Source organism: Bombina bombina, chromosome 1 (genome assembly GCF_027579735.1).
Source record: "Bombina bombina isolate aBomBom1 chromosome 1, aBomBom1.pri, whole genome shotgun sequence".
Taxonomy (NCBI): domain Eukaryota; kingdom Metazoa; phylum Chordata; class Amphibia; order Anura; family Bombinatoridae; genus Bombina; species Bombina bombina.
In genome coordinates, this window is record NC_069499.1 from 1,092,783,649 (window position 1) to 1,092,855,737 (window position 72,089).

Below are 72,089 nucleotides of genomic sequence, written 5' to 3' on the forward strand. Positions count from 1 at the left end.
TGAGAGATGCCAGGTGAAGCACCCTCACTGGGAGACCAGAATCCGTAGGGACCTTACAACGATGTCCCGGAGACATGGGAGATGTGTTACATCAAATCATTGGGTCTTCTGTCTATCGGACTCATGTCTGGTTTGGACTCTAGGACATTTAAATGGGACAATACTCCTTGGCTTCAACACCCATAATGGGTACAAGAATAGGTTGCGAGGAGTTTAAAGCTCTGCCATAAAATGGTAGTGGTTACTCATATCTCCCATGGCAACCTGAGTGAGCTATGTAATCTGTAACTATAAGGCTATCATCTAACATACCTTGGGCTTTAAAGGATAAGATAATAGGATTACTAGAGGGCAAAGCCGTATATAGGGTACTCATTTAATGATATCCCCTTAGAGGGGTCTAGCTGCATCATGAATGCCGTTTTTGTCTGATATCAGTGTCATGATATTAGATATAATTTTTTCAAAAGGATATATATATTGGCTAAGAGCTAAATATTATTAAAAAAAATTGTGAATATATATGTTATTTTATCATGTGTGGAGTTTTGATCGGAAGTTAGTCTCTAGGGAGATACTACACAATGCTCTTTACACTTAAGAGATACACTCCACTCTTAACATAGAGTTTAAGTAATGTGCTACGATGATGACATGTCATTTCCAGATATTGTCAGTGACGGGAGTCATTGTCAGCACAGTGTGCGGCACCATAATGATTTGTAGGAATAGGCACATATGTTACATAGTAGGGGAACACGATTATGTGCAGACAAGCATTACACAGTGGGTTGTATTTTACATTTATTTTACATTTGATACACGGTGTGTTAATATTCTGTGATACACACAGCTCTACAAGCTGTCACTGTAGATTGTCGTTAATCATACCTTCAGGCTAGAGATAAGCCTTATGTGGAATAACGTTATTAATATTTTAAATATAGACGAAACATATGTTTGTTTATTCCGGAAGTGACCCTCATAGAAACACTTCCACTTCACTGAGACTGGAACGCATGGCGTGCGTTTCAACAAGGCAGGTTAGCGCCTTCACTGAGTGTACACAGGTATTCATAATGTGATAATTCACATATGTGTATATTAAGCGAATGAAGGGGAACCTCCCCCCCGAAAACGTTCCAATAAAAACAAGTTTTTGTTCACTTTAAAGAAGTCCTGTGAGTGCATTTGTCAGGAGGAATATATATATATATATATATATATATATATATATATATATATATATATATATATATATATATATAAATATATTATGACTAGAAGGTAATACCTCCTAGTATTTTTATCATCCATGGGTCAGTATTCTGAAATCATATCATATTGGGTATATACACTGATACGTGTATATATAAGGAGCCATATCACAACTATGTCCAATTATTTATATACAATTCAATTAGAGTGATGGAACAGGTCTTTCATTTAATAAGGCCTATGTACAATCAAGATGTCCTTAGCAGCAAGGTAATACATGTATCATATGTGTAGAGTGGAACCTATCATCATAGGGATAACAATAAGATTAGACTAATCTGGTAAGGAGGACACTAGGGTATGGCTGATAGAGCTGATACTTAAAAAACAAAGTAGCACTGTTTCTTTTGGTGTGTTATTAGTATAGTTTAGCAGTCAACCGCCATGTTTTGCATGTTATGTGGTCTATCAATTTTTTATTTAAAATACAGTTTTTTTTTATTGGTTTGTACTTGGGACAGTATAGTATATGTATATGGTCTGAGGAAATGGTCCCAAAATGGAACTGTTTCATGAAAAGATACCTGGCAATAAATGATTATTTTGGTTAAGCTCAGAGAGTGCTTATTCAACTATATTTGTTAGTGGTTTACTAAAAAAGTTCCCTGGCAGATACCTACTACATGTAATGCTCGTGGGATACTCATCTATCAGACCGAAGGGTTCAGCAACAAGAAGTCAGTCCAGCAATTTATTGGTTAAACAGGTAGCGTAGTGTCATGATTCCACCTTAAATCCCTTTGTCCACCTTTACTATTCACCTATAAAAGGATACCAGACACACCTGTCCAATGCTTGATTATTGAAGTTGTGTTTCTGAAGAACTTCCTGTTCCTCCGTTTCTACTCTCTCAAGCCTTTAACTAAATTCTGAGAATCATCTACATTGGATCAAGTTCTCACTTTCAAAGAGTATCTCAACTGATTATATCTTCCAAAACTTACTTCTCCAAGGTATTTATCCCTTGCCGTAATCTATAGCCTGAATCTGTGACGTCATCTCACACGCTGTATCACAGGATCCGTACAGCTCTCACATCTTGCAGCCACCTCCTCTCTGACCTGTTTAGTGAACTCTGCCTAATCAATAACGCTGCTTCCCAGCTGTGTCTTCGATACATTTCAGTCTCCGATCAGGTACAAACTTCCTCAAGCTCATAAACTGTTTTTGCCTCAAGTAAGATTATCTTATAACTTACAAACGATATTTTGTCAATTCAAGTTTACATATTATTAATATCGGATACATATTTTTTCTATCTTTTTGCTCACCATTTTTGTCTCCTATTTTTCTCTTGTGCGCACAGAGTGTATTATTTTTTGTCATTAATACAGCCTGTCTCTAGTAAGACAAATCTTATTTCTGAGTGAGTTTACTTTAAGAATCTTATTCCTCAGATTTTCCACTCTATATTATTTTTTATTTACACAAATCATTTATCAATTACTAATATTAAGTTGCTTTATTCCATGAGTTTAACTTATTCAAAGCTATATTTGTTAAATATTGGAAAAAAGCTACAATTCTATTTTTATTTTCCTGGAGACATGACAGAATAATCAAGCCTAAAAAATATATAAAGTTTTTCTTTAATATGGATCCTGCAGCAATGGCAAATGAAATAACCAGTTTAAATCAAAAGGTGGAGATATTAGCTCAGGGTTTAACAGAGTTAAAAAATGAAAATAACACTTTGAAAAGTATTTTGAATGACTTTATTACACAAAAGGCAGCTGAACACCCTGAACCAAAAATTAACCCACCAAGTGTGTTTGCTGGTGTACGCACTCGCTTCCGTGAATTTCGCAATGCATGTTTACTCATGTTCTCTATGAAACCTAAAACATATTATTCTGATAGAGTAAAAGTATGTACTGTGATCTCATATTTAAGTGGGGAACCCAGATTATGGGCTGATAAATTTTTTGAGGCTAATGATCCCATTTTAGGTTCACTGGAAGATTTCTTTAACGCAATGGCTTTATTGTATGAGGACCGCAACACCCAACTCACTGCTGAAAATAACTTAAGAACACTTAAGCAGGGCAAACGGCCAGTTGAGGACTACGTCGCTGAGTTTCAACTATGGGCTACGGAGTCTCAGTGGAACTCAGTCTCTCTACGCAACCAGTTTCGTCTGGGACTATCAGAACATTTGAAAGATGAGTTATCTCGTATTGAGTTCCCAGACACGCTTGAGTCTCTCATAAAGATCTCTATTTCAATGGATAGGAGATTCAGGGAACGCCGTGCTGAAAAGGTACCACCTGAACCATTTCCAAAGAAGTACCATCAACCACATTTACAACAACCTTCTTCAAGTCCTGTACCTATGGAAATTGGCACAATTAAGGGTCCTCTAACATACGAAGAAAAACAAAGAAGAAGAAGTTTAAATCTTTGTATGTATTGTGGAAACAAAGACCACACAGTGTCCACTTGTCCAACTCTAATACGCCAGAAGAGGGGTAAGATATTGATAGTTAACCCTCAAATTAATTCTAAAATATTATCACACTTAACCATTTCATTGTCTTTGCAGTGGGATCAACATCTTCTGCTGAATGAGGCCATGATCGATTCAGGGGCGTTTGGCATGTTCATGGATCAAACTTATGTTACAAAAAATAAAATACCCAGAGTGTTAAAGCAATTCCCTATTCTTGTCAAAGTTATTGATGGTTCCACTCATTTAAAAGGTCCAATAACACACCACACTATTCCACTACTCACTACTACAGGTAATGGACATACTGAATATATCACATTCGATATACTACCTAACTCTATCCATCCTATCATTTTAGGATACCCTTGGTTGCAGCTGCATAATCCAAGTATTGATTGGGTAACCAATAATATACAATATACATCTCAGTACTGTACCAATACTTGTTATCCTACAATCTCTATAAACCACATACAACCTCAACTACCCCCAGAATACCTTGAGTTTTCAGATGTGTTTAATCTAAAAGAGGCAGAAAATCTACCACCACATAGGCCATTCGATTGTCCTATAGACACTAAACCTAATACCACCATACCTTTTGGTAAAATATATCCTATGTCTAATAAAGAATTACAATACCTTAGAGAATATCTCGATGAAAATTTAAGAAAAGGGTTTATATCCACTTCCACTTCTCCAGCAGCAGCTGGAATGTTTTTTGTGACCAATAAAGACGGTACTATACATCCTATTATAGATTACAGGGGTTTAAATGAAATTACAGTAAAGAATCGCTACCCACTTCCACTCATCCCTGAACTCTTAGAAAGATTAACTGATGCTCAAATCTTTACCAAACTAGATTTGAAAGGTGCGTATAATCTCATACGCATAAGAAAAGGGGATGAGTGGAAAACAGCTTTTAAAACTCGTTATGGCTTATATCAGTACAATGTCATGCCTTTTGGCTTGACAAATGCTCCAGCAACTTTTCAGTTTTTTATAAATGAGATATTCAAAGATTTATTAGATATCTGCGTAGTGATATATCTAGATGACATTTTAATTTATTCTAAGAACATAACTGATCACATCAAACACGTACGATGGGTTTTAATGAGGTTAAGAGAGCATCATCTTTATGCTAAATTAGAAAAATGTCAATTCCATGTAAAGACAATCAAATTTCTGGGTTACATCATCTCCCCAACTGGCATAGAAATGGATCCTGACAAAATAAAGGTTGTTTTGGATTGGCCTGTCCCTACCAATTTAAAATCTCTCCAAAAGTTCCTTGGTTTTTCTAATTTTTACAGAAGATTTATTCAGGGGTATTCTTCCATATACCAACCCTTAACTAAATTGACAGGAAAAATTAAATTCTGTTGGACTACTGAAGCACAAGAAGCTTTTGAACATTTGAAAAAATGTTTTACTTCAGCTCCCATCTTACAGCTTCCTGATCCAGAAGCAGATTTTACCTTAGAAGTTGATGCCTCAAATGTTGGTGTTGGGGCAATTTTGTCTCAACGACGCATTGGATCACAAGTTAACCATCCTGTTGCCTTTTATTCCCGACTCTTGACTCCAGCAGAAAGGAATTACTCTGTGGGTGACCTAGAACTTTTAGCAATAAAAGTTGCCATGGAACATTGGAGGCATATTCTTGAAGGCACATCCAAACCTTTTTTAGTACTTACAGATCACAAGAATCTACAGTACCTAAAGAAAAACAAAACTTTATCTTCACGTCAGGTCCGATGGTCCCTTTTTCTAGATCGCTTTAACTATCTCATCCACTACCGTCCAGGATCAAAAAACACTCAAGCAGACTCTCTATCCAGAACTTTTCAGAATGTACCTGTAAAGGAAGAGGCACAAAATATCATACCCACTCACAGATTCTTAGCCTCCATTACCTCATTCCATTCTGATCTACTAAATGCTCAACTCAAAGATTCCACAATCCCTTCAATCTGTATTAAGGATTCTAAGACTGGTTTATATCATTATCACAAACTTCTGTATGTACCACCAACATTAAGAAAACAATTACTTCATCATTTCCATAATCTTACATTAGCAGGACATCCGGGTATTACTAAAACCCATGAATTGTTGAATAGAGAATATTGGTGGCCGAAAATGAAACAAGATATTTGTAGCCATGTCACTGACTGCCAAGTTTGTTCCCGAACCAAACGACCTTCGCATAAACCATTCGGTTTGTTGACTCCTCTGCCAATACCTGACACTCCTTGGCATATGATTTCAATGGATTTCATTGTAGAGTTACCACCTTCGAAGAACTATACCTGTATCCTAGTAGTCGTTGATCACCTTACTCGTATGGGACATTTCATTCCACTTAAGAAGATACCCTCTGCAACAACCACTGCTACCTGTTTCATCAACCATATCGTAAAATTACATGGTCTACCACTTTCAATAGTTACAGATAGGGGAACTCAGTTCACCTCCAGATTCTGGAGGGAATTGTGTCGTCTATTGAAGATCACCCCCAGATTCACAACAGCTTTTCATCCGCAATCTAACGGTTTGACAGAACGACTAAATCAAACGTTAGAGCAGTATCTTCGGTGTTATATATCTCAAGTTCAAGATGATTGGTCAGACTGGCTACCAATGGCGGAATTCGCTTATAATAATTCGATTAACACTTCTACTAAAATGACACCATTTTTTGCTTCTTATGGTTATCATCCGAGAACAATACCCACTTCTAACTTTACCTCATCTTCTCCCTATGCTGTCGAATATATTACTGAACTGAAAAACTCTATACCTTTATTGAAAAAACATCTGGAGAATGCAAAAGATAAACAAAAGTTTTATTTTGACAAGAAACATATACCACCCCCTTCATATAAACCTGGAGATCGTGTATGGTTATCCACGAAAAATATAAAACTGAAAGTTCCCTGCAAAAAATTGGCGACCCAATTTATAGGTCCCTTCAAAATTAAGAAAATCCTAAATCCTAATGCAGTCGTTCTCCATTTACCAGCTCATCTACGGATTCATCCTTCCTTCCATGTGTCTCTCTTGAAACCTTATTCTGTTACATTAGACTCACTACCCGGGACTGATTCCTCTGATACGGATTTGTGTGCAGATCAGTCTGACTTCGAGGTGGAAAGGATCTTGGATTCCCGCAACCGTTGGAGACGAGTTGAATATCTGGTCCGTTGGTTGGGATATGGTCCTGAAGATGACTCTTGGATTCCCTTACGTGATATTCAGGCTCCAGAGCTCTTACGTGAATTTCATCTTCGCAACCCTTCCAAACCTGGGTCTCTGCTCCCAGGAGGTCCGCCTTGAGACGGGGGATCTGTCATGATTCCACCTTAAATCCCTTTGTCCACCTTTACTATTCACCTATAAAAGGATACCAGACACACCTGTCCAATGCTTGATTATTGAAGTTGTGTTTCTGAAGAACTTCCTGTTCCTCCGTTTCTACTCTCTCAAGCCTTTAACTAAATTCTGAGAATCATCTACATTGGATCAAGTTCTCACTTTCAAAGAGTATCTCAACTGATTATATCTTCCAAAACTTACTTCTCCAAGGTATTTATCCCTTGCCGTAATCTATAGCCTGAATCTGTGACGTCATCTCACACGCTGTATCACAGGATCCGTACAGCTCTCACATCTTGCAGCCACCTCCTCTCTGACCTGTTTAGTGAACGCTGCCTAATCAATAACGCTGCTTCCCAGCTGTGTCTTCGATACATTTCAGTCTCCGATCAGGTACAAACTTCCTCAAGCTCATAAACTGTTTTTGCCTCAAGTAAGATTATCTTATAACTTACAAACGATATTTTGTCAATTCAAGTTTACATATTATTAATATCGGATACATATTTTTTCTATCTTTTTGCTCACCATTTTTGTCTCCTATTTTTCTCTTGTGCGCACAGAGTGTATTATTTTTTGTCATTAATACAGCCTGTCTCTAGTAAGACAAATCTTATTTCTGAGTGAGTTTACTTTAAGAATCTTATTCCTCAGATTTTCCACTCTATATTATTTTTTATTTACACAAATCATTTATCAATTACTAATATTAAGTTGCTTTATTCCATGAGTTTAACTTATTCAAAGCTATATTTGTTAAATATTGGAAAAAAGCTACAATTCTATTTTTATTTTCCTGGAGACATGACACGTAGAGAGACAGGCAGGGTTCCAGCAACAAAGTATCAGTCCAGCAAATGATCTATCACTCCCAGGAGCACACAAAGAAGCACCTATACTTGGGCAGTGACAGGTCGTTTGCTGCCTTTTCAAATACCTGAGGGATTGGCGCCCCAAGACCGGCCGGCATCAGGAGCCTGCGGCAGTGACGTCATCCTGAGCCGACACAGTCCTAGGCAACAAGTAAGGGGGAGACACTGCACCCCTAGCAACGGCAACATTGCATTTGCTAAGCATTTAGACCTTTTTTAGTTGACCATCTACCAGTTGAAATTTTTTAGCATAAATCTAATCAATTATACAAAATTTTAGTCAAAGTTATGATCATTTAAAATAAGAATTATTATAATAGTGCATTCCAATGGAAGGAAACTATGAAACACTAGAGGACAGACTGAAAACATCTGAATGGGAAGAGTGTGGGAACCTTACAAAATATCTGACAAGGTGCTCCACAAAAGCTCTGCCAGTGCCTAGTTTAAAAAAAATCATAATTGTTTAAAATTTCACAGTATATCAATGCTAAACATTTGAAGTTAGGGTAATATAGCATCAGAGTATAAGAGGTTTAGGAGAAAACCAAGTTGGTTGTAGTTGAAAAATGTGTCATCGTTGGGATTCACAGTTTCCAAAGCTTTATATTTCATCCTCGAAGACTTTTTAACTTTCCCTCTAAAAGTTATCACCTACTACAATAAATAATATAGCAAAATACATAACACTGCCTTAGGTAATGATTTTCCATTAGATATTCTTTCTGTGCAGTAAGGTACAGTAAGATAGATATTTCTTTGACTTTTAAAATACATGAAGAAACTGAATGAATTACTAGAGGGGAGAATACATCAGAGAAACAGTGAAAGAACAAGAGATCATGATCTAAAGGTTGAGAATGGGATGCATAGCTGAAATGCCAGAAAGTAGAAAACAGTCAAAAGAGAGGCAGAAAAAGCAAACTTAATTTTGGTAGGAAATAAGATGGATAAGTAATGATTAGAGAAAGAGGAATGAGAAAATCAAAGAAGGAAATATATTGAAAATGAAATTAATGTTGAGAGGAGATAGAGACCCTGATGATCAAAAGTGCTGCGATTTGGTGATATATTCAAAATGGATCTGACGCAACGTTGAGAAAGTCTGCAAAATATTCCAAGAGGCTGACATTATTGTATATAGGAAGTTTACTATACATCTCAATGAGCGGCGATAATGGTGAAATATTCTAAGCAGCCTCAGCACCGACAATGGTAATGTAATGTAAACAATGCCTTTTAAATAGATAACCAAACTTAATAAACATAATTATTAACCCCTAAATCACCAATAGCCCATCACATTATCTCCCTAACCTACTTAACCCCTACACCACCAAAACCCCACCTAATTATCACACTAACCTACTTAACCTTTAAAATGCCAATAGTAAACCACATTATCCCCATAACCTACTGTGGATGTCTATTTCAAAATATTATAAGTACAAATTGATAGTTAACAGATTTATCGCTATTTTGTCTGCACTACCTTTTGATTTAACCTCTGTGCACATATCTCTACATCACTTTTCTTAATTTGCCCTGGGTCAGGATATAGTTAATGTTCTATGTAAGTGTTTTCTTTCAGTCACAGTTGGGTAATTTTGGCCATGTGATATCTGAGATTAGAAAGTACTCTGTCACATACAGGATATGTGGTTACAATTTTTAACCTTAATGTTTCTTTTCTGCAACTTTCTGCAACTGCCTAAGAGATGATGCTTAGAGTATTCTTGTTAAGGTATAAAAGTCCTGGTTTGTCATGTGATTGTGAGATATGTCTGTTTCTGAGAAGAGCAACCTATCTCCGGATATATTTTTGAAATAAACTCTGCAGTATTATTCTCACTTTGTGGTTGTTCTCCTTCATTGTTGATTTATACAACTCAAGCAATAGAAGTGACAGCAAAATGACTTTTATTAAAGTTTAATAGACAAAAAGAATGGCAACGTTTCGGGATGCTATCCCTTATTCATGCCATGCCAAACTAACAAACATTGATTACTTATATACTAACTTGCCACTAGGAGGCGCTAACAATCACTTTACATGTTAACACCTTCAATACTTATACACCTGTATACAAAATACAAGATTCATATAGTTTTAAAAAAATATTAAGTACCTAAGTAATTTCTAATACACTAAACAGAATGAATATCCTGGCTTAAAGAAGAATCATCCCTATAGCTCACAAAAATTCAAACTTCACTTAGTTCTACAAAACATTAAGACTGGGCTACATAAAAACTGATAAGTCCCAGTCTTTATTTAAACCTTTATGCTCAAGGGACCCCAATTCATAAATCCAGAAGGACTCTCTCTGTTTGAGGCGAAGTTCCCTGTCACCCCCTCTATGTGGCATTTCAATGAGGTCAATAATTTGGAATTTAAGCTGGCTGACTGAATGGCCAGCTTTCAGTAAGTGACTTGGCTAGTGGCGCCTTTAAATTACCGGTACGTATATTACTTTTATGTTCTTTAACCCTATCTTTGGCAGATCTAATAGACTCCCCTATATAAACACTTCCACGTGGGCATTTAATCATATAAATTATGAATGTTGTCAAACAGGTAAAAAAACCTTTTATAGAGTATTTTTTCCCTGTGTGGGGGTGATAAAATACAGGACCTTTAGTCATATTCCCGCAGCATGAACACCCTAAACAAGGAAAACATCCATGATTTTTTGTAGTGATATAACGGGGACCAGTTTTAATTCTAGAGCCTACATCAGCTCTTACCAATTTCTTCTGAATATTCATACCTCTTTTATAAGATGACATTGGATTAACTTGAAATTCTGCTATATTGGGATTACACCTAGTCAGCACTCCCCAATGCTAATTTATGATCTTTTGAATCTCTACACTTTGTGAATTATGTTCAGACACAAAAAGCAATCTTTGCTTTTTATTTTCCATTCTTTCTGATTTATTTCTGTTTCTATCAGTTAACAAATTGGACCTTGGAATAGATCTCACTAGACTTATCTCATCTGCAATTAACTTATCTGGGTATCCTCTCTCTCTTAATCTGTCCCCCATTTCCTCTAGCCTTTTGTCTATAATGCTCTCATCTGAGACAATCTTGCGAACAAGCAGAAGTTGGCTATAGGGGAGAGACCTAATGAGGGAGGGGGGATGAACACTCTAAAATTTCAAAAGACTGTTGCGGTCAGTGCATTTTCTAAAAAGATCCATTTTAAATGAATTGCCTTCTTTAATAACTCTTACGTCAAGGAAGTCTATAGACTCCTCGCTCCAGACCAATTTAAATCTAATAGGATTAGTGGACATATTTAGTTCATTCACAAAATCCACCAGGGTTCCAACATCGCCCAGCCATATTCCAAATATGTCATCTATATATCGCCACCAGGTGGCACCATACAGAATAAACATACTATTGGAATAAACATATTTCTCTTCATATAAATTCATGAATATATTTGCATAATTGGGGGCCACATTGGAACCCATGGCAGTTCCCTGGAGCTGGAGAAAATAGTCATCTTGAAACAGAAAGTAGTTGTTCTACAATATAATAGATAACAAATGTATAAAGAAGTCTATCTGTGCCTGATTATATTTGGTATCAGATGTTAATACAGAGTATACTGTATCAATGCCACTAGTGTGTGTGATATTAGTATATAGACTCTCTAGGGCATATGTATCAAGGTCTGTCGTACCTGATCTGACAGTGCAGATCAGGTCCGACAGACCTCGCTGAATACGGCAAGCAATATGTTCGCCATATTCAGCATTGCACCAGCAGCTCACAAGAGCTGCTGGTGCAACGCCACCCCCTGCAGACTTACGGCCAATAGGCCACCAGCAGGGGGGTGTCAATCAACCCGATCGTACTCGATCGGGTTGATTTACGGCGATGTCTGTCCACCTGCTCAGAGAAGGTGGACAGGTTATGGAGCAGCGGTCTTTGTGACCGCTGCTTCATAACTGCAGGCTTGCCAGAAACACATGGCATCAAACTCCAATAGGAGCTTGATACATATGCCCCTCTATATCTAAGCTGAACATAATAAATTTGGTGATGGGGATGCTCAAGGTATTAAGTTTAAGGAGAGAATCTCCTGTGTCTTTAATAAAGGATTGAGAAATTTCTACATAAGGGCGGAGGATTTTATCTAGAAATATAGAGATATTAGTGAACACTGAGTCTATGCTGGCCACAATAATAATATTTAATAATAATTAAAAAAAAAAAAAAGTCAGATATGTAGGCTTCCCCACATAATAGTGCCTAAATAATACTGCTTCAGAATGTGAATATATTTAGACGAGTAGCCTTACACGTATATATAAGCTTCAAAGTTTACTCATCTCCCCTGGGTCACCTGTACGTGGGACATCTGACGAACACCTTTTTCTTTAGATGCCTTATATATTGAGCCTTGCAGTTAGTAACTCTTTATCATAAGTCATTTCCTACTATACTAGCCCACCCCCCCTCCCCCCCAGATCAAAAGTGGCTCTGGTCCACTAACTTTCCCATCCCCCCTTAATCCATACCACTACCCATTCTGGCATATAGGTACATTCATTATATACTTAACTTTTGGGTTCTCATTCATCAGAGGCGACTAATTTTCTTTAATTTGCATACAAAGAGAGAAGCGCTCTACCAGGAACAAACAACAGCTCAGTGGCTTGTTCTATGGCGATTTACCACCCGGAAGCAGCCTCTTTTAGACCAGTGTGCTTTTCACAGAAGAAAACTTTCCTGAAGTATATCAGTCTGATCCTGCCAAGTAAGGTCAGTCCAGCCCCGAAATACCAGGCAATTCTCCTCTGAACAAGGAACATGACAACCCCAGACGATCGTTTCGGCCTCCTATGGGCCTCGTCAGTGAGGTGCAGCCACATTCCTCTAAGCACACTGGGCAAGGAGTCCACGTCTGGTTTCCCCCATCAACCATAGGGAGACTTCCCCAGGGTCATAATAATTTGCATACAAAGAGAGAAGCGCTCTACCAGGAACAAACAACAGCTCAGTGGCTTGTTCTATGGCGATTTACCACCCGGAAGCAGCCTCTTTTAGACCAGTGTGCTTTTCACAGAAGAAAACTTTCCTGAAGTATATCAGTCTGATCCTGCCAAGTAAGGTCAGTCCAGCCCCGAAATACCAGGCAATTCTCCTCTGAACAAGGAACATGACAACCCCAGACGATCGTTTCGGCCTCCTATGGGCCTCGTCAGTGAGGTGCAGCCACATTCCTCTAAGCACACTGGGCAAGGAGTCCACGTCTGGTTTCCCCCATCAACCATAGGGAGACTTCCCCAGGGTCATAATAATTTGCATACAAAGAGAGAAGCGCTCTACCAGGAACAAACAACAGCTCAGTGGCTTGTTCTATGGCGATTTACCACCCGGAAGCAGCCTCTTTTAGACCAGTGTGCTTTTCACAGAAGAAAACTTTCCTGAAGTATATCAGTCTGATCCTGCCAAGTAAGGTCAGTCCAGCCCCGAAATACCAGGCAATTCTCCTCTGAACAAGGAACATGACAACCCCAGACGATCGTTTCGGCCTCCTATGGGCCTCGTCAGTGAGGTGCAGCAACATTCCTCTAAGCACACTGGGCAAGGAGTCCACGTCTGGTTTCCCCCATCAACCATAGGGAGACTTCCCCAGGGTCATAATTTTCTTTAACCTTTGAACCATTTACACGCTATATACCTCAAACATAGGTTTTACAAATCTATATACCTATTTCATAATATAACTTACTATACTTGGTAGAGTATGAATTACAGAAAAAGAGGTCTTTCACACCTTTGTACAGGTTATTTTTCATTGTTATAATTATTTCTCTGTTACTAGTGAACATTAGCTTATGAATAGGACAATCTATATCTATATATATATATATATATATACATACATATATATCTACTTAAGTTAACTTTTATTGCGGCATTGTATTATGTACTTAACCTGTGCAGATGGACTATTGTATGTTGCATTTTCCTTTTACGGTAAATGGGTATGGACCCGCGCCAATTAAATCCCTATAGGACTGGGGATGGTGCATTTTCCTTTTACCTCAATAAAAAAATAATTTAAAAAAATAAATAAAAAAATATGTTGCATATTTTTAAGTCTACAGCAAATAAGAGTAGTCTGACATTGGTTTGTTTCCTTAAAGGGCCAGTACAGTAAACTGTAAAAAATTGCTATCATGCAGGTACAAGAGCGGTAACATAATAAATATATTTTTAATGCTGGCCTTTTTGATATTGAAACTAAAAGAAAGTGTATGACTGTGTGCATGCTAAAATTATTTTACTAAATGTCTTTTATATATGTAACAAAGAAAAAAAATGTATTACCTACTGGCTGATAAACAGAATTCTCTACTGCCATATTGATGCCTCACAAGCATAAAAACTATTTTAAATTGCTGTATTTACAGCATTAATTTCAAGGCTTTAAATATACTATAATATTGCATAATAACACCTAAAGGGCCAGATTAAAAGTGGTGTGCGCTTTAGCGCTTTTGCTCGTACACATATTACAAGTTGACAGTGAATAGTTTGCGCATTCAACATGCGCTGACTTCAGAACTTCGGATATAACGACCGTGTTAACTTCTTCCCATAGACAATACTGCATTATACCTACAGCGCTAACCACTTTATTTTAATGTATTTATGTGTTGTTTAGTGCAACTTTAGCCCTAGATCTTAATGCTTTCAACTTGTAATACACATGCAAGTTAGCACACCACTTGTAATCTAGGCCATAAGATATATTAAGTTATATTATTATATAATATTACATTACTAATGTCAATTTTGAGAGGGGTCTGGAACCCAACTCATTTACTTCCCATTAACTTGCATTATATAACTGGGATCATTTTACAACAATTTTGTTTACAAGTGTTCCTATAGAAACAGAACCCTAGAGTAAACAGATGGCTACCTGTATATGTATATATGTGTGCATATATGTGTATATATTAGTTTATATGTATGTATATGTGCACATATATATTTATACATATGTATACATACATGCATACAAATATTTAGACATTTATGCTTTTGAGCCCTTCCCAGTCAAACACCTTGTCATATAATATGCCTTTTTAATCCTTTTAAATGTATTTCAATATTAAACATATTTGTTACACTTTACTTCAGGTCAAGCTATTTTTGTTTTTTTTTTGCTCGAGCAAAAAGCCATAACTTTAAAGGGTCTACACCAGAATTTTTATTGTTTAAAAAGATAAATAATCCCTTTATTACCCATTCCTCAGTTTTGCATAACCAACACGGTTATATAAATACACTTTTTACCTCTGTGATTACCTTGTATCTAAGCCTCTGCAAACTGCCCCCTTATTTCAGTTCTTTTGACTGACATCCATTTTAGCCAATCAGAGCTGGCACACTGGAACTCAACGTGAGTGAGCACAGTGTTATCTATAAGACACACATGAACTAACAATCTTTAGTGGTGAAAAACTGTCAAAATGCCCTGAGAGAAGAGAATTGCATTCTCTATCTGAATCATGAACGTTTATTTTGGACTAGACTGTCCCTTTAAGCTTTTAATACAAGTGATATTTAGTGAGATTACAATAGCCATTAAAAGTATGGAGCGTGATAAACAGATGTTCTATGCAGTAAACCTTCTCTGCTAAATCTGTTTTACTGTGAACTTGTAATATCAATTTGCATACTAATTTTAGTGAGGTCCAGCGATATTGATACTATTTTACTGAATTCAGTGTCTAGTGGTTTACATAATAACTATTTGATATTTAGATAGTCATGCTACTACCTTAGTTATAAACAAAAACTGTTACCAGGTCTGGGAGGCAAAAAAAGTAGTCAGGGGCAGGCAAAAGTTAAAAAAAAAACAAAAAAAAAAACAAACCTCAGACAGAATAAGTTTCAAATCATGAGGCAAAAGAATCGTCAGGACAGTCCAGAGGTCAGGGCAGGCTGCAAGCAAAAGGTAAATCCCGGAGACAAGCATATACAGCAACAAGCTAAGCAGATAAATCAGAGGATAGTTCACCCAGAATAAAGAGAACCATACACTGCAGCAAGTAAATGCCGAAGAGCGCTATTTAATCTGTCTAACGTGGGAGAGACACGTTGCACAAAGATAGCACAGCTGACAGGAGAAAACAGCAACCTCCATTGCTAGGTATGCTGAGATGCGATACACTGACAGACAATGAGCACCATACTGATGTGCGCTAATACAGTGCATCCTGGCATCTGTTCTCTGACACATTTGAAAACTCATATGGATATGTTGTTTATTTCCCAAGAAACACAGTTTCCTTTTTTATTACTAAAATATGGAGTATAATGTGTATTACATTGGCAACATAATATCTAGATGGTAACGCAACCTTCATGTGAGGCAAAATATTCTCCTCTTTTAAGCGGGTTCTTATGTGTTATGTATGTTCTCATTGGCAAATGGGTTTATTTTAAACAATGTCCTTATCTTATCATTTTAACTCTAAACCTTGTGCTACTGCTTACCTGGTTAAAATCTGCCATTTATATTCTAAATATTTAACATCCAGAGGTCCAAATGATCCATATGATCCTTTAGTTTAAAAAAGTCTTATTAATAATTTTTATTGGAAATCATTGTTAAAAAAATCCTTATTTGGAAGAGTGAGGTCCCACAGTTCAAATAAGAAGTTTTATGTCCTTATAGGTATTAAGGGATTGTCATTGTAGTAATGATAACCTATTAGTAGCTCATATCCTCATTTTGTTGTGCTGTTGAATTGCATGGCCTATAGATCCATGTGTCTGAACACTGAGTGAATTTAGACAAGGGTAGGTGCATGCATACATTTTTAGTGTTAAGCCACCATTTTGAGAAATCTGAATTTTTAGTAATTTTAAGTTGCATCTAATATTTGTATGGCTAGATATTTTATAAATATTCTTTTTTATTTGTTTTCTGAATAAATTGTAAGATGGTGCTTAGTGCCAAATTAAATCATTTTGAGCACATTTGGTAGCGCGTGTATTACAAGTTGAAAGTAATTTTTTTCAATAGCGCACTAACCCAATGCATGCAAAGAGCAGAAGTTACAATATTGCAACCATGTTATCGTACTCTCCCATAGAGTTCAAAGGAGAGAGAAAAGTGGAAAAAAACTAACACCCATACTCACATGCTAACCCAAATATAATAGCCCCTAACCTGCCACATAGCCCACCGCAAATCCCACACTACACTATTAACCCTTAACCCACTGCATAGCTCCCCACAAAGGCCCCACTACTCTATTAACCCCTAACCTGCTGCATAGCCCTACCAGCAATACACCCCACTATTCTATTAAGCCCTAAACTGCCACAACCCCCAATGCAAAATACACACTAACATCTAAACTCCTAACCAACTAACCCCCTAACCTAACACCCCCTAAGTTACCCACAAAAAGCTAACCTTACCTGTAAAAAATAAAAAATTGAACCATACCTTTAAATGTAAAAAACATAGCCTAACCTGAAAAATAAACAAACCTACAATTACAGAGAAAAAACTACCAATACAGAACAACACAATAAAAAACAGTTATGCCTATTCTAAAACCCCACTTAAAAAAACAAAAACAAAATAAAACACCTATACTAACACTAAACTACAGCAATAGCCACTAAAAGGGCCTTTTATAGGGCACTGCCCTAAAGTAATTTAGCTCTTTTACAAGTAAAAAACCCAACACCAATCTACAAGTAACTCCCCCCCCCCCCCAAAAAAAAAGACTATTAAAAAACTACTTTAAAAATTGCTCTGAAAAGTGCATTTGTCTGGGCATTTCCCTTAGAAGGGCATTTAGCTATTAAAAAAACCCTAATCTAAAATAAAAAACACCAAAAAAATGCTACAACTAAAAGCCCAAAGATAATACTCACCAAAGTTGAATCCGTACTGCAGCGCTCCATCTTCATCCAGGCGGCGGCCTTCTATCTTTATCCTGGTGGCAGTCTTCTTATCTTCATCAATTTTCTTATCTTTCATCCTTGGGACGCGATCTGATATACATCGTAGTTTGCGTCGCAAGTGAGGGAACCCCCGCCGCCCGTAGTTTCAGCTTGAAACTCGAGCTATCCAATATACCCCGCCGGCAATTGCTAAAGTGCCGTAAGTCGGATAAACTAGTGATGTCCAGAAATCTGCGTGAGTACAAATTTCTGGAGTCGCCAGTGACTTACAGCACTTTAGAAACTGCCGGAGCCTACAAAACCTGACTAAGGCCTAGATTTGGAGTTTGGCGTTAGCCGTGAAAACCAGCGTTAGAGGCTCCTAACGCTGGTTTTAGGCTAACTCCGGTATTTGGAGTCACTCAAAAAAGGGTCTAACGCTCACTTTTCAGCCGCGACTTTTCCATACCGCAGATCCCCTTACGTCAATTGCGTATCCTATCTTTTCAATGGGATCTTTCTAACTCCGGTATTTAGAGTCGTGTCTGAAGTGAGAGTTAGAAATCTAACGACAAAACTCCAGCCGCAGAAAAAAGTCAGTAGTTAAGAGCTTTCTGGGCTAACGCCGGTTTATAAAGCTCTTAACTACTGTACTCTAAAGTACACTAACACCCATAAACTACATATGTACCCCTAAACTGAGGCCCCCCAACATCGCCGCCACTCGATTAAATTTTTTTAACCCCTAATCTGCCGACCGCCACCTACGTTATACTTATGTACCCCTAATCTGCTGCCCCTAACACCGCCGACCCCTGTATTATATTTATTAACCCCTAATCTGCCCCCCACAACGTCGCCTCCACCTGCCTACACTTATTAACCCCTAATCTGCCGAGCGGACCGCACCGCTACTATTATAAAGTTATTAACCCCTAATCCCCATCACTAACCCTATAATAAATAGTATTAACCCCTAATCTGCCCTCCCTAACATCGCCGACACCTAACTTCAAACATTAACCCCTAATCTGCCGACCGGAGCTCACCGCTACTATAATAAATGTATTAACCCCTAAAGCTAAGTCTAACCCTAACACTAACACCCCCCTAAGTTAAATATAATTTTTATCTAACGAAATTAATTAACTCTTATTAAATAAATTATTCCTATTTAAAGCTAAATACTTACCTGTAAAATAAATCCTAATATAGCTACAATATAAATTATAATTACATTGTAGCTATTTTAGGATTAATATTTATTTTACAGGCAACTTTGTAATTATTTTAACCAGGTACAATAGCTATTAAATAGTTAAGAACTATTTAATAGTTACCTAGTTAAAATAATTACAAAATTACCTGTAAAATAAATCCTAACCTAAGTTACAATTAAACCTAACACTATACTATCATTAAATTAATTAAATAAAATACCTACAATTACCTACAATTAAACCTAACACTACACTATCAATAAATAAATTAAATACAATTCCTACAAATAACTACAATGAAATAAACTAACTAAAGTACAAAAAATAAAAAAGAACTAAGTTACAAAAAATAAAAAAATATTTACAAACATAAGAAAAATATTACAACAATTTTAAATTAATTACACCTACTCTAAGCCCCCTAATAAAATAACAAAGACCCCCAAAATAACAAAATGCCCTACCCTATTCTAAATTACTACATTTCAAAGCTCTTTTACCTTACCAGCCCTGAACAGGGCCCTTTGCAGGGCATGCCCCAAGAAATTCAGCTCTTTTGCCTGTAAAAAAAAACCATACAATACCCCCCCAACATTACAACCCACCACCCACATACCCCTAATCTAACCCAAACCCCCCTTAAATAAACCTAACACTAAGCCCCTGAAGATCTTCCTACCTTGTCTTCACCCTACCAGGTTCACCGATCCATCCTGAAGAGCTCCTCCGATGTCCTGATCTAAGCCCAAGCGGGGGCTGAAGAGGTCCATGATCCGGCTGAAGTCTTCATCCAAGCGGGAGCTGAAGAGGTCCATGATCCGGATGAAGTCTTCATCCAAGCGGGAGCTGAAGAGGTCCATGATCCGGATAAAGTCTTCTAACAACGGCATCTTCAATCTTCTTTCTTCCGGATCCATCTTGCAGACCTCCGACGCGGAACATCCTCTTCTCCCGATGCCTACTAGCCGAATGACGGTTCCTTTAAGGGACGTCATCCAAGATGGCGTCCCTCGAATTCCGATTGGCTGATAGGATTCTATCAGCCAATCGGAATTAAGGTAGGAATATTCTGATTAGCTGATGGAATCAGCCAATCAGAATCAAGATCAATCCGATTGGCTGATCCAATCAGCCAATCAGATTGAGCTTGCATTCTATTGGCTGATCGGAACAGCCAATAGAATGCAAGCTCAATCTGATTGGCCGATCGAATCAGCCAATCGGATTGAACTTGATTCTGATTGGCTGATTCCATCAGCCAATCAGAATATTCCTACCTTAATTCCGATTGGCTGATAGAATCCTATCAGCCAATCGGAATTCGAGGGATGCCATCTTGGATGACGTCCCTTAAAAGAACCGTCATTCGGCTAGTAGGCGTCGGGAGAAGAGGATGTTCCGCGTCGGAGGTCTGCAAGATGGATCCGGAAGAAAGAAGATTGAAGATGCCGTTGATAGAAGACTTTATCCGGATCATGGACCTCTTCAGCTCCCGCTTGGATGAAGACTTCATCCGGATCATGGACCTCTTCAGCTCCCGCTTGGATGAAGACTTCAGCCGGATCATGGACCTCTTCAGCCCCCCGCTTGAGCTTGGATCAGGACATCGGAGGAGCTCTTCAGGACGGATCGGTGAACCTGGTAGTGTGAAGACAAGGTAGGAAGATCTTCAGGGGCTTAGTGTTAGGTTTATTTAAGGGAGGTTTGGGTTAGATTAGGGGTATGTGGGTGGTGGGTTATAATGTGGGGGGGGGGTATTGTATGTTTTTTTTTACAGGCAAAAGAGCTGAATTTCTTGGGGCATGCCCCGCAAAGGGCCCTGTTCAGGGCTGGTAAGGTAAAAGAGCTTTGAAATGTAGTAATTTAGAATAGGGTAGGGCATTTTGTTATTTTGGGGGTCTTTGTTATTTTATTAGGGGGCTTAGAGTAGGTGTAATTAGTTTAAAATTGTTGTAATATTTTTCTTATGTTTGTAAATATTTTTTTATTTTTTGTAACAGTTCTTTTTTATTTTTTGTACTTTAGTTAGTTTATTTCATTGTAGTTATTTGTAGGAATTGTATTTAATTTATTTATCGATAGTGTAGTGTTAGGTTTAATTGTAGGTAATTGTAGGTATTTTATTTAATTAATTTAGTATAGTGTTAGGTTTAATTGTAACTTAGGTTAGGATTTATTTTACAGGTAATTTTGTAATTATTTTAACTAGGTAACTATTAAATAGTTCTTAACTATTTAATAGCTATTGTATCTGGTTAAAATAATTACAAAGTTGCCTGTAAAATAAATATTAATCCTAAAATAGCTACAATGTAATTATAATTTATATTGTAGCTATATTAGGATTTATTTTACAGGTAAGTATTTAGCTTTAAATAGGAATAATTTATTTAATAAGAGTTAGTTAATTTCGTTAGATAAAAATTATATTTAAGTTAGGGGGGTGTTAGTGTTAGGGTTAGACTTAGCTTTAGGGGTTAATACATTTATTAGAATAGCGGTGAGCTCCGGTCGGCAGATTAGGGGTTAATGTTTGAAGTTAGGTGTCGGCGATGTTAGGGAGGGCAGATTAGGGGTTAATACTATTTATTATAGGGTTAGTGAGGTGGATTAGGGGTTAATAACTTTATTATAGTAGCGCTCAGGTCCGCTCGGCAGATTAGGGGTTAATAAGTGTAGTTAGGTGGAGGCGACGTTGTGGGGGGCAGATTAGGGGTTAATAAATATAATATAGGGGCCGGCGGTGTTAGGGGCAGCAGATAAGGGGTACATAAGGATAATGTAAGTAGCAGTGGTTTACGGAGCGGCAGATTAGGGGTTAAAAATAATATGCAGGGGTCAGCGATAGCGGGGCGGCAGATTAGGGGTTAATAAGTGTAAGGTTAGGGGTGTTTAGACTCGGGGTACATGTTAGGGTGTTAGGTGCAGACGTAGAAAGTGTTTCCCCATAGCAAACAATGGGGCTGCGTTAGGAGCTGAACGCGGCTTTTTTGCAGGTGTTTGGTTTTTTTTCAGCTCAAACAGCCCCATTGTTTCCTATAGGGGAATCGTGCACGACCACGTTTTTGAGGCTGGCCGCGTCCGTAAGCAACTCTATTATCGAGAGTTGAAGCTGCGTTAAAAATGCTCTACGCTCCTTTTTTGGAGCCTAATGCAGCCTTTATGTTGACTCTCAATACCAGAGTTATTTTTATGGTGCGGCCAGAAAAAAGCCGGCGTTAGCTACGCGGGTCGTTACCGACAAAACTCCAAATCTAGGCCTAAGTTATTAAATCTCCCGTACTGTCTAACACGCCTCCCAAACATAGCCCGACACGTATACCCCTCTATCCGCTATCCCCCCTCACTCTCCTAATAATAAATGTATTAACCCCTAAACCGCCGCTCCCGGACCCCACCGCACCTAATAAAGTTATTAACCCCTAAACCGCCGCTCCCAGACCCCGCCGCCACCTACATTAACTACCCCCTAATGTGAGCCCCTTACACCGCCGTCACCTACATTACCTACCCCCTAATGTGAGCTCCTACCCCGCCGTCAGCTATATTAAAAATATTAACCCCTAATCTAATCCCCCTATACCGCCGCCACCTATATTAAATTATTAACCCCTAATCTAATCCCCCTATACTGCCGCCACCTATATTAAATGAATTAACTCCTAAAATACTAAAATATCCCTACCACTAAACCTAAGTCTAACCCTACAAAAAGCCCTGAAAAGGGCTTTTTGCGTGGCATTACCCCAAAGTAAACAGCTCTATTGCCAGCCCTTAAAAGAGCTTTTTGCGGGGCTTTGCCCCAAAGTAACCAGCTCTTTTACCAGCCCTTAAAAGGGCTTTTTGCGGGGCATTGTCACAAAGTAATCAGCTCTTTTGCCTCTAATCTAAATCCCCCAACACCGCTGCCACCTATAAAAAATGTATTACCCCCTAATCTAATCCCCCTACACCGCCGCAACCTATATTAACTATATTAACCCTAATTATATTAGGGTTAATATAGTTAATATAGTTATTATATTATATATATTAACTATATTAACCCTAATTATATTAGGGTTAATATAGTTAATATAGTTATTATATTATATATATATTAAGTATAATAACCCTATCTAACGCTAACACCCCTAACTAAATTCTTATTAAAATAAATCTAATTAATATTAATATTATTAATTAAAATATTCCTATTTAAATCTAAATACCTATAAAATAAACCCTAAGGCCTAGATTTGGAGTTTGGCGATAGCCATGAAAACCAGCGTTAGAGGCTCCTAACGCTGGTTTTAGGCTACCGCCGGTATTTGGAGTCATTCAAAAAAGGGTCTAACGCTCACTTTTCAGCCGCGACTTTTCCATACCGTAGATCCCCTTACGTCATTTGCGTATCCTATCTTTTCAATGGGATCTTTCTAACTCCGGTATTTAGAGTCTTGTCTGAAGTGAGCGTTAGAAATCTAACGACAAAACTCCAGCCGCAGAAAAAAGTCAGTAGTTAAGAGCTTTCTGGGCTAACGCCGGTTTATAAAGCTCTTAACTACTGTGCTCTAAAGTACACTAACACCCATAAACTACCTATGTACCCCTAAACCGAGGCCCCCCCACATCGTCGACACTCAATTACATTTTTTTAACCCCTAATCTGCCGACCGCCACCTACGTTATACTTATGTACCCCTAATCTGCTGCCCCTAACACCGCCGACCCCTGTATTATATTTATTAACCCTTAACCTGCCCCCCACAACGTCGCCGCCAGCTACCTACAATAATTAACCCCTAATCTGCCGACCGCAAAGAGCCGCCAGCTACATTATAGCTATGTACCCCTAATCTGCTGCCCCTAACACCGCCGACCTCTATATTATATTTATTAACCCCTAATCTGCCCCCCTCAATGTCGCCTCCACCTGCCTACACTTATTAACCCCTAATCTGCTGAGCGGACCGCAACGCTACTATAATAAAGTTATTAACCCCTAATCCGCCTTACTAACCCTAGTATTAACCCCTAATCTGCCCTCCCTAACATCGCCGACACCTAACTTCAATTATTAACCCCTAATCTGCCGACTGGAGCTCACCGCTATTCTAATAAATGTATTAACCCCTAAAGCTAAATCTAACCCTAACACCCCCCTAAATTAAATATAATTTTAATCTAACGAAATTAATTAACTCTTATTAAATAAATTATTCCTATTTAAAGCTAAATACTTACCTGTAAAATAAATCCTAATATAGCTACAATATAAATTATAATTATATTATAGCTATTTTAGGATTTATATTTATTTTACAGGTAACTTTGTATTTATTTTAACCAGGTACAATAGCTATTAAATAGTTAAGAACTATTTAATAGCTAAAATAGTTAAAATAATTACAAATTTACCTGTAAAATAAATCCTAACCTAAGTTACAATTAAACCTAACACTACACTATCAATAAATAAATTAAATACAATTCCTACAAATAAATACAATGAAATAAACTAACTAAAGTACAAAAAATAAAAAAGAACTAAGTTACAAAAAATAAAAAAATATTTACAAACATTAGAAATATATTACAACAATTTTAAACTAATTACACCTACTCTAAGCCCCCTAATAAAATAACAAAGCCCCCCAAAATAAAAAAATGCCCTACCCTATTCTAAATTACTAAAGTTCAAAGCTCTTTTACCTTTTCCCTGTAAAAAAAAACATACAATACCCCCCCAACATTACAACCCACCACCCACATACCCCTAATCTAACCCAAACCCCCTTAAATAAACCTAACACTAAGCCCCTGAAGATCTCCCTACCTTGAGTCATCTTCACCCAGCCGAGCCAAATTCTTCATCGAAGCGGAGCAAGAAGAGGTCCTCCATCCGGTAGAAGTCTTCATCCAAGTGGGGCAGAAGAGGTCTTCCATCCGATTGAAGTCTTCATCCAAGCGGAATCTTCTATCGTCATCCATCCGGAGCGGAGCGGCAGCATCCTGAAGACCTCCGACGCGGAACATCCATCCTGGCCGACGACTGAACGACAAATGACGGTTCCTTTAAATGACGTCATCCAAGATGGCGTCCCTCGAATTCCGATTGGCTGATAGGATTCTATCAGCCAATCGGAATTAAGGTAGGAATATTCTGATTGGCTGATGGAATCAGCCAATCAGAATCAAGTTCAATCCAATTGGCTGATCCAATCAGCCAATCAGATTGAGCTTGCATTCTATTGGCTGTTCCGATCAGCCAATAGAATGCGAGTTCAATCTGATTGGCTGATTGGATCAGCCAATCGGATTGAACTTGATTCTGATTGGCTGACTCCTTCAGGTGGTGGGTTGTAATGTTGGGGGGGGGTATTGTATGGTTTTTTTTACAGGCAAAAGAGCTGAACTTCTTGGGGCATGCCCTGCAAAGGGCCCTGTTCAGGGCTGGTAAGGTAAAAGAGCTTTGAACTTTAGTAATTTAGAATAGGGTAGGGCATTTTTTTATTTTGGGGGGCTTTGTTATTTTATTAGGGGGCTTAGAGTAGGTGTAATTAGTTTAAAATTGTTGTAATATATTTCTGATGTTTGTAAATATTTTTTTATTTTTTGTAACTTAGTTCTTTTTTATTTTTTGTACTTTAGTTAGTTTATTTCATTGTATTTATTTGTAGGAATTGTATTTAATTTATTTATTGATAGTGTAGTGTTAGGTTTAATTGTAGATAATTGTAGGTATTTTATTTCATTTATTTATTGATAGTGTAGTGTTAGGTTTAATTGTAACTTAGGTTAGGATTTATTTTACAGGTAAATTTGTAATTATTTTAATTATTTTAGCTATTAAATAGTTCTTAACTATTTAATAGCTATTGTACCTGGTTAAAATAAATACAAAGTTACCTGTAAAATAAATATTAATCCTAAAATAGCTATAATATCATTATAATTTATATTGTAGCTATATTATTTTACAGGTAAGTATTTAGCTTTAAATAGGAATAATTTATTTAATAAGAGTTAATTAATTTCATTAGATTAAAATTATATTTAACTTAGGGGGGTGTTAGTGTTAAGGTTAGACTTAGCTTTAGGGGTTAATACATTTATTAGAATAGCGGTGAGCTCCAGTCGGCAGATTAGGGGTTAATAATTGAAGTTAGGTGTCGGCGATGTTAGGGAGGGCAGATTAGGGGTTAATACTATTTATTATAGGGTTAGTGAGGAGGATTAGGGGTTAATAACTTTATAATAATAGCGGTGCGGTCCGCTCGGCAGATTAGGGGTTAATAAGTGTAGGCAGGTGGAGGCAACGTTGAGGGGGGCAGATTAGGTGTTAATAAATATAATATAGGGGTCGGCGGTGTTAGGGGCAGCAGATTAGGGGTACATAGGGATAATGTAAGTAGCGGCGGTTTACGGAGCGGCAGATTAGGGGTTAAAAATAATATACAGGGGTCAGCGATAGCGGGGGCAGCAGAATAGGGGTTAATAAGTGTACGGTTAGAGGTGTTTAGACTCGGGGTACATGTTAGAGTGTTAGGTGCAGACGTAGGAGGTGTTTCCCCATAGACAACAATGGGGCTGCGTTAGGAGCTGAACGCGGCTTTTTTGCAGGTGTTAGGTTTTTTTTCAGCTCAAACAGCCCCATTGTTTCCTATGGGGGAATCGTGCACGAGCAGGTTTTTGAGGCTGGCCGCGTCCGTAAGCAACTCTGGTATCGAGAGTTGCAGTGGCGTTAAAAATGCTCTACGCTCCTTTTTTGGAGCCTAACGCAGCCATTCTGTGAACTCTCAATACCAGAGCTATTTTAAAGGTGCGGCCAGAAAAAAGCCAGCGTTAGATACGCGGGTCGTTACAGACAAAACTATAAATCTAGCCGTAAGATAGGTACAATGTAATTAATAATTACACTGTAGCTATTTTAGGGTTTATATTTATTTTACAGGTAACTTGGTATTTATTTTAACTAGGTACAATAGCTATTAAATTGTTAATAACTATTTAATAGCTACCTTGTTAAAATTATTACCAATTTACCTGTAAAATAAATCCTAACCTAAGTTACAAATACACCTACACTATCAATAAATTAAATAAACTACAAATATCTAAACTAAAATACAATTAAATACACTAAATTAAATTACAAAAAAAAACAAGCACTAAATTACAAAAAAATAAAAAGATTACAAGAATTTTAAGCTAATTACACCTATTCTAAGCCCCCTAATAAAATAACAAAGCCCCCCAAAATAAAAACATTCCCTACCCTAATCTAAATTACAAAAGTTAACAGCTCTATTACCAGCCCTTAAAAGGGCTTTTTGCGGGGCATGCCTCAAAGTAATCAGTTCTTTTGCCTGTAAAAAAACACAATACTACCCCCCAACAATACAACCCACCACCCACATACCCCTACTTAAAACCCACCCAAACCCCCCTTAAAAAAACCTAATACTAAGCCCCAGAAGATCTCCCTACCTTGAGTCGTCTTCACCCAGCCGGGCCGAACTCTTCATCCAATCCGGGCGATGTCTTCATCCAAGCGGCAAAGAAGAAGTCTTCCATCCGGGCGATGTCTTCATCCAAGTGGCAAAGAAGAAGACTTCCATCCAGGCAATGTCTTCATTCAAGCGGCAAAGAAGAGGTCCTCCTTTAAATGACGTCATCCAAGATGGCGTCCCTCGAATTCCGATTGGCTGATAGGATTCTATCAGCCAATCGGAATAACGGTAGGCTGTTCCGATCAGCCAATAGAATGTGAGCTCAATCTGATTGGCTGATTGGATCAGCCAATCAGATTGAACTTGAATCTGATTGGCTGATTGAATCAGCCAATCAGATTTTCTTACCTTAATTCCGATTGGCTGATAGAATCCTACAAGCCAATCGGAATTCGAGGGACGCCATCTTGGATGACGTCATTTAAAGGAAACTTCATTTGTCGTTCAGTCGTCGGGCCAGCTGAATGTTCCATGTCGGAGGTCGGAAGAAAGAAGATTGAAGATGCCGCTTGGAGGAAAACTTCGCCCCGATGGAGGACCTCTTCTTTGTCGCTTGGATGAAGACATCGCCCGGATGGAAGACTTCTTCTTTGCCGCTTGGATGAAGACATTGCCCAGATTGGATGAAGAGTTCAGCCCGGCTGGGTGAAGACGACTCATAGGTGGCGGCAGTGTAGGGGGATTTAGATTAGAGGCAAAAGAGCTGATTACTTTGTGACAATGCCCCACAAAAAGCCCTTTTAAGGGCTGGTAAAAGAGCTGGTTATTTTGGGGAAAAGCCCTGCAAAAAGCCCTTTTAAGGGCTGGCAATATAGCTGTTTACTTTGGGGTAATGCCATGCAAAAAGCCCTTTTCAGGGCTATTTGTAGGGTTTATATTTTAGGGGTTAATTAATTAAATATAGGTGGCGGCGGTGTAGGGAGATTCGATTAGGGGTTAATACATTTAATATAGCTGGCGGCGGTGTAGGGGGATTAGATTAGGGGTTAATGTATTTAATATTGCTGTCGGCGGGGTAGGGGGATTAAATTAGGGGTTAATAATTTTAATAAAGCTGGTGGCGGGTTAGGGGGATTAGATTAGGGGTTATTCATTTTAATATAGATGGCAGTGGGGTAGGAGCTCACATTAGGGGGTAGGTAATGTAGGTGGCGGCGGTTTAAGCGGCTCACATTAGGGGGTAGGTAATGTAGATGGCGGCGGGGTGTAGGGGGCTCACTTTAGGGGGTTATACATTTAATGTAGGTGGCGGCGGGGTCCGGGAGCAGCAGTTTAGGGGTTAAATACTTTATTAGGGATTGCGGCGGGGGATCGCAGTTGACAGGTAGATAGACATTGCGCATGCGTTAGGTGTTAGGTTTTATTTTGCAGCTAGTTTAGGGAGTTACGGGGCTCCAAGAGACAGCGTAAGGCTTACTACGCCTGCAATTTGTTGCGAGGCTAAAATGGAGTAGGATTTCTCCATTTTAGCCACGTAAGTCCTTACGCTGTATATTGGATACCAAACTGCGCTGGTTTGGTATACCTGTCTATGGGCCAAAAAACTATGGCCGAAGGCAGAAATATACGAGCATAACTTCTATGTTACGCCGTATATGTGATACCAAACCAGCGCAAAATTTGGCGTCGCCGGCTTTTGCGGGCGGCGCTGCATATCAGATCGAGGCCTTGATGTCTTCTTCATGCAGTCACCAGCCGCACACTGAATTTTGAATGCTGCTAGGTACCCCCTTTTATATAAATGGTACCTTTGCATTCCTTTTGGCTGATTTTCAATTTCAAATTCAAATCAGTGCATAGAAAAAACTTTCATTGTACTGGCTGATATGAATTTGAAATTAAAAATCAGTTAATAGGAATGCAAGGATACCCCTATAAAAAAGGTTGATTGTTAAATGCAATTGCATTCAAGCTTGTAATACAAGTGGACATTGCCGCTCACTGCTGCCCATAGTAAATATAGAGAGTGTAAATTAACACGTTTGCGCAAACAAAATTGAGGTAATTTGAACTGATATTAAATATAGGACAATACATTATGTTTGAAATATTTAGCAACTAATGACAGCTGTCCTACCATTTACTATGTACCCGGCAGAAAATTGCATAATATAATTTTTTTTAAAAATTATTATTATTGTATTTTATATGGTTGTGTACTCCCACATTGTGATATTATTCTAAACTAAAGTTATTTTCTATTGCCTAGATTTAGAGTTCTGCGGCCAAAGGGGTGCGTTAGCTACGCTGGCTTTTTTCTGGCCGCACCTTTTAAATACCGCTGGTATTGAGAGTTCACAGAATAGCTGCGTTAGGCTCCAAAAAAGGAGCGTATAGCATATTTACCACAACTTCAACTCTCGATACCAGCGGTGCTTACTGACGCGGCCAGCTTCAAAAACGTGCTCGTGCACGATTCCCCCATAGAAAACAATGGGGCTGTTTGAGCTGAAAAAAAACCTAACACCTGCAAAAAAGCTGCGTTCAGCTCCTAACGCAGCCCCATTGTTTGCTATGGGGAAACACTTCCTACGTCTGCACCTAACACTCTAACATGTACCCCGAGTCTAAACACCCCTAACCTTACACTTATTAACCCCTAATCTGCCGCCCCCGCTATCGCTGACACCTGCATATTTTTTAACCCCTAATCTGCCGCTCCGTAAAACGCTGCTACTTACATTATCCCTATGTACCCCTAATCTGCTGCCCCTAACACCGCCGACCCCTATATTATATTTATTAACCCCTAATCTGCCCCTAACAACGTCGCCTCCACCTGCCTACACTTATTAACCACTAATCTGCCGAGCGGAACGCACCGCTATTATAATAAAGTTATTAACCCCTAATCCGCCTCACTCCCGCCTCAATAACCCTATAATAAATAGTATTAACCCCTAATCTGCCCTCCCTAACATCGCCTACACCTAACTTCAAACATTAACCCCTAATCTGCTGACTGGAGCTCACCGCTATTCTAATAAATGGATTAACCCCTAAAGGTAAGTCTAACCCTAACACTAACACCCCCCTAAGTTAAATATAATTTAAATCTAACGAAATTAATTAACTCTTATTAAATAAATTATTCCTATTTAAAGCTAAATACTTACCTGTAAAATAAATCCTAATATAGCTACAATATAAATTATAATTATATTACAGCTATTTTAGGATTAATATTAATTTTACAGGTAACTTTGTATTTATTTTAACCAGGTACAATAGCTATTAAATAGTTAAGAACTTTTTAATAGCTAAAATAGTTAAAATAATTACAAAATTACCTGTAAATTAAATCCTAACCTAAGTTACAATTAAACCTAATACTACACTATCAATAAATAAATTAAATAAACTACCTACAATTATCTACAATTAAACCTAACACTACACTATCAATAAATAAATTAAATACAATTCCTACAAATAAATACAATGAAATAAACTAACTAAAGTACAAAAAATAAAAAAGAACTAAGTTACAAAAAATAAAAAAATATTTACAAACATTAGAAAAAAATTACAACAATTTTAAACTAATTACACCTACTCTAAGCCCCCTAATAAAATAACAAAGACCCCCAAAATAAAAAATGCCCTACCCTATTCTAAATTACATAAGTTCAAAGCTCTTTTACCTTACCAGCCCTGAACAGGGCCCTTTGCGGGGCATGCCCCAAAGAATTCAGCTCTTTTGCATGTAAAAAAAACACATACAATACCCCCCCAACATTACAACCCACCACCCACATACACCTAATCTAACCCAAACCCCCCTTAAATAAACCTAACACTAAGCCCCTGAAGATCTTCCTACCTTATCTTCACCATACCAGGTTCACCGATCGATTCAGAAGAGCTCCTCCGATGTCTTGATCCAAGCCCAAGCGGGGGGCTGAAGATGTCCATGATCCGGCTGAAGTCTTCATCCAAGCGGGAGCTGAAGAGGTCCATGATCCGGCTGAAGTCTTCTATCAACGGCATCTTCAATCTTCTTTCTTCCGGATCCATGTTCATCCCACCGACGCGGAACATCCATCTTCACCGATGACTTCCCGACGAATGACGGTTCCTTTAATTGACGTCATCCAAGATGGCGTCCCTCGAATTCCGATTGGCTGATAGGATTCTATCAGCCAATCGGAATTAAGGCAGGAAAATTCTGATTGGCTGATGGAATCAGCCAATCAGAATCAAGTTCAATCCGATTGGCTGATCCGATCAGCCAATCAGATTGAGCTCGCATTCTATTGGCTGTTCCGATCAGCCAATAGAATGCGAGCTCAATCTGATTGGCTGATCGGATCAGCCAATGGGATTGAACTTGATTCTGATTGGCTGATTCCATCAGCCAATCAGAATTTTCCTACCTTAATTCCGATTGGCTGATAGAATCCTATCAGCCAATCGGAATTCGAGGGACGCCATCTTGGATGACGTCCCTTAAAGGAACCGTCATTCGTCGGGAAGTCGTCGGTGAAGATGGATGTTCCACGTCGGCGGGATGAACATGGATTTCGAAGAAAGAAGATTGAAGATGCCGTTGATAGAAGACTTCAGCCGGATCATGGACCTCTTCAGCTCCCGCATCAGAGGAGCTCTTCTGGATCGATCGGTGAACCTGGTATGGTGAAGATAAGGTAGGAAGATCTTCAGGGGCTTAGTGTTAGGTTTATTTAAGGGGGGTTTGGGTTAGATTAGGGGTATGTGGGTGGTGGGTTGTAATGTTGGGGGGGTATTGTATGTGTTTTTTTTGCAGGCAAAAGAGCTGAATTCTTTGGGGCATGCCCCGCAAAGGGCCCTGTTCAGGGCTGGTAAGGTAAAAGAGCTTTGAACTTTTGTAATTTAGAATAGGGTAGGGCATTTTTTTATTTTGGGGGTCTTTGTTATTTTATTAGGGGGCTTAGAGTAGGTGTAATTAGTTTAAAATTGTTGTAATTTTTTCTAATGTTTGTAAATATTTTTTTATTTTTTGTAACTTAGATCTTTTTTATTTTTTGTACTTTAGTTAGTTTATTTCATTGTATTTATTTGTAGGAATTGTATTTAATGTATTTATTGATAGTGTAGTGTTAGATTTAATTGTAGATAATTGTAGGTAGTTTATTTAATTTATTTATTGATAGTGTAGTGTTAGGTTTAATTGTAACTTAGGTTAGGATTTATTTTACAGGTAATTTTGTAATTATTTTAACTATTTTAGCTATTAAATAGTTTTTAACTATTTAATAGCTATTGTATCTGGTGAAAATAAATACAAAGTTGCCTGTAAAATAAATATAAATCCTAAAATAGCTATAATATAATTATAATTTATATTGTAGCTATATTAGGGTTTATTTTACAGGTAAGTATTTAGCTTTAAATAGGAATAATTTATTTAATAAGAGTTAATTTATTGCGTGAGATTTAAATTATATTTAACTTAGGGTGGTGTTAGTGTTAGGGTTAGACTTAGCTTTAGGGGTTAATCCATTTATTACAGTAGCGGCGAGATTCGGTCGGCAGATTAGGGGTTAATAATTGAAGTTAGGTGTCGGCAATGTTAGGGAGGGCAGATTAGGGGTTAATACTATTTATTATAGGGTTATTGAGGCGGGAGTGAGGCGGATTAGGGGTTAATAACTTTATTATAGTAGCGGTGAGATCCACTCAGCAGATTAGGGATTAATAAGTGTAGGCAGGTGGAGGCGACGTTGAGGGGGGCAGATTAGGGGCAAATAAATATAATATAGGGGTCGGCGGTGTTAGGGGCAGCAGATTAGGGGTACATAAGGATAACGTAGGGGGCGATCGGCAGATTAGGGGTTAAATAAATGTAATCGAGTGGCGGCGATGTGGGGGGACCTCGGTTTAGGGTTACATAGGTAGTTTATGGGTGTTAGTGTACTTTAGAGCACAGTAGTTAAGAGCTTTATAAACCGGCGTTAGCCCAGAAAGCTCTTAACTACTGACTTCTTTCTGCGGCTGGAGCTTTGTCGTTAGATTTCTAACGCTCACTTCAGCCACGACTCTAAATACAGGAGTTAGAAAGATCCCATTGAAAAGATAGGATACGCAATTGATGTAAGGGGATCTGCGGTATGGAAAAGTCGCAGCTGGAAAGTGAGTGTTAGACCCTTTCCTGACTGACTCCAAATACCGGCGGTAGCCTAAAACCAGCGTTAGGAGCCTCTAACGCTGGTTTTCACGGCTACCGCCCAACTCTAAATCTAGGCCTATGTCTGCTAAAACACACACAAACAAACAAAAACAAAACTAACAAACAAAAAAAAAGAGGTATAAATGGTGTGGGTACCTCACAGGAAAACGTTTAAATCTATATACAAATGCAGTGAGGACAAGCAGCAAATAAAAACAGCTCAAGCACAGAAATATGAAAATGGCTTATAATTGATGGGGTAAGCTACATTGGTTTTGTGGAAAAATTTAGTGGCTGATTACAATTCTGTTTAAATTGTATTCTAATGATCTATCTACAAAAGCCCCTATATGCTTTAAAGGTGCATTTTGTAGACAAATTATTAGATAAACTTTTCTACAGAACTTTTCTACAGAACTAATATCATTTAAATGTAATTGTTTACACATTCCCCAGTCTCTAGTCAATAGTGCTTAGAAGAGGACTAAACTGTATTTAAAGGGATGGTCTATTTGAAAAATGTTATTGTTTAAAAAAATAGATAATGCCTTTATTACCCATTCCCCAGTTTTCCATAACCAACACTGTTATATTATTATACTTTTAACCACTGTGATTACCTTGTATATAAGTCTCTGCAGACTGCCCCCTTACAGTTTCTCTCTGCAGACTACCCCCTTTTTACAGACTTACATTTTTGTCAATCAGTGCTGACTCATACATAACTCCACGGAGTTAGCACAGTGGCCTTCAAGGTGTTAGAAATTAGCATATGAGCCTACAGAGAAACTCTGAATGAAACCTTTGAAGGAAGGGTTTTGTGACCCCCATGGAGGCCATGTGGAGGGGTCATCTTGAGGCCAATGGGTTGGGCTTTAGGAGGAATGTAGAGGAGGAGAGCGGAAGTGAGGAGCAGTTGAAAGACCTGAACGTGCAAGGAGAAGCTTCCGCCCTATGTCGCAGCTTGGGGGTGGCGGGGGTGCTTTCCTATTCTGGTGGCTTTAATCAGAGTTGGATTGTTGGTACCTCCTGTTTGATTGGCAGGGGAGATTTTTGGACAAGGGGGCAAGCCCTTCTCAGTAGTTTTGTGGCAGGGTAAGCACCCTTGGGTTTTATGAAATGTTTAACTGTTTCTTTGATAATGTTGTGGCTATATTATATATTGTGTTCAATAAAGCAAGTAGCGGCCTTTATAACCCATATTCTTGTGTCATGCATTTATTTAAGCGGAACGTAGTGCCTAGTATGGGGGTCACTATGTTTAGCCTCAAACAAAGAATACAAGAGAAGAAAGCTAATTTGATGATTAAAGTAAATTTGAAAGTAGATTAAAATTGTATGCCCTATCTGAATCATGAAAGTATAATTTTTAATTGACTGTCCCTATAAGCTCATAAGGCAGTAAACATCATCATTGAATCAATAGGCTTCAACTTTTTCTTATGCATTAACTTCTTATAAATGTTATTTTTTTAATTTATGAAAACCCTCTTAATGCACAACTTTTTATAGATTTAAAGGAGTTTACATAATTTTAGTGCAGAAAATGCAGATGTTATATATTTATCACACATATAGGGGTCAATTTACTAAACGCCGGGGGGACATGGTTCGCTGTAGCAAATCATGTCTGCCCGGCATCGCATATGCTGTCGGCATTTAACATTGCACAATCTTTTCACAAGAAATGCTTGTGCAATGCCATACTCTGCACATCCGAGGCTAGCAGGGGTGTCAATCATCCCAATTGTATCTGATTGGGATGATTGCAGGCCTCCACCTAAAAGATGTTTCTTAACTTCAGTTTCCAGATCGCCCGAAACTACGTGCGGAGATAGCAGAATCCACTGCTTATTAAATATCCCCAATAGGGCTTAATGCAATCAGCAGTAGATGCTGCTTGTGAGCCCTTGCGGGGCAGGTTCAGACAGGAGAGGCTGCGTTCTAAGAAGCAGCGGTCTGTCTGTCTATCCATCTGTTTGTCTGTATGTCTATCTATCTCTCTATATATATTTATATATATATATCTAAACTCATTTAAATTCTATACTCTGTAGAAGTGTTATATTTTTTGAAATAATGGAAAGTAAATATGCTAAAACTAAAAAAAGATTAAAGCACATATCCTGTAGTTTCTTTACTGTGGGTTCTTTCTCTGTCTGTGGCTGTTTCTTCCAATATTAGATCCCGCGGCAATATTTCTCCATTGTCTTACTGTGCGAACACCTCCTTTATTCTTCATTCTTTGTTTAATTTTGAAGATATTCACATTGTCAGCAAAAAGGTAAGATTTTTCACTTTTGGAACAACTGTAAACAATATTTACTTTTTTTACAGTGATTTTCTGTAATTCCTGTGTTTGTGGTATAGTACACAAAGCAAATGCAATTAGATTTCTATAAAACAGAGTAGTAACTTAATAAGGAATAGTATATAACTACCCACAGGCTACAGCCTGGAAACTAGACATTTTCATTTAACCCCAAAACTATTTAAGTAAAGCATTGTTTTTATTTCCTGCTTTCTTTTATTTTTAACATGTTTTTTTAATCATTATTATTTTTCTACATGCACAACAGATGCACAAGCAGTCACATCACAATGTCCTGTACATTCTGAATATATGTTTTCTTGTCCACAGGATGCAGAGAGGGTTTGATGGGATGTTTGAGGAAGATACAGCATGTTACAATGAGCAAGATTACAAGTTGTGCGGTATGACTTTACCGCCTAAAAAATGGTCTTTGAGTGCGGAATGGTCAGCTACTTGATATCACAAGTTGTGCGGTATGGCTATTCCACTAGCGTTATAGCCTATACCGTAATGATCCATTCCGCAATCAAAGACCGGTAGTTATGGATTTTGTGAAACAAAACGGTTTCAAAAAATAATAAAAAATATGTTTTAAAGTACACTAACACCCATAAACTACCTATTAACCCCTAAACAGCTACCCCCCACATCGCAAAGTCTAAAATAAACCTATTAACTGCCCACCCTCATTTAACTACCTAAATTAAAGTATTAATCCCTAATCCATCATCCCACCGCATCGCTATCACTTAATTAACCAATTAACCCCTAAACTGCCATCCCCCCACATCACCAACACTAAATCAATTTATTAACCTCTAAACTGATATCTTTACACATCACCAACACTAAATAAATCTATTAACCTCTAAATCACCGCCCCGCCACATCGCCAACGATAAATAAATCTATTACACCTAAACCGCATTCCCCCCATATCACGACAAACTAAATTAATCTATTAACCCCTAAACCTAATTTAAATCATAGCTACAATATTACTACATTAAAATAAAAAACTAACCTGTGAAATAAAAAAAACTAAGCTTAAACTTATAAGCTTATAAATAAACCTAACATTACTATTTAAAAAAAATAAAAGATACCAAAAATAAAAAAACTAAATTACAAATACTCCTAACACTACGGAAAAAAAACCTAACATTACAAAAAATAACAAACTCTAAAATTAAACAAAATAACAAAACCCAACATTACAAAAAATAACAAACTCTAAAATTACACAAAATAAACAAAATTATCCAAAATAAAAAAGATATTGGTAATCTAATAACCCATTTAAAATAAAAAAAGACCCCAAAATAACAAACCCCTGTATCTATAAAATAATAATTTCCCCCCTAACATTACAACCCCCACACCCCCAAAATAAAAAATCCTAACTAAAAAAAAAAAAATGATCTCTATATACCCATTGCCATGAAAATGGCATTTTATGGGCATTGCCCTTCAAATGACATTCAGCTCTTTTAGTGCCCATTAAAATAAAAAACCCTAATCTCCCTGAAAATTAAAAAAAAAATCCTATTGCTAACCCCAAAATTGGAACTCCCCATTCCTGAAGAGCAGCGATCCATCTGCATCCAGCATGGAACCAACATCAATCTTCATCCTGGAGGAGCGGAGATGGCGCGGTCATCCGACGTGGAGGATCCTCTTCATGCGATCGTCCGCCGCACATTGAAGTTAGAATGCAAGGTATCCGTTTTATATTGCGGTACCTTGCATTCCTATTGGCTTAAAAATTCAAATCAGCCAATAGGATGAGAGCTGCTTACACCCTGTTGTCTGATTTGAATTTTTCAGCCAATAGGAATGCAAGGTATGCAATATAAAACGAGTACCTCGTATTAAATCTTCAGTGTGCAGCGGATGATCACATGAAGAGGAATCTCCATGTCAGATGACCGCGCCACCGCCGCTCCGCCAGGATGAATATTGAAGATGGTTCAGCGCTGGATGCAGATGGAGCGCCGCACTTCAGGAATGGTGAGTACCGATTTTGAGGTTAGCGATAGGATTTTTTTAAAAAAATTTGGGTGCCTTTTTTTTTAGATTATGGCTTTTTTATTTTAATGGCCACTAAAAGACCTGAATGTCCTTTTAAGGGCAATGCCCATTTTTCGTTAGGATTTTTTATTTTGTGGGGTGGGGGTTGTAATTTTAAGGGGGACTTTGTAGTTTTTTTTGGTCAAAGAGATGTTAAACTTAGGGCAATACCCTACAAAAGACCCTTTTAAGGGCTATTGGTAGTTTATTTATAGATAAGGGTGTTTTGTTATTTTGGGGTGGATTTTTATTTTAAACGGGTATTAGATTAGGAACATCTTTATTATTTTGGATAATTTTGTTTATTATTTTGTGTAATTTTAGACTTTGTTATTTTTTGTAATATTCGGTTTTGTTATTTTGTTTAATTCTAAAGTTTGATATTTTTTGTAATGTTAGGCTTCAATTTGTTTTCGTAGTGTTAGGAGTTTTAAATATTTGTAATTTAGGTTTTTTATTTTGGTATCTTTTATTTTTTTTAAATAATAATATTAGGTTTATTTATAGTTTAAGCTTATTTTTTTTTTTTATTTCACAGGTAAGTTTTGTTTTATTTTAAGGTAGTTATATTGTAAATATAATTTAAATGTAAGGGGTGTTAGGTTTAGGGGTTAATAGTTTAATTTAGTTTGTCACAATGTGAGTGGACGGCGGTTTAGGGGTTAATAGCTTTATTTAGTGTTGGTGATGTGGGGGCAGTGGTTTAGGGGTTAATAGCTTTGTTTAGTGCTGGCGATGTGGGAAGACGGTGGTTTAGAGGTTAATAGCTTTATTTAGTGTTGGCGATGTGTGGGGTCAACGGTTTAGAGGTTAATGCATTTATTTTAGTAGTCGCGATGTGGGGGACAGTGGTTTAGTGGTTAATAGGTTTATTTAGTGTTGTTGATGTGGGGGACGGTGGTTTAGGGGTTAATAGCTTTATTTAGTGTTGGCAATGTGGGGTGATGACGGTTTAGGGGTTATTAGACAAGGGGCTTATGTTAGGGTGTTAGGTTTTAACAAAACTTTCTTTCTCCATTGACTTAAATGGGGATGGGGTTAATGCGATAGTCATTTCACAATCGAAGGTGTTAGTTTTTTTCCGACATTTTTGCTCCATTGATCTCTATGGGAATACATGTATGAGCAGGCCAAGTCTAAACTTTGTTTGTGTGCAGTATGCAGCTTACCATACCATACCGTACAACAAAAGAAAGTTTTACGGTGACTTGTAATACCGGCGGTATAGAAATAGTGTAACAGACCAATTTCACACAGTGTGTATGCTATGGCTATACCGCACAACTTGTAATCTCGTCAATGTGAGCAGGAAACACCAAGCATAATACAAATAAATTCCCTTTCCATGGGTTGTGAGGAATAGGGTATTGGAGACACTGTGTGCCATTGGATGCCACATCCTCTTAAAAAAACAGTCTTGAATTGTCTTCCAATGACGAATTCCCCTTGCAACATAGCCCCATTTTCCTTATAGTGACTCCATTGTTCCTAGATCACATACCTTCCTCAAAACCCCCACCCCCAGGTGCAGCTGCCGATTACACTACCTGAACCAACAATATTCTGTAGCATAGAACACTACACTGCATGGCTTTAGCGAACACCAGGTGGCCTATAGCCTACACAATACAGGAGATGGCTTACTTACAACTAGAACTTGGATCTACAAAGTACCAGAATCATCATCTGTCCCTGTCCCTGATAGCATATTTTGGTTCAGTATATTTAGTTTTTATTGATCACTCCCTGCTTCTTTTTTATTTGGTTTATTTTCTTGTATGTGTTGTTGGTTTTGCTATTTCCTGCCTCCACTTTCATTTTTAACACCACTCACTCACACGCCTGACACTCACATTGTTGCCAATCCACCTCTAAAACAAGCACTTAAAAAGATATAGGAAAGTAAAAATTAAACTTTCATAATTAGTTTTAAAATTCACTTCTATTATCAAATTGACTTTGTTCTTTTGGGTATCTTTGTTAAAAAGAATATGTACATATTTTCAGCAGCAATGCACTACTGGGAGGCAGCTGTTGATTGGTGGCTACACTCATTTGTCTTTTGTCATTGGTGTACCAGATGTGTTCAGCTAGCTCTCAGTAGCACATTGTTGCTTTGGAACTAACTTTAATTATGAGCTTTGCAGAGGTTATATGCAAGGAATGAGCAAGGAATAGTTCAATAATAAAATTGCTCTAACATATTTGAGCATTTTCTTTTTGCACTGTTATAGCCCTTTTATGCTGGTTAAATCATCAACCTCTTCATCACCTCCCTTACTTTCAAGCACATACCTGGCATATGAAGAATATCTTTACATCAATTAACAAAAGTAGCAAACAAGGTTTAACTTATTAACCCTACAGTATTTGTATAGCAGGGCACCACAATGCACCCCAGTTGATATAGATGCTACATAGCCTGCAATTAGACAGTGATATAACCTCAATATGTTTAACCTGTCAACTACTGCCTGGGGCTGCTGGAATAGAGAACAACATGTAGATATGATGAGAATTAGGGTTTTTTTTTTTTACTTTTATTGTTTATTCACATTTTACAATATGCAAAAACATGACAAATCAATATAGTTTGCAATATGACATTACTAACTTACGGCTAGATTACAAGTGTTGCGGTACGGCTTTTAACACAGAAAAAATGGCAATTCCACCGTAATGGCCAGGATCGCATATTACAAGTCGTGTCGGTATAGCTATACCGCAAGCATTTTAGCCTGTAACACAACGTCCATTCCGCACTCAAAAAAATGACGTTTTTATGTGGGATTTTTATAGGGCGATTATTACAGGTTGTGCGGTCCGGCTAAAATGCTTGCATTACAGCCTATACCGACACGATTTATACCACCATCTGAGAGCAGTAGTTATGGATTTTGCAAAACAAAATTGTTTCACAAATTTCATAACTAAACTGTTACAAAGTACACAAATACCCATAAACTACTTATTAACCCCTAAACTGCCACCATCATGCATCACAAACACTATAATAAAACTAGTAACCCCTAATCTGCCACTCCCCAACATCGCTGACACTATAATAAAGCTATTAACCCCTAATCCGCCGCTCCCCAAAACAGTAAACCTCAGGCCTCCCACATCGCTGCTTTTAAATAAACTGATTAATCCCTAAACTGCCAGCCCCCCACATCGCAAAACAATAAATTAAACTATTAACCCCTAAACCTAACACCCAGCTAACTTTAAATTAAAAGTACAATATAACTCTATTAACATTAAACTTTAAATTAACCTAAAATTACTATTCTAATAAAATGAAAAAATACTGGACTTCCGGTGGGCGGACCAAATAAGCAGTCGCATACCACAAGAGCTCCGGTTAAAAAAGTGCTTCTCACCTGCAAATACCGTAGCTGATGCTTAGCCACATGCAACAGACTTGGTGGGCTTATCTTGGATCTACAGTACCAGCAGTTGAGTACAGTGTTGAGGGCAATTTCCATCAGCCCTGGCCCCTGGAAACCCTAGAGTGAATGGCTCAAAAATAACCAGCTCCATCTTAGACCGTTACTCGACCACATCTGATCTTCAGGCGCCAAGGAACCCTACAGAAGTGGAGATTCTCTCAAGCTCTGCTACCGCATCTCCATACAGTCTCCTGGAACTTGGGTGAGCGTGTCCCTGCATAGCAGGACTATGCTATACCCCATTGCTGCCTCAAATGTCTGACAGCACATAGGCAGACATTTTGATAGACTAGTGTCACGCAACACCATATATAACTTTCTCTTAGGACTGCATCCTCACTCCTAAAGCGGCCCCTGATAAGCGGCCCTGCATATCCGCTATATATATCTGCACATACGCTGTGCTTTTGCCCCTGATAGTTTTAAAAGGGAGGAGTAGGAGGGGAGAAGAGAGGAAAAGAGGGAGAAAGGAAAAAAAAGGCCTAGAAGTATTGGGACTTTATCCTTTCAAGTATTCACCTCGAGGCAGTAAAGTCTTGTTGTGTATTAACCATACCTGGACAGTTGAGAGCTATATACATAGGCATATATATTTGCTAAGTCTTTACTGTGCTAGCTGGCGCTGATATTTCCTACACCTGCAACTTTATACATGAATGATACTAGCATCTACTGTTGTAAGGAGCTGGGACATTAACTGTTTTGTGATACCCTGTGGTCAAGTCACCCCTATACCAAGCCTTGCAGATGAGGGCAGTTTGAGTTGGTCTCCCAGAAAAAGAGCATAGCTGTGGACCTTCACCTTACTCACTTTTCCCTGGTTACCCCCTCCCCCCAAAAAAAGCCACAAATCTGACCCCTACTAAGTTGTACACCTCTTTACCAGTAACAAGTTGGTGAATCTTGCTGTGGTCACTATACAGCACTGATATGTGATTAATGGAATGCTTTTAGCTTACTGGCATATATAAGTTATCTACAGCAATTTCTGCCTCACTTTATTTACTGAGAAACTGACTCTTACTTCTGCATTTTAAAAGCTACTATCCATAATTATTAATTCTCATGAGAGTGGATCAATACTTTCCAAAAATCTCATCTACACAAACTGCTAGGATGAGCAACAAACTAAGAACCACAGATAGGAAAACACGATTCACTTATGGATGTCTCTCAGCAGTCAGATCAGCCTGCAATTTACCCTAAGGAACATTCTTCTCTTATGCAGGAGTTGAAATCCTTTTTGCTGCCAAAAAATTGACTCCCTTCAGCAGGAATGGATAATTTAACAAGTGAGGTGAGGCAATTCTCCTCCTGCCTGTCCTCTGCTGAAGGCTGCATTTCTGTAGTGGAGGATAGGCAATCCAGCGCTGATATTTCAATCAAGCAAATTGTGAGGCAAAACAAGTATCTCCTAGACCCAGTCGAAGATTTAGAAAACAGGAGCCACCACAATAATTTGTACATAGTAGGGGTACCTGAATCAATAAAAGCAAAGCGCTGATGGAGTTTGTTACAGTCACGTTCCCGTATTATTGGGAATTTTAATCAGAACAACTTCCTATCAATGTTGAAAAAGCTCATAGGGTGGGCCCCGACATCCTACCTGACACCAGGAGTAAACCCAGGCAAGTGATTTTTAAGTGCCTGAACTTTCAGGAAAAGATTCTCCTGCTACAAGCATACCAATTACAGAAAAAGGTTAGACATGATACTGCTCGCCTTCTACTGTTCCAAGACTATTGAAAGGAAATTACAAAAAAGAGGAAGGATTTTGCACCACTCTGTTTAAAATTGCATGAGCAGGGGCGACAGGTAGCTCTGCTCTACCCTGCTAAACTTTGTTTGGCTACATCCTCAGGCCCTAAATTCTTCCACTCTCCACAAGCTCTGGAAACAAATTGATAATAGGAGGTGATTGCAATTTATCTCCTCAACCTCTCCTTGATACAACCTGGGTACAAGACACAACAGCAAATAAAAGGCTACAAAATTATAAAGGGAGATTTGAGAAATTTATTTTTCAATTATTGCATGACGCCCTGGCCGTGTGATATTTTGCGCAGAAGGCATCTGGAGGACAGGGATTACACCTGTCTTTCTAAGGCCAACTCCTTTCTGTCTCAAATAGACCTTTTTCTGATGGCAGATTCCCTGATTCCGCAAATCACCTCTGAGTCTATACACGATATCATGGTTTCTGACCACGCTCCGACAGAAATTACTTTTAGGCGCCCCACTAAAAATTCCCTATGTTTCCCTTCATACCGAAATTAATTCTGAACCTTTCCAGAAATCACTCATCCATGCTTGGAACTATTATTATACAGATAACTCCTGCCATTTATCTGATCCACAAATTTTCTGCGAAGCAGCTAAAGCAGTCATCACTGGCCACATTATTTCGTACACAGCACATCTTGAAAGAAAAACTTCATACAGACATGATGCCTTACAAAATACACTGTGTCAGGCTTATTTAGAATACTGCACCTCTAACTCACTTGCCACCTATGACACTTACATTGCTGCTAAAACAGAATCATTTGTTAGACAGAAATCTGCTGCTGGCTTATTAAAATCAGCAAGAAAATTCTATCGTTTTGGCAACAAGTCCGGTAGGCTTCTGGCCACTTTGGTAAAATGTCAGTCATCTAGAAAGGACATACCGGCACTTAAATATAGAGGTAAGGTCTATAAATCCTCCTCAGAACTGGCACACTGCTTAGCGGATTACTGCTCCCACCTTTACTCAAAATAGCAACCAAATTTAATAGGTTCACATCATAATTTCTGGCAATCCATTACATTACCACAGCAACTTCAGACTGCACACTTCACAATCCCCATACTAGAGGAAGCAGTAACATCACCTCATGCTATTGCATTTCTCCCATATGTCCCATTTTTAGAAGTACCTGCAACAATTAAAAATAGCATACTATAAAGGGACATTTTGAGGGCATGGTGGCTAGTTTTTAAATTTCTAGGCAGACAATCCCCTTCCCCCAGATACATTCCTTTTGTGGGGAATAAAGTCTTCCCAGTGGGAATTGACTCAGCTCTCTTCCGGGTGTGGAATTCCTCTGGTGTGGACTCGATAGGTGTATTATTGGACCTGCTGTCACACATGGTCAGGACGTTTCAGGATCTAAAAAGCAATTATAACATCCCTAACTCACACTTCTATGCCTACTTGCAAAGTAGACACTATGGGGCCTATTTATGAAAGCGTCAACTGAAAATACGCTGGGATTCCGCTTCCTAATTGTCACGAGATTGATCCGCCGTAGTTATCAAAGTGTCAAGATTGGCAAATGTTGAAATTTGCGACGTAAAATACGATCCCGCATTCTAAATCCGATGAACATTGATGCGAGTTAAAAACAGTGATATTCGAGCAGAATTGTGTTCATTCGTCCTCCTATTCGACACTATTTGAAGCTCTCACTAAGTTATAAAAAATTCTATATTTACGCTTGTGTCTTTTCCGACTCAGCGTACCTAGTTTTCAATCCACCACCCTTGAGGTCACGGATGCCAAAAAAGTCAATGGGAGTCTGAAAACACATAAAGCTTATGGTCACTGCTGCAAGAGAATGAAGTATATTAAATAATAAAAGTAAATTAGAAACTTTTTAAGTTTGTATACCCTTTCTAAATCAAACAATATTATTGTTCCACATTTGGTGCACTAGTAGATATAGGGATAAAAATAAAAAATACATTACTACTTATGGATTTTGCTACAACTTTGTCTCTCATTACAAAGCAAGGGGACATTATTATTTCTACATATTTGGTGCAAAGTTTTGCCCCAAACTTGTTGCACTAATGGATACTACGGAATTTGGCGGCGCTATACAAATAAATGATAATAATAATAATAATAATAATATAGAGATAAAAATGAAATAAATACACAACATAATATAGCTAACTTCCTTTTTTTTTTTTTGTAAAAAATCTATGTGCACCATGTTTAAGCCATATAATACAAGTCCCACTCTCCACTTCGCGTCATATTTAACTCAACACTTTTTGCACCAATTATGACGCAAACTCCTAAATAACCCACATACTAGTGAATTTTTCAACCACTTTTGATTGGAATATGCATAATCACATGATATATGATATCTGTCAATCTGATTCAAATATACATTATAAGCTATCACTAATGAATCAAATTGCTCGATACTTGTGTCATTGATCACTCATCAGAACTTGTAAGTGCCATCTGTTACATTGTGTATTATACTTTGAAAGTATGTATATGTGAAATTAGTATTAAAGATAAACATTGATGCTGACATTAGGACACACAGTGTAATATTTTAGACAAGGATTTTAAAATTAAAATTGATGTTTGATTCAATATAATCTTAAACTGATAGCTCAAAGGGATAGTTCACCTAATTTTAAACTGTCATGATTTAGATACAGAAGAAATTAAAATCATCTCTTTACTGTCATGCTATTTTCAGTGTATTTCTTCCTTCTCTTGACTTTATTTTTCAGTAAGAAATGTCATCTTATATGCCAGCCCATTTTATAACACCTGTGTAGGGGTGGATTTTAAAAATAGATTGCAATCAAGAGGAATTAGACAGGTGCAGAGAGAAAACTGTCCCAGCTCTTAAAGGGACAGGAGACCCCAAAATATTATTTCATGATTTGGATAGAACATACGACTTTCCAATTTACTTCTATTATCAAATTTGCTTCATTCTCTTGTTATCCTTTGCTAAAGGAACAGCATTGCACTACTGGCAGATAGCTGAATACATCTATTTAGCCAATCACAAGAGACAAATGTGTGCAGGCACCAATTAGCAGCTAACTCCCACTAGTGTAGGATATGTGCGTATTCTTTTCCAACAAGGGTTACCAAGAGAACAAAGTACATTTGAAAATAGAAGTGCATTTTAAAGTCATGCAACTTAAATGTTTACTTCCCTATCCCTTTAAAATATCCATTGATTGCAAATAAATACATATAATACTGAATGCATTTTATATTCACAATTATTTCTGCTCAGAATAATAATACATTTACAATATATACATAAAGTGGTATAAATAAACACAGAGAAATGACAGACAACATTGTTTAGAACAAAAAAAGGTACTTAGGGACATGTAAATATGTTTGCAAAAGATTTCTGACAGAACACACACATATATATCTCGATGACTGTTAGTTAACACCAGTCCGATGTTCTTCACACCGTACTTGACGCGCATGTTTTTGATGTATATTTTGATAAATAAGGAGAACATATTCAGGTCTGCGGCAGCAATGTCTGGTGATGTCTGGCGAACTAATGCAACATAGTTGACACTTTGATAAATAGGCCCCCATATATCTACTCTAATTAACCAAAATACCAACTTCTGAGACCTCTCTACCATTGCAATTACACACACTGACTATAAATTAGGTTGTTTCTCCATCTCCCCGATCTACCAACAACTACTCTCGCAAACATCTAAGAAAGCGCTGGGAAACATCTTGAATAGACTCCAGAATTAGGGTATAGAAGACAAATTTATTAGATGACATTAAGGTCACCTAGTTCAAAACTAAAACGACTAGTTTAGCAGTCCCCCTGAGGAAGATACAGACTAGGATATTGAATGGAGATTACATTACAACAGCCCGTCTAGTTCATTTCGCCTAAACCCACACTTGGTCATTATTTTTTCGACTGTCCTTACATTAACCACTTTTGGCGTAGACTCCAATATTGGATTAAGTCTACTTTTCGACTTACCATTACCTTTGACTTGAAAACAAATTATCTCTTTACCTGGGATAGTGGATATAGCAAAATGCATAATATACTTATATTATATACATTACTTGCCCGCCAATGTATTCTTGCTCTGTGGACCTCTAGGAAACCCCCCTCCATAACCCAGTTTAAACATAGGCTCCTTAGGCAACTTTTCATTGAACAATTAGACACCAAGTTGGACATGCAAAGGAGATTGTGCATATTCCTTCAAAAATGGCAAACCTATATTACCACCCTTTCTCCCTCACTTCAGTTTCAGATATTAAAACCCTTCCTAAACCATGAATTACTTTTAGAAGCTTCCTGTAGGGAGGATTGGAATTTCCCAGAGTCTGACGATCGGGATGGTTCGCATCGTAATAGCTTAGAGGAGATTCTGATTGAGGGCTAATGTCATAACCAGCTAGTTCTCTTTTCTAGTCTTGGGGGGTGGAGAATGTTTACATTTTTTTTCTTCTCAACCAAAGGGAGATTTGCTTTTCTAGGTTAATTATAAAGTGTTATTTGGTTAAAATAGTTTTACAATTGTTACAAATGTTTATTTAAATGTTTTATTTGAGGAGTCAGAAAAAGTGAAAATTGTTTTGTGGAATTAGGTACTCACATGGACTTATTTCATGCATCAACCATTTAATCTACTATAATGGACTTGGGGTGAAGATCCTCATGTTGATATACCTGTCTTTGGAGAACATCTCACACCATTGGACTTACTCCTGTATCATACCAATGCTATCTTATCACTGTTCTCACTATTTGTTATTTCTAACTCTTGCTTATGTGTTTTGCACTGCCATGTGATTCCTAATAAAAAAGAATTGAAATAAAAAAATACTACCAATAAAAAAAATCTAAATTACAAATTTAAAAAAACCTAACACTACGAAAAAAATTAAAAATCTAAACAAAAAATAATGAACACTAAATTACGAAAAATAAAAAACACTAAGCTTACAAAAAATAATAAACAAAATTATCAAAAATAATAACAAGTACACCTAATCTAATAGCCCAATAAAAATAAAAAAGCCCCCCAAAATAAAAACACCCCCTAGCCTACAATAAACTACCAATTGCCCTTAAAAGGGCCTTTTGTAGGGCATTGCTCTAAGTTAAACAGATCTTTTACCTGTAAAAAAAATACAAAGCCCCCCAACAGGAAAACCCACCACCCAACCAACCCCCCAAAATAAAAAACCTAACTCTAAAAAAAACCTAAGCTACCTATTGCCCCTAGAGGAGTATTCAGTTCTTTTCATTGCCCTTAAAAAGGCATTCAGCTCTTTTCCAAAAGCCCAAAGCCCTAATCTAAAAAAAATAAAAAAATGAAAAGAAAACCTAACACCAACCACAGAATATCTACTCACGATTCCTGAAGTCCTGACATTCATCTCCATCCAGGCGAGGAGTCTTCATCCAGGCAGCGAGAAGTCTTCATACAGGCGGCGATAATTACATCCATCCCGGGGGCGTCTTCTATCTTCATCCAGGCGGAGCGGTGACATCCTGGAAGCTGATCCCATCCTGCACGGAAGCTCTCATCTTATTGGCTGATTTGAATTTGAAGAATCAAATCAGCCAATAGGAATGCAAGGTATGCCATTTTGAAACAGCTACCTTGAATTCAACTTCAGTGTACATGTCAGGGTACCAGGAATCATACTGAGACGTGAAGTGCAAAAATAATCACACCTTTATTAATAACAAAAAGTAATACAAAATCCACAAGCCAAATGACAAGCCAGGAGTCAAAGCCAGAGCTGATAGTCAGATGAGCAGAGTCAGGAACCAAAGCGAGTAGTCAGATGAGCTGAAACCAGGAATTAGGAAAACAGCATAGTCAGGAACAAGCCAGGGATCAGGAACCAGAAGGGACATCAGACAAGCCAGGTAATACACAGGAACTGGAACACAGGAACTAACAAACAAGTCTGAGACAACGCAAGGGCAAAAGCATACTGAACAGAGGCCCTTTAAATAATAAGTGTGGCATCATAATCCTGGGACTGCAACCTGTTCACCAGTTTGGCCATAAGAGGGCGCCCATATGAGAGAGCAACATTACACACTCTGCTTCAGATTCAGTGAGAGAGGTAAGGCAAAACCCTGACAGTACAGTGGTGACCGCATGAAGAGGATGAAGATATCGCCGCCTAGATGAAGACTTCTAGCCACCTGGATAGAGATGGATGTCCGGACTTCAGGAACCATGAGTAGATATTCTGGGGTTAGCGTTAGTTTATTTTTTTCTTTTTTTTTAAGGGTTTTTTTTTTAGGAGAAAAGGGAGTCTAATAGTGCGCTTGGTGGTGAGATATCAGACTCCTTACAATAGAACAGATCCTTCGTTCTATTCACAAGATTTGAAAAAAGAAAGGTGGTAGTAAGGGCACTCAAAGCTTAAGATATCTCTAAAGATTATATAAATGGGTTATCCTCATGTGTACATAATTTATAGAAAACTGTTAATGAAGAGTACAGACGTGAGTAATATATATATAAAATATTTATTGACTAGAAAGCAATTTAAAAAAGTTTCAAAGCAGTGGTCAATCCTTGGTTAGTAGAGGAATAAATGATAAAGCTCTTGCAAAGAGTGAAATGCGTTGAATATAGTGACCATACACCCTCTACTAACCAAGGATTGACCACTACTTTGAAACTCTCTTTCAACCTGGGTTGTTTTATGAACTACTAAATTTGCAATTCCATCTGCATTTGCAATAACATACAGCTTGTGTGCATAGCACTAAGGGCAGGCATAGATTATACAAAATTACTTTGAAAGTCTCCGTTCACAACAAGGAGTGGAGGAGTGGATTACTTTCCCCTACAAAAATCTCACAGATTCGGTTGGTTTGGCTAGGACGAGCCCGCGTAGTGTCATCCGTGACGTCAGACGCTGAAGTCACGAGGGGTGAACTCACGGGTAACCAGACCACAACACACATAGGATATCTCTACTCCAGGATCAGAGAAGATTAAGGTACCAATCTGATATTGTTCAACCGGAATCATACTCTATATGAAAGTGATATGAAAGTAGTCAGTGACTGACATTTGAACCGAACATTACCTTCTTAAGTTTCAACAAACTAAATTTCTCCTACATTGTTATTAATACCTGCTTTTTATTGCATTTGTTTTTATGTCATTAGAGGTACCGGTACCATCTTAATCCTAAATACTAATATTGTATTTTATGCTGTGCAGAAAATTTTCTGTGGTTTATAACAAATGTTTGTGCTACAGTTTTTTGTGCTATTAGCACTTTGCTGAACTTATCTATACATCATTGAACTTTTAGATTTTAATCTATATGCTCTTACTAAATAATGTATTAAGGGAGACGTCCCTAATTTTAGCTTAAATTGTTTTCTAGTCAATAATTATTTTATATATATTACTCACATCTGTACTCTTCATTAACAGTTTTCTATAAATTATGTACACATGAGGATAACACCTTTATATAATCTTTAGAGATATCTTAAGCTTTGAGTGCCCTTACTACCACCTTTTTTTTTTTTTAGGCTAGGGCTTTTGGAACAGAGCTGAATGCCCTTTGAAGGGCAGTGAAAAAGAGCTGAATGCCCTTTGAAGGGCAATGTCTATACAAATGCCCCTTTAGGGGCAATGGGTAGTTTAGGATTTTTTTAGAGTTAGGTTTTTTATTTTGGAGGGTTGGTTGGATGGTGGGTTTTACTGTTGGGTGGACTTTGTATTTTTTTACAGGTGAAAGAGCTGTTTAACTTAGGGCAATGCCGGACAAAAGGCCCTTTTAAGGGCTATTGGTAGTTTATTGTAGGTTAGGGGGTGTTTTTTATTTTGGAGGGGCTTTTTTTTTTAGGGCTATTAGATTAGGTGTAATTGTTTTTATTTTTTATAATTTCGTTTATTATTTTATGTAAACTTAGTGTCTTTTATTTTTTGTAATTTAGTGTATATTATTTTTTGTAATTTTAGATTTTTTTTTTTCGTAGTGTTAGGTTTTTAATATTTGTAATTTATATTTTTTTATTGGAAGTATTTTTTATTTTATTAGAATAGTAATTTTAGGTTAATTTATAGTTTAATGTTAGGTTTATTTTTACTTCACAGGTACGTTTTTACTTATTTTAAGATAGTTATAGTGTAATTTTAATTTTAAGTTAGGGGGTGTTAGGTTTAGAGGTTAATAGTATAATTTAATGTTTTGCGATGTGGGGGGGCTGGCAGTTTAGGAGTTAATAGGTTTCTTTAGTAGCGGCAATGTGGGAGGTCAGATGTTTAGGGGTTAATAGGTTTATTTAGTGGTGGCGATGTCAGAGAGCGGCGGAATCTGGGTTAATAACTTTATTTTGGTGTTGACGATGTCGGGAGAAGCGGAATACTGGTTAATAAATGTATTATAGTGTCGGCGATGTCGGGGAGCGGTGGAATAGGGGTTAATAACTTTTATTAGTGTAGGAGATGTCAGGAGCTGCAGATTAGGGGTTAATAACTTTATTAAGGTGTCGGTGATGTCGGGGGTGGTGGGTTAGGGTTGTTTATACAAGGGGTTTATGTTAGGGTGTTAGGTTAAAACGTAACTTTTTTTTCCCCATAGACTTCAAAGGGGTTGAGTTATGGAGTTTTTTCATTCCGTACTTCAGGTATTAGGTTTTTTTCTGACACTCTCTTCCCATTGATATCTATGGGAGAAAGCGTGTCTGAGCTCATCAAAGCAGCCCTTAGCTTTTGCGCGGTATGGATCTTAACAACACCATATTGCATGCACAAGGAGGCTTTTCAGTAACTCGTAATGGCAGCGCTATGGAGAGAGAAATAACGCAACTTTTTGGCGTTAGTTTCACACCCTGTTTAGCGCAAAACTCGTAATCTAGGTGATAGAATTTAATGTGCCATAAATTGTAGATAGTCCATAAATGAATGAGGAGAGTTCCTGTGACAAACCCTACTGTCACTGGGGCTTCTGGAAGGGACTGTGGGCTAGCCTCCTGCCCACTGACTATTAATTCTAGAACTTGAAGGGATTCTGTATTTTGGGAGGCGGGTGCTGAGGGGACATTTGGACTATTGTAATAAACTGAGGGTTATAGGACTAATAGGAGTGTTAGGGGAAAGGGATTTTGCTGTTTCTCTTCCAGATCACATCTCAATGCCCCTCTCCCTATCCATAAAAACTTGCCCAGACTTTCAGGCACAAAAACAGCATTGCCTGCTCTAACCCCCCTTCAAGACTCAGAGACTTATTACAAGAGTTTACAATCAGCACAGACATTCCTATTGTATACATTCCTATTGTTTAATCATATCTAGTCTAGCTGTGAAGTGTGAGGGCAGTGGTGGGGGATTGTATGTCCTATTCAACAGTTTAGAGACATTAATATTGCTTACATTCCTATTGATTAATCTGCTGGTCTAGCTAATGTTTATTCATGGAGGGGAATTGTCCCTGGAAGGGTATAAAATGTGTGTTTCTCTGTCAATAATGGGTCATTCTGTTTTTACTCCAAAATCAGTCCTATCTGATTCTTGGGGTAATTTTCTGAAGCATTGGTGGTTCCAGCTGTTAGGGAAGCTGAACAGGCGGACACACCCAGAGAGGGTACGGAGAGGTCCGTCACATTGGTGGCAGCCGCGGGATCTGCTTCCTCCATGCAGAGCAGTTGAAAACACCATGGTGACAAAGTTTTCTGTTGACAGAGGAGAAGCACTGCAGTGGCCTGTAGCCATGGTCTTGGACAAGGGAGTCACACCAGCAGAAGCGCTGGCAAACAGGGCAGCGCACAAATGGCCTCTGCCCAGCACCTGTGATATCTCTGGAGTCCCAGGGAGAAGAGGTAGTCGACTTCTCTACCCAGCCACAGGCACCAGAGATTGATAATTTAATAGACTTTTCCTCTGAGGAGGGACAGACCAGTGAGCCTCCAGCAGAAGAGATGGCAACATGGCAGAGCGCTGCTGGCCTCTGCCCAGCACCAGCTCTGGGAAGCCAGGGTGAGGAGGTAACTGACTCCCCAGCGGCGATACAAGCATTCAGGAGACTGGGCAGTCGACTCAACTCCCCAGTGGTGGGACTGACTCCCCAATGTATTGTGGGGAGTTTCTACTTGACTAACACAGGTATAACCAGTGGATGGTCTGGGACCTGGTTAGTCTCCTTTTGGGGAGAAGGAATGTGGCAAACCCTAATGTCACTGGGGCTTCTGGAGGGGCTGTAGGCTAGCCTCCTGCCCACTGACTATAGACCCTGGAACTTGGGATATTGGGAGTATTGTGATAAACTGAGGGTAATAAGACTATTAGGAATGTTAGGGGGAAGGGATTTTGCTTTGTCTCTTCCAGATCACATCTGGATGCCCCTCTCCATATCCATAAAACCATGCCCAGACTTTCAGGCACCAAACCAGCATTGCCTGCTCCAACTCCCCCTTCAAGACTCAGAGACTTATTGCAAGAGTTTACAATCAGCACAGACATTCATATTGTTTACATTCCTATTGTATAATCATATCAAGTCTAGCTGTGAAGTGTGAGGGCAGGGGTGGGGGATTGTATGTCCTATTCAACAGTTTAAAGACATTTCAATTGTTTACATTCCTATTATTTAATCTGCTGCTCTAGCTAATGTTTATTCATGGAGGGCGATTGTCCCTGGAAGTGTTTAAAATGTCTGATTCTTGGGGTAATTTTCTGAAGCATTGGTGGTTCCAGCTGTTAGGGAAGCTGAACAGGCGGACATACCCAGAGAGGGTACCGAGAGGTCCGTCACAGTTCATATCTTAAGTCTCTACTTATTAGGCTTTTCTCAAATCATTTTATAGATTGGAACATCTCATTAAAGGTTAAGGGGCTAAATTATCAAGCTCCGAATGGAGCTTGATGCTCCTGTTTCGGCGCCAGCCTTCAGGCTCACCTGAAACAGCAGTTATAAAGCAGCAGTCTAAAGACCGCTGCTCCATAACTTGTCCACTGCCTCTGAGGCTGCGGACATTACTAAGCCCGATCCTATACAATCGGGCTGATTGACACCCCCTTGGATGCGAATCTGCAGGGGGTGGCATTGCACAAGCAGTTCACAAAAACTGCTTGTGTAATGATTAATGCCAAAAGCATATGCTGTCGGCATTTATGGATGTGCGGCGGACATGATACGTTACATCTTATATACCTGCTCGCACTTTAATAAATTGACCCCTTAGTGTCCATTTTTCCAGTTTTTGCAAGGTACATTGGTAATATCTATGTGTTAGTGAATAACAGCAAAAATTATTAACAGAAAATTCAGTATACAAAATTACAGTAACCTAGGGTTATCTAGATAAATGAGTAGAAACCGAAAGGAGAGTTCTAAAAATATATCTCCACAACGTACATACAGATGTTTTAGAATTTCTCAATAGAGCCATTTGTGATCGATAATTTGTTTTTTATGATTTAGTTTTTGCTAAAACTCTATTGAAAGTCTTACAAGTAGGTGGAATTTTATGAGATACCGATTCATTTTTTTTATATTTGCTGCTGTAGTGATTGAGGACAGCAGATTAATAGACACAGAAATAATCCAGTAACTCTATATTGTTGTATGTTCTTTGGAATTTAGTCCAGCACATAAAGAGTCTGATGTTTTAAGCCCCAGCTAAGCAAAGCTTATTTATATAAATGAGGCAAATAAACATGTTTCAAATTGTGCAACACTACTAGATGCCTTGCTTCTTCTCATATGGCATTCTGCTTACCCAGGTAATATATATGGCCCCCCCTTACCTAACACCTCACTACACACTGCTATCTCTCAGTATAAACAATGACAGAATAAATTAAACAAGGGACAAACTTAGAAGGCAGAGACAGGAAGTCAAAAACTGTCATAAAAAAACTGAACACTTGGCATTCATATACCTTTAACTCCTGATTCTGACTTAATTATCTTTCACTTTCACCCCCTATCAGACCCTTTGTTGCTCAATCTCCTTTGATTCACTCTGTCCGGCCTGTAAAAATATATATTTGTGTGTGCGTGTCTGTGTTTGTGCATGTGTGTGTGTGTGCATCTGTGTGTGTGATTGTGTATGTACTGTATGTGTGTGTGTGAGTGAGAGAGATAGGGGCCTAGTTATCAAGCCGTCAACCTCAAATACGCTGGAATTCCGCATCGTATTTGTGGCGAGGCTGATACGCCTTAGTTATCAAAGGCTTGAGACCGGCAAAAGTAGAATTTTGTGACGTAAGCATCGATCCGCCGGACTCAGTCCGACACAGATCGATTCTTACGTCACTCCAGATGTTCCGTACACAAGTGCGGAACATTCTCACTACTTTTGCTAGTTATCAAAAAACTAGCAGGTACGCTCTGCACTTTTACGGCCCAGCGTACCTGGTTTCAATCCGCCACCCCTGAAGGCGGCGGATCCCATAGGAATCAATGGGAGTCTGACCATAGCGAAAGTACAAGTTCGCTGCTGACAGACATCCCATTGATTCCTATGGGAGCTGTCTACACCTAACACCCTAACATGTACCCCGAGTCTAAACACCACTAATCTGTCCCCCCCTACACCGCCGCAACTAAATAAAGTTATTACCCCCTAAACCGCCGCTCCCGGAGCCCACCGCAAGCTACTCTATACATATTAACCCCTAAACCGCCACTCCCGGCGCCCACCGCAACTATAATAAATGTATTAACCCCTAAACCGCCGCTCCCTGAACCCGCCGCAACCTATATTAAATGTATTAACCCCTAATCTGCCCCCCCTACACCGTCGCCACCTATAATAAATTTATTAACCCCTATCCTGCCCCCCACTACGCCGCCGCCACTGTAATAAAATTATTAACCCCTAAACCTAAGTCTAACCCTAACCCTAATGCCCCCCTAACTTAAATATTAATAAAATAAATCTAAATAAATTAACTCTTATTAACTAAATGAATCCTGTTTAAAACTAAATACTTACCTTTAAAATAAACCCTAATATAGCTACAATATAAATAATAATTATATTCTAGCTATCTTAGGATTTATATTTATTTTACAGGTACCTTTCAATTTATTTTAACTAGGTACAATAGCTATTAAATAGTTATTAACTATTTAATAGCTTACCTAGCTAAAATAAAGAGAAATGTACCTGTTAAATAAATCCTAACCTAAGTTACAATTACACCTAACACTACACTATACTTTAATAAATTAATCCCATTTAAAAATAAATACTTACCTGTAAAATAAACCCGAAGATAGCTACAATGTAATTAATAATTATATTGTAGCTATCTTAGGATTTATATTTATTTTACAGGTAACTTTGTATTTATTTTAGCTAGTTAGAATAGTTATTAAATAGTTATTAACTATTTAATAACTACCTAGCTAAAAGAAATACAAAATTATCTGTAAAATAAATCCTAACTTAAGTTACAACTAAACCTAATACTACACTATCATTAAATTAATTAAATAAACTACCTACAAATAACTACAATTAAATACAATTACATAAACTAACTAAAGTACAAAAAATAAAAAAAGCTAAGTTACAAAAAATAAAAAAAAAAGTTACAAACATGTTAAAAATATTACAACAATTTTAAGCTACTTACACCTAATCTAAGCACCCTAATAAAATAACAAACCCCCCCAAAATAAAAAAATGCCCTACCCTATTCTAAATTAAATAAATTTCAAAGCTCTTTTACCTTACCAGCCCTTAAAAGGGCCATTTGTGGGGGCATGCCCCAAAGAAAACAGCTCTTTTGCCTGTAAAAGAAAAATACAACCCCCCCCCCAACATTAAAACCCACCACCCACATACCCCTAATCTAACCCAAACCCCCCTTACAAAAACCTAACACTAATCCCCTGAAGATCATCCTACCTTTAGTTGTCTTCACTCAGCCGAGCCACCGATGGAACTGAAGAGGACATCCGGAGCGGAAGAAGTTAATCCTCCAAGCGGCGCTGAAGAAATCTTCCATCCGATGAAGTCATCATCCAGGCGGCGCTGAAGAAAAGTCTTCGATCCGGCCGATGTCATCTTCAAAGAGGCGCTGAAGAGGTCTTCTATCCGGGCGAAGTCATCTTCCAAGCCGGGTCTTGAATCTTCCTTCCGCCGACGCGGAACCACCTTCTTCACCGACGGACTACGACGAATGACGGCTCCTTTAAGGGACGTCATCCAAGATGGCGTCCCCTCAATTCCGATTGGCTAATAGGATTCTATCAGCCAATCGGAATTAAGGTAGGAAAATTCTGATTGGCTGATGGAATCAGCCAATCAGATTCAAGTTCAATCCGATTGGCTGATCCAATCAGCCAATCAGATTGAGCTCGCATTCTATTGGCTGATCGGAACAGCCAATAGAATGCGAGCTCAATCTGATTGGCTGATTCCATCAGCCAATCAGATTTTTCCTACCTTAATTCCGATTGGCTGATAGAATCCTATCAGCCAATCGGAATTGAGGGGACGCCATCTTGGATGACGTCCCTTAAAGGAGCCGTCATTCGTCGTAGTCCGTCGGGGAAGAAGGTGGTTCCGCGTCGGCGGAAGGAAGATTCAAGACCCAGCTTGGAAGATGACTTCGCCCGGATAGAAGACCTCTTCAGAGCCTCTTTGAAGATGACATGGGCCGGATCGAAGACTTTTCTTCAGCGCCGCCTGGATGATGACTTCATCGGATGGAAGATTTCTTCAGCGCCGCTTGGAGGATTAACTTCTTCCGCTCCGGATGTCCTCTTCAGTTCCATCGGTGGCTCGGCTGAGTGAAGACAACTAAAGGTAGGATGATCTTCAGGGGATTAGTGTTAGGTTTTTGTAAGGGGGGTTTGGGTTAGATTAGGGGTATGTGGGTGGTGGGTTTTAATGTTGGGGGGGGGGTTGTATTTTTCTTTTACAGGCAAAAGAGCTGTTTTCTTTGGGGCATGCCCCCACAAATGGCCCTTTTAAGGGCTGGTAAGGTAAAAGAGCTTTGAAATTTATTTAATTTAGAATAGGGTAGGGCATTTTTTTATTTTGGGGGGGTTTGTTATTTTATTAGGGGGCTTAGATTAGGTGTAAGTAGCTTAAAATTGTAATATTTTTAACATGTTTGTAACTTATTTTTTTATTTTTTGTAACTTAGCTTTTTTTATTTTTTGTACTTTAGTTAGTTTATGTAATTGTATTTAATTGTAGTTATTTGTAGGTAGTTTATTTAATTAATTTAATGATAGTGTAGTATTAGGTTTAATTGTAACTTAGGTTAGGATTTATTTTACAGGTAATTTTGTATTTCTTTTAGCTAGGTAGTTATTAAATAGTTAATAACTATTTAATAACTATTCTAACTAGCTAAAATAAATACAAAGTTACCTGTAAAATAAATATAAATCCTAAGATAGCTACAATATAATTATTAATTATATTGTAGCTATCATAGGGTTTATTTTACAGGTAAGTATTTATTTTTAAATAGGAATAATTTATTAAAGTATAGTGTAGTGTTAGGTGTAATTATAACTTAGGTTAGGATTTATTTTACAGGTAAATTTCTCTTTATTTTAGCTAGGTAGCTATTAAATAGTTAATAACTATTTAATAGCTTTTGTACCTGGTTAAAATAAATTGAAAGGTACCTGTAAAATAAAAATAAATCCTAAGATAGCTAGAATATAATTATTATTTATATTGTAGCTCTATTAGGGTTTATTTTAAAGGTAAGTATTCAGTTTTAAATAGGATTCATTTAGTTAATAAGAGTTAATTTATTTAGATTTATTTAATTAATATTTAAGTTAGGGGGCGTTAGGGTTAGGGTTAGACTTAGGTTTAGGGGTTAATCATTTTATTACAGTGGCGGCGGTGTAGTGGGGGGCAGGATAGGGGTTAATAAATTTATTATAGGTGGCGACGGTGTAGGGGGGGCAGGATAGGGGTTAATAGGTTTAACATAGGTTGCGGCGGGTTCAGGGAGCGGCGGTTTAGGGGTTAAACTATTTATTTAGTTGCGGAGAGGTGCGGGATCAGCAGGATAGGGGTTAATAATTTTATAATAGAGGGCGGCGGTGTAGGGGGGCAGGATAGGGGTTACTAGGTATACTGTAGGTGGCAGCGGTGTCCGGGAGCGGCGGTTTAGGGGTTAATACATTTATAAGAGTTGCGGCAGGGTCTAGGAGCGGCGGTTTAAAGGTTAATACATTTATAAGAGTTGCGGCGGGGTCTAGGAGCGGCGGTTTAAGGGTTAGTAACTTTATTGAGTTGCGGGAGGCTCCGGGGGCGCCGGTATAGGGGGTAGAACAGTGTAGTTTAGTGTGAGTGCTTAGTGACAGGCTAGCAATAAAGCTGGGAAAAAGCCAAAGGGCAGCGAGATCGGATGAGTGATAACTCTCACAGTCCGCTGCTCATCGTCCCGCGGCTTTTTGACAGCTTTATTTGATAACTTAGGCGTATTTTTTCAGGTCCGCGGCGGCGATGTGAGGCGAGCTTAGGCGGGCGTATTGGGCCGGCGAAGCCAGAAAAGTAGACGGCTTGATAACTACCCCCTATAGAGAGAGAGATGATAAAGAATTGTGGAGACAAAACAATTAAAAAGCAAAAAGAGAAAACTAAAAGAACATAAAATCAAGCGTTTGCATTTACAATCCTAACATCAACACTTCCTGTGTACTGAAAAACAATGTTTTCATTCTTTTCTATTGTTTGACTGTAACTTCACTAACTGATATGTGTGAGCAATATGGGGTGTAGTGCGGCTCCTTGCGTGCTTCGGAAGTAGAGTGTGAATTATTAGTTATTTATTTATTTTATTTATAAAATATTTTACCAGAAGGATACATTGAGATTTCTCTCGTTTTCAAGTATGTCCTGTGAAACTAAGTGGTATATTTAACAATGTGCGAGCGGACATGATACGAAGTAGTGTATCATGTCCGCGGCACATCACTGCCCATCGATAAATGTAGACAGCATATGCTGTCAGCATTTATCATTGCACCAGCAGTTCTTGTAAACTGCTGGTGCAATGCCGCCCCCTGCAGATTTGTAGCCAATCGGGCTGCTGTTCAGTAAGCTGGTCCATTGTAGAGATGCCAGTCTGCTCCTACTAGCACATAAAACTGGGTAAAGAGATGAGTTAGGTTAGGGGGTTAAAGAAGCAGAAAGAAGCAGAAGAAGTTGTAAAGTAATAGGGGCCTGTTTACTATGGTGCATATGGTGCATATGCTGGGGGCATTTATCATTGCACCAGCAGTTCGTGTGAACTACTGCTGAAATGTCGCCCCATGCAGAGTCACGGCCTATTGGCCGCTAGCAGGGGGTGTCAATCAATCCGATCGTATTCAATCGGGTTGATTTAAGTCTGCCGACTCGGAGCAGGCGGACAAGTTATGGAGTTATAGACCACTGCTTCATAACTTCTTGATAACTTCTGAAACAAGGAGCCTTAAGCTCCATACAGAGCTTGATAAATATGTCCCATAGAGGGAATGTTAAGGTAAGAATTAAGCCCTTAAAATAAAATAAAGGAAACAAAAAAATGCTGGTGCATTCATTTGGAATTTAATTTTGTTAAATTGAAACGAAAATGTGATTTTTGCGAATAATCTCTAGTTTAAATCTATAGACATATGTATAAGTGCATTTCAGACCTTTGCAGTCAAGTAGCTGAAAACATGGGAAACCATATTTATGTAATATTCATATTTAATAAAGTGTTTAACTGTGTATTTACTGTAAATTTTCCACATTCCAATGTTCTCCACATACTGGAATATGGTTTAAATTTTTTAAATAGATATTCATATATATATATAGAATGTTTAACAACTATAGAGGCTAGAAAAAAGACTGCATATAAAGGTACCACCCATAGAGGAAATTTATGTCAAAAAATAAAGGGTAAACACAATTGCGAATCGCTTTATTCTTTACGTTCAAATTCATATTACAAGTGGCGGGCTATCAAAATTATCGCAAACTTGAATTTAGCTCCCCATATTTTCTATTTACAAAAAAAAAAACTACTTTAAAAGAGAACTAACCTGTACAATGAAATACGAACCTATTAAAAATAATAAAAACCAACCATTACTAAAAATAAAAAAACTACTATTACTAAAAATAAACATTCCAACAAAAGAAACTAACATTACAAAAAAAAGTCTAACATTACAATAATTATCATTTTTTTTAATTTACTCCTATTCTAATTCCCCCCCGCAAAAAAAAAAACACCCAAAATAAAAAAAGCCCTATTCTAAAATTAAACTACCAATATCCCTTAAAAGGACCTTTTGTAGGGCATTGCCCTATAGCGTATCATTAATCGCATTAAACGCATTAATCCCTCAAACATTAAGTCCCCACCCTCCAAAAAAAAAAAAACTAATCTAATCAGTGCCATGAAAAAGGAATTTGGCTGGGCATTGCCCTTAAAATGTCATTCAGCTCTTTGCTGTTCATTAAAAACCTAATCTTTAAAAAAATTACATTAACCCCCAAGTTGACACTCACAGCTGTTAAAGGGCCATAATACCCAAATGTTTAAACACTTGAAAGTGATGCAGTATAGCTGTAAAAAGCTGACTAGAAAATATCACCTGAATATCTCTATGTAAAAATGAAAGATATTTTACCTTTAAAAGTTTCTCAGTAGCCACATCCCATTGTAAAGGACTTCTAAACAACAAATCAGTATGTCTGTCCCGGAACAGCGGAAGGAGCGAGCTTTCGTGCACACTCATCTTATTTCCCTATTCAGTGTAAGGAAGTTTACATTGAAGTTAAGTGAAATCTCATGAGATCACAGTAAAAGAGTTCATGACCTCAGCACTGCTTATGCTGATTAGCTGCTGTTCATTTCTTCATTTTTTTATTATTTTTTTTTACCTGCAGCTGAGCATCAGTTGAGTATAACTTTTTACACAGAATTTACTCTGAGCTGAGGAAATTGTGAGGTAAAATATCTTCCTTTTTTACATAGAGATGCTCAGGTGATATTTTCCTGTCAGCTTTTTACAGTTATACTGCATCAGTTTCAAGTGATTTAGCATATGAGTATTATGTCCCTTTAATGGTGGCCGTGCTCCATCTTCATCCTGCCATTGGTCCTTCTTCATCCATCTACTACTCCGGCTGTCCATCTTCTTATCTTCTTCCCTTTGGTGGCTGAGGTGATGGCAGCAGTGCTGACAGCAGGAGTCCTCATTTGACATAAAGTACAGGGTGCTCCTCTTCATGTGCTCCACAGCTGCACACTGAATTGGGAATGTGATGTATCCCTTTTATATGGGGCTTTATATGGGGGTACCCTTGCATTTCTATTGGCTGATTTGAATATTCAAATTCAAATCATCCAATAGGATGAAAAGAAAGCTTTCATTCTATTGGCTGATTTGAATTTGAAGATTCAAATCAGCCAACAGGAATGCAAGGGTACCCCTATTTAAAATGATATACCTCCCATTCCCAATTCATTGTGCGGCTGGGGACCTCATGAAGAGGAGAGTCCTGCACTTTGTATCAAGATGAAGACCACTGTTCCCACCACTGCTGCTATCACCACCGTTACTACCGCTGCTGGCGGGAAGAAGATAAGAAGATGGACCAGCAGAGTAGAAGATGAAGGAAGAAGGACCACCGGGATGCAGATGGATCAACGTCAGTGAGTACCAACTTGGGGGTTAGTGTTAGGAATATATATATATTTTTTTTTAAATATTATTTTTTTTTTCTTTAAGGGAAGCAAAAGAGTTGAATGCCTAGCCAGATGCCCTTTTCATGGCACTTTGTAGATTAGTTTTTTTTTTTGTAATGCTAGTTTTTTTAAGTTTTTTTAATGGTATTATTTTTATTTTTAGTAATGATAGTTTTTGGTTTTTAAAAGGTAAGATTATGTTTTTATTTCATTTTAAAGGTATTTTTTTGTTAAGGTAGTTAGGATTTTGTTTTGTAAATTTTGGGGCATTTTAATTTTGGTTGAGTTAGGGAGTGATAGGGGGTTTAGATGTTAGTGTATTACTTTGTGATGTGGGGGGATGGCGGTTTACGGGTTAATAGTTTAGATAGTTTGCAATGTTGCGGGATGGCTGTTTAGGGGTTAATAATTAATTAGATAGTTTGCGATGTGGAGGGATGGCGGTTTAGGGGTTAATAACATATTTAGTTAGTTTGCATGTGGGTGTGTGGCAGTTTAGGGATTAATAGTGTAGTGGGAACTTTGCGGTGGGATATGTGGTGGTTTAGGGGTTATTAGACTAGGGGCTTATGGTGATTCGGGTTAGTGCGCGAGTAGGGTGTTAGTTTTTTTGTACTTTTTTGCTTCATTGACTTCTATGGAGCACTAGGTTTTCATGCTAGAGGTAGGTAATTTTTGCTAGTCAGGTTAGCGCTAGAACAATCATTTTTATCTTCCAACTTGTAATATCAGCGCAACCCGACTTGTGCAAATGACTTACCGCTAGCGCAATTAGTACTCTAGCGCAAGTTCTAGTTAGAGCTCCACTTGTAATCTACCTCAAAAAGTCTTAATTTCTTTCAGTATTTTTAAATGTTGCATGTGTAAATCAAAAAAGGTACCAAAGCTCAAATGAATCACCTTAGTTAGCTAACACATAGATACAAACAATTACCACACCATAGAAACATGGTTTAAATGGTGAACATATATAAAAAAAAGTCCTCATAAAACATAAATGCACATATACATACTGGCCATTATATAAAAGGGGGCAATTTATTAAATGTTGAGCGGATATGATTCGCTGTACCGCATCATGTCCACCCAACATCCCTAAATGCCGACAGCATATGCTGTCGGTATTTAACATTGCACTTCGCTTTTAAGGCCTATTGGTAGCTTAGTTTTTGAATATGGCTTTTTTATTTTGTGGTGTTTTTTTTTTGGGGGGGGGGGATTGGATTAGGAGTATATTTTTTGCTAATTACTTTGTTATTTTTTGTAATGTTAGACTTTTTTTATTTTTGGTAATGTTAGCTTTTTTTGTAATGTTAGGATGTTTTTTTTTGTAATGGTATTATTTTTATTTTTAGTAATGATAGTTTTTTGTTTTTTAAAGCTATTTCAATTGTAATTGGGCATATTGTATACCAAATCCTGATGTCATGCCTTAAATATGCATTATCAGTGTTGTTTTATTATATATGCACCAAAGAGTATTTGTCCCTGCCACCCCCTGCACATTCGCGGATAATTGTCCGCTAGCTTGGGGTGCCAATCATCCCGATCGGTTCGGGATGATTGCAGTCCGCCACCTAAAAGGTGGTGGACAAGTTGAGGAGCAGCGGTCTTATGACCGCTGCTTCTTAACTTATGTTTCCGGCGAGCTGGAAACGTCAGACAGAGAAAGCAGCATCCGCTGCTTATTAAATCCCCCCTTTGGTGTATAAAGTTTTTCTGTCCTTATGCGTTTTTATAAAATGAATACAACTATTTCATTTCTTATTGGGCATATCGTATACCAAGTCCTGATGTCATGTCTTAAATATGCATTATCAGTGTTGTTTTATTATATATGCACCAAAAGGATTTGTCCCTGCCACGCCAAGTATCCCATATAACGGTCAACTCCAGCCTCTTTACCGCATCCTGTTACTTGCAGTCAGTGGGAAACTTATAAACAGATAATCTCATTATACGACCTTATATCCTGCTGCTTAGGGATTTCAGCCTACCACCTCGGCCTCCACCACTGTAGACGTCCCATTCAGCTTGAGATATTTTTTGCTGGTAGCAACCGCATCAGCAAGGCAATTTTCATTATATTTCAGGACTCTTTGCTCCAAGCTTATATATATATATATATATACAGTGGATATAAAAAGTCTACACACCCCTGTTAAAATGTCATGTTTTTGTGATGTAAAAAAATGAGACAAAGATAAATAATTTCAGAACTTTTTCCACCTTTAATGTGACCTATTAACTGTACAACTCAATTGAAAAACAAACTGAAATCTTTTAGGTAAAGGGAAATAAAAATAAAAAAAATAAAATAATATGGTTGCATAAGTGTGAACACCCTTAAACTAATACTTTATTGAAGCACCTTTTGATTTTATTACAGCACTCAGTCTTTTTTGTTAATGAGTTTTTCAGCATGGCACATCTTGACTTGCCAATATTTACCAACTCTTCTTTGCAAAAACACTCTAAATCTGTCAGAATGCGAGGGCATCTCCTGTGCACAGCCCTCTTCAGATCACCCCACAGATTTTGAATTGGGCTCTGGCTGGGCCATCCCAAAACTTTAATCTTCTTCTGGTGAAGCCATTCCTTTGTTGATTTGGATGTATGCTTTGGGTCGTTGTCATGCTGAAAGATGAAGTTCCTCTTCATGGTTTTGTGCCAATATTGTCTGGTATTTGGAACTGTTCATTATTCCCTCTACCTTGACTAAGGCTCCAGTTCTAGGTGAAGAAAAACAGCCCCAAAGCATTGACACCACTATGCTTCACTGTGGGTATGGTGTTTTTTTGGTGATATGCAGTGTTGTTTTTGCGCCAAACATATCTTTTGGAATTATGGCCAAAAAGTTCAACTTTGGTTTTATCAGACCAGAACACCTTTTGCAACATGCTTTTGGGAAACTTCAGATGTGTTTTTGCAAAATTTTGCCGGGCTTGGATGTTTTTTTTTGTAAGAAAAGGCTTCCGTCTTGCCACTCTACCCCATAGCCCAGACATATGAAGAATACGTGTGATTGTTGTCACATGTACCACACAGCCAGTACTTGCCAGATATTCCTGCAGCTCCTTTAATGTTGCTGTAGGCCTCTTGGCAGCCTCCCAGACCAGTTTTCTTCTTGTCTTTTTATCAATTTTGGAGGGACATCCAGTTCTTGGTAATGCCACTGTTGCACCATATTTTCTTCACTTGATGATGACTGTCTTCACTGTGTTCCATGGTATATCTAATGCCTTGGAAATTCTTTTGTACCCTTCTCCTGACTGATACCTTTTAACAATGAGATCCCTCTGATGCTTTAGAAGCTCTCTGCGGACCATGGCTTTTGCTCTATGATGCGACTAACAAAATTTCTGGGAAGACCTACTAGAACAGCTGAACTTTATTTTGGGTTAATCAGAGGCACTTTAAATGATGACAGGTGTGTACTGACTCCTATTTAACATGATTTTGAATGTGATTGCTTAATTCTGAACACAGCTACATCCCCAGTTATGAAAGGCTGTTCATACTTATGCAACCATATTATTTTATTTTTTTATTTTTACTTCTCTTTACCTAAAAGATTTCAGTTTGTTTTTCAATTGATTTGTACAGTTTATAGGTCACATTAAAGGTGGAAAAAGTTCTGAAATGATTTATCTTTGTCTCATTTTTTTTACATCACAGAAACCTGACATTTTAACAGGGGTGTGTAGACTTTTTATATCCACTGTGTATATATATATATATATATTTAAGAATAAATAGAACATATTCTTCTATGTAAGAGCATTGGAATGTGAAATATTAATTTTATTATTGTTATTTTTTTCCAGTTTTCACACTCCAATGAAGTCTATGGGAGAAAATGTTAACACGATCACTATATTTGAAGTTCAACCTTTTCCATGCGTAGTGTTTTCACTCACACACAAACTTCTAGAGAAGTTAACGTACGAGCGGGAGCACAAAATAGGACTCAACTGATAATTTAGCCCTGTGTTTGGTATTCAATTGCTTATATGTGGGCAAGGTCTAACCATTAGATGCCACTTATTGCCACCATCAACAACAATACATATTCCCTACTTAAATATGATGCTGTTTCTAACAAAACTCTGATTTTCACTCTCTGGAAGCATTTAGGAGAGAATCACATGTCAAAAATCTGTTAAACAATTAGATAAGAAAAGTGTAAAGGGAATTAACACCTATGTTTAATTGTGCTTACCTTAAAATGCCTGTTATTAAATTTCCCCTAAGCCTTTTTCTTTATTCTATGATACATTGAGAAATTTACATCCTCTGTGCTAACATTCTGTTTTCCTTTTTATTTTCAGTTGTTGTCTAAACACTTCTATCAGATCTGATCTTTTCTAAAGTAACATATGCTCTTTTTAGAAGACCTTTTTGTTATGAACTTGGCACACAAATAAGCCAACTGTTCTAAAACATGGCAGAAAATAATTTAATCTTCTGTGTGACACATTGCTAAGAAGCTCTGCAAATCAAGAGGGGGTATATTATTACAGCATAAATAAAATGGTATATATATACCACTGTATAAAGCTTCTGACAAATAAAGGCTTTCTCCATAATAAAATTAAGTGAGTACCTCTAAATAAATGTGTGTCCTTTTTTTCTCTTTGTCTTCTATCAACAAAATACTCTACAATTTTTTCTCAAATTTGCCAATTTTCCAAAGGCACAGTAAGTTTCATATGAAAATGTAATGAAATTTGTTCAAATTTCCATTCAGTAGATTACACTGGGCCAAATTACTAGGGAAACACTATTTAGCGCTTTCACTAGATCTTTAATTGTGATAGAGGTACATTTTTTGTGAGCGTCAGGTTGCGCTAGTATTATGAGTTGAAAGTAAAAAGTTATCACTCTTGCACTAACCTGACGCGCGCAACAAGTCTAACTCAGAATATCACGTGCGCTATAACCAACTCCCCTATAGAAGTCAATGGAGCAAAAAAGTGGAAAAAAACTAAAACACCTAATTTGTGCGCAAACCCAATACCATATTCTCATGTGCGCTAACCCATCATGAAAATATGAATATTTCACATTCAAATGTTCTTCACATACAAGAATATGTTCTATTTATTTATACATACATATTTATACATACCGTATATCCGAGGTTATTTTGGTACAATATATTTCTATTCCTATATATACATAATTATATATATATATATATATATATATATATATATATATATATATAACACACAGAGAAAACCCAGCACTCACTTACAAGCTCTCAGCTAAGATTTAAAAGCAAAAATGGAAAGGTTAGTCACCGCATCTGGCCAAATGGGACAAGCTCAGGTACCACGTCAAGGTCCTCTCCAATACCTGAGACCCTAAAACAGCCACACAATGCAAGCTTTCAAATCCAAACAAACTGAAAACAAGGGAAGGGTGCACAGGAATATGTAACCACCCTAGACATATACAAAACACGGAAGGGAACTGCACTCTCATACCGGACCGGGTACACATCCCATGACCCTGCAACATGCTCAGCCCTGGGTGCTACTGGCACTCACAGGAAGCTGTGCTGTCCCCAGAGCCACAAGCAGTTAACCCCAGACAGGTCTGGGTGCAAGAACCATAGGGAAAATTACAAAACAAATTAATACAACAGACCTGTCTGGGGTTAACTGCTTGTGGCTCTGGGGACAGCACAGCTTCCTGTGAGTGCCAGTGGCACCCAGGGCTGAGCATGTTGCAGGGTCATGGGATGTGTACCCGGTCCGGTATGAGAGTGCAGTTCCCTTCCATGTTTTGTATATGTCTAGGGTGGTTACATATTCCTGTGCACCCTTCCCTTGTTTTCAGTTTGTTTGGATTTGAAAGCTTGCATTGTGTGGCTGTTTTAGGGTCTCAGGTATTGGAGAGGACCTTGACGTGGTACCTGAGCTTGTCCCATTTGGCCAGATGCGGTGACTAACCTTTCCATTTTTGCTTTTAAATCTTAGCTGAGAGCTTGTAAGTGAGTGCTGGGTTTTCTCTGTGTGTTGTATTAATTTGTTTTGTAATTTTCCCTATGGTTCTTGCACCCAGACCTGTCTGGGGTTAACTGCTTGTGGCTCTGGGGACAGCACAGCTTCCTGTGAGTGCCAGTGGCACCCAGGGCTGAGCATGTTGCAGGGTCATGGGATGTGTACCCGGTCCGGTATGAGAGTGCAGTTCCCTTCCGTGTTTTGTATATGTCTAGGGTGGTTACATATTCCTGTGCACCCTTCCCTTGTTTTCAGTTTGTTAGGATTTGAAAGCTTGCATTGTGTGGCTGTTTTAGGGTCTCAGGTATTGGAGAGGACCTTGACGTGGTACCTGAGCTTGTCCCATTTGGCCAGATGCGGTGACTAACCTTTCCATTTTTGCTTTTAAATCTTAGCTGAGAGCTTGTAAGTGAGTGCTGGGTTTTCTCTGTGTGTTGTATTAATTTGTTTTGTAATTTTCCCTATGGTTCTTGCACCCAGACCTGTCTGGGGTTAACTGCTTGTGGCTCTGGGGACAGCACAGCTTCCTGTGAGTGCCAGTGGCACCCATGGCTGAGCATGTTGCAGGGTCATGGGATGTGTACCCGGTCCGGTATGAGAGTGCAGTTCCCTTCCGTGTTTTGTATATGTCTAGGGTGGTTACATATTCCTGTGCACCCTTCCCTTGTTTTCAGTTTGTTTGGATTTGAAAGCTTGCATTGTGTGGCTGTTTTAGGGTCTCAGGTATTGGAGAGGACCTTGACGTGGTACCTGAGCTTGTCCCATTTGGCCAGATGCGGTGACTAACCTTTCCATTTTTGCTTTTAAATCTAAGCTGAGAGCTTGGAAGTGAGTGCTGGGTTTTCTCTGTGTGTTGTATTAATTTGTTTTGTAATTTTCCCTATGGTTCTTGCACCCAGACCTGTCTGGGGTTAACTGCTTGTGGCTCTGGGGACAGCACAGCTTCCTGTGAGTGCCAGTGGCACCCAGGGCTGAGCATGTTGCAGGGTCATGGGATGTGTACCCGGTCCTGTATGAGAGTGCAGTTCCCTTCCGTGTTTTGTATATGTCTAGGGTGGTTACATATTCCTGTGCACCCTTCCCTTGTTTTCAGTTTGTTTGGATTTGAAAGCTTGCATTGTGTGGCTGTTTTAGGGTCTCAGGTATTGGAGAGGACCTTGACGTGGTACCTGAGCTTGTCCCATTTGGCCAGATGCAGTGACTAACCTTTCCATTTTTGCTTTTAAATCTTAGCTGAGAGCTTGTAAGTGAGTGCTGGGTTTTCTCTGTGTGTTGTATTAATTTGTTTTGTAATTGTCCCTATGGTTCTTGCACCCAGACCTGTCTGGGGTTAACTGCTTGTGGCTCTGGGGACAGCACAGCTTCCTGTGAGTGCCAGTGGCACCCAGGGCTGAGCATGTTGCAGGGTCATGGGATGTGTACCCGGTCCGGTATGAGAGTGCAGTTCCCTTCCGTGTTTTGTATATATATATATATATATATATATATATATATATATACATATACACAAAATATGAACCCGGTCCGGTATGAGAGTGCAGTTCCCTTCCGTGTTTTGTATATATATATATATATATATATATATATATATATATATATATATATATATATATACATACATATACACAAAATATGAATATCTATTTTTAAATACTTAGAACATATTCTGCTATGCAGAGGCGTAACTAGAAACCACAGTGCCCAGGTGCAAGAAGTGCCCACCCACCCCCCCAAAAAAATGTGAATTTGAGATATATATATATATATATATATATATATATATATATATATTTACATTTAACACAGAAAAAAATGTGAATCAGATTACATGGCTGCAAAAGGAGGTACCCTGTGCCCACAGTCTGTGAGATGGTCTGACCCCCAATTACTGTATATAGTTTAACCCACCAGTACTGTATATAGTGAGTAAGTGACACAGTTTGTAATCTGCCAGTGAGATGGCTGGCTTTACCCTACCTGCCCCAGTACTTTATAAAGTGACCACAGTAGTGTGTGACATGGTCCCCCTACTGTATATAGTGGTACTTTATAGTGACACTGTTTACCTCCAGCACCCCCATGTTGTAGTAACAAGGTCTGTAATTTGCTGGTTCCACAAACATACACACACACACATACATGCATAAATACACACACAGTCACATACATACATACATACACACATACACACATAAACACCAATGGGTAAAACAGAAACACTAACCCCTGTAGTCAGAGACAGAGACACTAGTGAAGCATCACGTCCCACTCACATGATATCAGTGCAGGCCGTGGCAGGTCAACGTTTTTTATTGAAAACATTTTTTATTTTATTTTTTAAGCTGGGCCCCCACCCTCGGGGGAATAGTTGCAGTTGCAAACTCTGCACCCCCTATAGTTCCATCCCTGCTGCTATACACAGTACATTGGAATGTGAAATATTTACAGTAAATACACAGTATAACACTTTATTAAATATGAATATTGCATAAATATGTTTTTACATGTTTTCATCTACATAACTGCAAAGGGCTCCAAAGCATATATATATATATATATATATATATATATATATATATATATATATATATATATATATATATATATATATATATATATATATAAGACCACTGCTTCTTAACTCCTGTTTCCGGCGAGCCTGAAGGCTTGTGCAGAAACAGGGGCATTCAGGGCCATTTGGTCCTTGATAAATTGACCCCTTGGTCTGTAAATTCCCAAGAGGGCTTTTAGGCATTTGTAATTATAAAATACTGAGATTAAGGGCCCCATATACTAAGAGGCGGGTGGACAGCTTCTCATCTTGCAAAGCTGTCCGCCCGCCTTCGCTACAAATGGGCAGCGGATCTGTTCATCCGTTGGCCCGTAGCTCTAGGTACTTTGTACATTGAGCCCTTAGTTAAACTTCACTTCTATGGGCAAGGCTTCTTTTAATATGCATGTGTAGTAACAGATCATGTCATTTCTCCC